At 34.3% G+C, this 72089-nt stretch overlaps 1 protein-coding gene across 2 annotated transcripts; it reads left to right on the top strand.

The window, feature by feature from the left end:
* Positions 1 to 22870: 22870 nt before the first annotated feature.
* Positions 22871 to 56624, top strand: Rbm46 (RNA binding motif protein 46). Of its 2 annotated transcripts, none has more exons than XM_076864958.1 (4): positions 22871 to 23021; positions 23877 to 24344; positions 25041 to 25823; positions 56425 to 56624. In XM_076864958.1, the coding sequence occupies exons 1-4, from the start codon at positions 22871 to 22873 to the stop codon at positions 56622 to 56624; spliced, it is 1602 nt and encodes a 533-aa protein (XP_076721073.1). The 2 variants fall into 2 exon arrangements, with proteins under 2 accessions (XP_076721073.1, XP_076721074.1); XM_076864959.1 differs by lacking the exon at positions 56425 to 56624 and adding an exon at positions 47259 to 47314.
* The last annotated feature ends 15465 nt before the right edge of the window (positions 56625 to 72089 follow it).

Below are 72089 nucleotides of genomic sequence, written 5' to 3'. Positions count from 1 at the left end.
CCAGATATTCCCAGCAGAAGGCAGAGGGTGGCCCCGTGTAGACTCTCTTATCTGTTGTTTGCAGTACTAGCAGTGATATTACTGTGGTTTGTGTGCATAACATAAACAAAGTACTTATGGCCATGCATTGTAAATTTCCTCTTTAATCCCTTGTTTATCTCTATACCACTGCAATTCATAGTGTTGAAGCCTTACTCCTAGGACTGGCTATGACTTTAAGGTACAAAATGTTTCTCCTCTCTTTGTAAATTTCTTCTGGTGCTCAGTGGACTATCTCATAATAAAAACTTTTGGACTATATTAATTTGAAGGGGGGATGAACATAGCTGTTTTCCAGGGCATGAACTCTACTGTTGCCTTCTTCCACAGGGGTCATTGCCAGAACTGTCCTGGGACATCTAGGTTGGCTATATTATTCATTTCCATCACTACTGTGATCATTTTCAAAAAAAGCCTGTTTCTTCTTACATCATTTCTTTTTTTGTGTACTATTAACAAAGAATAAAGTCTGCCTGGTCAAGAATAAAGAATATCACATTTATTTGGGAATAATTAGGATCACAACTGGGAGACAAAAATTCAAACATATTTGAAATGCGATCTAAGACATGATAAAATGGCAGCTGTACCTAAAACCAAAATTTAAGGAGTTGGTAGTTTTATCATTTGTTACTCAGGAGTTAGGTCTGGTGCTGGTTAAAAAACAAAAAGAAAGACAAAAGTTAAGCAGTCCTGTAAGAAAGGGCTTGGGTGTAGTCTCAGTCTCTGGGTCTTTGAGGAAGGGGTCCCTTGTATAGAAGGTCTGCAGAAGTCAAAAGGGTTTCACTAAACTCTGCCTTTAAACCAGTCCAAAGGTCAGCACATCAAGGGGGATGAGAATGGGGGTGTCTGCTTCCCAGTTCAGAGGTTGGCTTGAATGTAAAAGATCATTTCTGAAATTTCATCCAACTGACTCCATTTTAAGTCCTCAGAACAAATACCATTTTGATTTTCCTCCTTGATATTACCATCTAATTTAATGAATTTAAAAATAATTTTATTTATTTATTTTTATGTGGTGCTAAGGATTGAATCCAGTGCCTCACGGAAGCGAGGCAAGTCCTCTATCACTGAGCCATAACTCCATTCCCATAATTTTTTATTTCTAGATTTAATAAAATCTATTTGAATTCAAAGTTTTGGTATTACCTAATCCTCTAAGTTTTCTGTTGTTTTGTGAACATTATCACATTGATTTAAAGCTTCCATCATAATTTCATATTTCTCCCATGATTCTGTTCCATCTTCATGGAAAAATGTAGTGATAAAATGGGAAGGTTTAGCTTTGTGTCTAGCTCCTGACCAGCTGGAGCTTATGGTAAATTATGTCTTTATTTTTCACATATAAATGGGGGTGATACTAGTCCTCTGTAGAAATTATTGTGAAAGTTAAAATATGTAGAGCCCTCTGATGAGCGTGGCACAGAGTTGCACCTAGTCAAGGTCAACCACCAGACAAAGTGGCTTTGCCTCCCCCATGTTGTGAGCACTGTTTCTAGGCTCACAGTTCCTCCTTGTATTTACACATCAATTTTCTGTTATTGTTTATAGAAGAGATTCTTTCCTTCCTTTAGCTTCTGTATGACTTAAGCCTCAGAACAAGGCAGGTGCTCAGCTCTCCTGCTGCCACATCTTTGAGGAAGATATCCAGGCCAGTGGTTGTGGGAAGCCATTGACCCTGAGATTACGCTAGCTTCATACTAGAGGTCCTAAGCATAGAAGATAACTAGTGAGATCAAAATAAACACACATAAACTCAATTTACCTTCCTCTTGACCAGGTCAAAATCTAGTGATTTAAAATGTAAGGTTTGGAAATCTGTCTTTTTGACGATCCCCTAGGATAACTCTTGAATACAATAGAATTTAGGAGTAACTACCATCCTTTACTAAAACCATTTTATAATTTTTTTCCTGGACACAGACCTGCAAAAGGAATTGTATAAATTATGCCTTCACTTAGAGCAAATTATGCTAAGTGAAGTTAGCCGATCCCAAAAAAACAAATGCCGAATGTCTTCTCTGATATAAGGGAGGTGACTCAAAATGGGGTAGGGAGGAAGAGCATGAGAAGAAAATTACCTTTACATAGGGAAGAGAGGTGGGAGGGAAATAGAAGGAGAAGGGGAATTGCACGGAAGATGGAAGATCAAGAGGTAGAGCAGAGGGCTGGGGATGTGGCTCAAGCGGTAGCACGCTTGCCTGGCATGCGTGTGGCCTGTATTCGATCCTCAGCACCACATACAAACAAAGATGTTGTGTCCGCCGAAAACTAAAAAATAAATATTAAAAAAATTCTCTCTCTCTCTCTCTCTCTCTCTCTCTCCCTCCCTCTTGAAAAAAAAAAAGAGGTGGAGCAGAGACCCCCTTCATTATACAGAATACAGGTATGATGATGTAAGGGGAAAGAAAAGAACTGTGTCACATTAGATTGGGTAAAGAGAAGTGATGGGAGGGGAGGGGAAATGAAGGGGGGTAGGAAGGACAGCAGAATAAAAATAGACATTATTATTGCTGTGGGTATATACGTGACTGCATGACCAATGTAATTCTGCAACCTGTACACTCAGAAAAATGAGAAATTATATCCCATCTGATTCAATTGTATATGTCAAGATCATTGTACTGTCATGTGTAACTAATTAAAACAAATAAAAAAATATGCCTTCATTTTTAGGGTACAGGGTTTAGTACCATAACAAAGGATCCATCTAAGCCTTCATTATGAACTACACCCATTTTTCCTTCTTTAGCTACCAGAGAAAATAATTCTCCATTGTAAACAATTTTTTTTGGTACCAGGAATTGAACTCAGGGCCACTCAACCACTGAGCCACATCCCCAGACCTATTTTGTATTTTATTTAGAGACAGGGTCTCACTGAGTTGCTTAGTGCCGCACCTTTGCTGAGGCTGGCTTTGAACTTGTGATCCTCTTATCTCAGCCCCCTGAACCACTGGGATTATAGGTGTGCACCACCACGCCTGGCTCCATTGTGAATAATTTTGAAAAACACTTGAAATATAATTTTTCTATTCCTTTGAAAGTTTTGACTATATTATTAAACTACAATGTGATGAGCAGTGATGATATAGTTTCTCAAATATGGTGGCTATTCTACTTCCAAAGTCTCTTTCAGAGTGTTCTACCAGGACAGCATGAGTTTAACAGGCTTACTTACTTCCATACTGTTAGTCTCCTTGGAAGTAGAATAAAATCTAGTCTCTCACATAAAGCAATTAAATGTAACAATATTCCTTTTATGATACATATTTTAATATACAAATATATACAAATGAATATCTGTGGGTAAACACACACATACATGTACACATCACTTTATAAACAAACTTTCAACTTCTCAGGTATTATATGTCCTCCAACATTATGGCAAATAATAACTCTGATAATTATGCTAATGAAAATAACATTTTTTGGATTGGAAGTTGTTAGTGGTACTTAGAAGTCAAGGATGATACACGTTGATGATTTAAGAAATTCCCACTAAATTTTTTTTTAGAAAAAAATTCACCTGTATGTTTCAGGATATTGATTATCCAACATGTCTAAAGTGGTGAAAAATTTTGGCACTTTCCCTGTATTTCCAGATTCACTATAACATGGAATCTATCATCTTACTTGTATTTTCCTTCTATTGTGTGAGGACTGGAATATGTTTCTGAGAAAGAATTCAAGAGGAAAGATCAATAGCAGAATAGAAACAATCAATAAATTAACTAGTGGCTGGAAGAACAGGTCAAATACCTACCAGTAGTATCAGGAATGAAGATAAGCAACATGGTATACTGGCTAAAATTAAGACGCTTTGGGTTTGTATCTCATGTCTGCAACTTAATAGTTGAGAAACTTTAAACAAATCACTTAACTATCTTAACCATTTCCTCATGTAAAATAGGTAATCATACCTATATAGTTTTGTAATGAGGATTAAATTAGTTAAAAGGTGCAAGATGTACATCAGAGTCTTTAGCAAATAGCTAATGCTGCATAAATGTAAGGTCGTTTTATTATATCTGGTAAATATGTGTATGTGTATGTTTTTGGGGTCAAACCCAGGGTTTGAGCATACCAGGCAACTGTTCTGTCACTGAGCTACACCATCAGATCAAGATATTCTTATTATAAAGAATTAGGAACATAAAAGAGTAATTCATAGGAAATGTAGGAGAGAAGCATCTATCATTCAACTAACATGAGTTATTAAAGAGGGAAACAAGATGAAAGGAGGAAACAATTAAGAGGAAGACTATTTAAAGACTGTTATATTCCAGAACCAAATAAAGACGAAATCTCTCTGAAAGTCATAGAGAGTTAAAGGCGATGAGGAAAAGAAAACTATACCTAGACACACTGCCATAAAATTTAAGATCAGAGACAGCATGCTCATGCGTGCGTGCATGAGCAAGAGAGAGAGAAAGCTGCGTGAGAAAACAGAAAATTATGAAAAGAACAAGAGTAGGTTGATATCACATTCCTCTACAATAACACTGGACACAAGAAGATGGTGAAGTACTATTTCAGGTGAACTAATATAATTGGAAAAAATAGGGTTTTATACCCAGAAACACTATATCCATATGTCATGGAGCAAAAAAGAAGGGTCAGACATTGAGGAGTCAGAAAATAGTATTAGAGGGGGAAAAAAACCTGAGAAAAATAAATCGAGACAGCTGTGGAAATGAGAGGTAAGTAGGTGACTGATTAAAGCATTTAATTTACAAAAATTGTAGGTCTGTTTGTGTGAGATAATCCCATGCTACAGCAAGAAAGCAGTTGTGTATAGTTTCGTCAGGAGAGCAGGTGAAGGAAAGAAGAAACAAAGTTCTAAAGGCCTTGTCTTAATCATAAAAAACAAAACAAACAGAAGTAAAGAAGTAAAAGTCTTAGCAAATTAGACATATAAAATATATAGTTTTCATATCAGCAGAAAAAAATAAATCTTTTCATAAAAAATGAGAAAGGAAAAACAAAAAGAACCTCATGCTTCAAATTCCCCCACTGCATCAAACCCCTACCTTGTATTCTTAATTTCATTATGTTTAAATTTGCAACCTCATTATGAGTTACCACTTACCCAATAGTCTGTATCAGATAATACAGTGGCTTTAAATTATGTACTTATATGCCTAGAAAATCATTTATTCAGACATCAGCAAGTTATATCTTATGACATTGCTGTCAGGTTTGGTTGAGGCCTAATTTTACAAGAATTTTAAGAAATTAGTATCAAACCCAAGACTACAAGAGAGAATAAATTACTTTAGATATCATTTAAAGGATTCCTAATACTTTTTTGGGGGAATACCAGGGATTGAACCCAAGGGTGCTTAACCACTGAGACACATCAGTTGTTGAGGTTTGTCTCAAACTTGCCATCCTCTTGCCTCAGCCTCCCACCTCAGCCTCTTGAGCCACTGGGATTACAGGTGAGTGCCACCATGCCCAGTAAGGATCCTAAATATTTTTAAAGTAGCCATTTACTTACATCCATTTATTTGAAAATTTGGAAACAGGTATAAATCACCCTCATGTACTCATTAAGTTGTTTTCAAAGAATACTTTTTGTCAGTCTTATTGCTCAAATGTTTATTTAAAATAAATACTTAAGGTGTTGGGGCTATAGTTCAGTGTCACAGCACTTACCTAGCAAGGTGAGGCACTGGGTTTAATGAACACTGGGTTCAATCCTTAGCACCACATAAACAAATAAAGGCATGCTGTCTATCTACAACTACAAAAGAATAAAATTAAAAAAATAAATGCTTAAGATAAAATCCTCCTTTCTCCTTTTGATTGGAATTAGCAAAGTAAGTGTATACTGTAAAAAAGAATCTAGTATAAAATATTAAGTACCACACAATACCCAGGCTGACCTCTTGTTAACCCTCCTGACAGTGCTCAACCCATAGGGAGAAGCTGACCTATCCATGGTGATTCTAGGTCTTGGTCTAAGCAGTCCTAAGAACTGTTTTTTTTTTTTTTTTTTTTTTTTTACCTTGTGCATATATATACTACCAGGGTGTGTTCAGCCAAGATAAACTGTGCATAACCAATTTATCATCTAATCCTTATTAAAATTAAACTCAACACTTATTTTCTTTGGCTAATTATAAAATTATTTTTTTCTTAGCTTTATGGCAGATAAAGGCTTGTTTTATTGAGTTATTGATATATATAAATGCCTAAACCACTATTGTACAAATAAGAGAGGATGATCTTTACTTCATGATCTTTTCCTCCTTGGACAAAACCTTGATTATCTCTTCCTCAGCCTGGGGTGGCTCTTAGGATGATCTGGGATTTCTTGCTCTTAGTCCCACAGGCTACAGTCTGGTCAGCAGGGAGCTTCCTGGAGGCTTTCTCTGCCTTCAGTTTGTGGATGTGTTCCAGGTGAATTTCTTTGATATCTATCTGCTTGAAAGATAATGTAATCTTTAAGATAAAAATCATCTAAGTTGCTTTTCTTTGGGCACTTCAGCCCCAACCACATGTATTGCTTCAGGCCTCAGAATAGGCTGGCTTCCAGCATCCTCTGCTGTGACATGAATGCTTGGTAGGATCCAAATGGGACCAATCCAACAGTCAATGCCAGCTCCAGTCACCAGATCTGGAAGCAGATCAAAGAAGAGTGGATCATTTGCCAGTCTAAGATTATCTATTCCTAGGAAAAGGGGCAGGCATGTTGGGTGTAGGTAAGCATGCAGATCCTTCAGATGCTGAAATGTCTGAAAAAGTAACATGCATGAAGGGGATGAGGACTCTATTCTGGCTTCTTAAAAAGATAATGCAATCAAAGACTGGTCCCCACCTGTATCACAGCATGTACCTGGAAAACATATGTGTCAGTTTAGAATCTAGCATGTAATTGCCCACATGGGATCTTCTAGAGTCTCCTTTTTGTTTACCATAGTAATTTGCAATGTAATAAAAAGTAGTGCTCCATCAGTCTAGTTTCCTGATTAAAGAGCTAAAGGAAGACTGTGCAATAGCAGAGCCACTGTTACTATAGATCAAGAGAAAAATAAGCTTTTATTGTTTTAAGCTTAGATTTTGTAGAATTGTTGGTTATTACAACATAACCCAGAATATACTGACTGACAGAGTACCTTATTTGCTTCAGACAACAAACATACAAGGTATGTAATATTTCTATAAATTTAATTAATGTGTAAATGGAGACTTTGGGAGGTTACTTATTTCCAAAGCCAGCATTTGGATGATCTCATGCAAAATTCCTGTGTATTTACACCTTGTCTTTCTGACTCAAAGAAAGTTTTGAAGTAAAATTCAAAAATTCATTAGACTCCCTACCATGCTTAGAAATATGTAGATGATACACAAAATTGTGTTGAACAATGTTGCACACGCCTTTGGATCACTCTTCCAGTGATCTTGAGATTAGTGAAAAAATAGTCCTCTACAGTACCAGCGAAGAACACTTCTAGAGACTAGAGAGAAGGCTAGCTTTGAAATCTGCAGGAATTTAAGCTTCAACATAATATCAATTAAGAGGTAAATGAACAAATATAGCATAATTTGTCTAATACCTAATTTTAAAGTCATACAGCCCAAATTTTCAAAATACTTCAGCCATAACTTATCTAAATCATGGTTACTGTTAGAATCATCACTTACAGTTTTAAAATAAATATTCTATTTTTTTTTGTAGAAGCAGGGAGATAGAAAAGATATCTATGTTTTCAATTTGGGAGACCATATATTAGGTCATTTTAGGCATTAAAATTTAAGAAGAAAATATATGTTCTAATTTTTATCTTTTATTTATTCATTCATTTGAAAAATGATTATTATTATGGTAGGTACTATACGTAAAGCAATTAATAACTTACATAAATATCTCTGCCCTTTTGGAATCTATATTTTAGTTGGGGAAACAGATAATAACAAGGTAAAATACAGAGTTAGAAGCACAATGGAGAAAAATGCTATAACTGGAAAAAAAAGAATGCAGTTAACATACTATGCCAGGCTGGGGATGCGGCTCAAGCAGTAATGCGCTCTCCTGGCATGCGTGGGGTGCTGGGTTCGATTCTCAGCACCACATAAAAATAAAATAAAGATGTATCCACAGGAAATGAAAAATAAATATTAAAAAATTCTCTCTCTCTCTCTTTTTTTTTTAAAAAAAAACATACTATGCCCATAAGGGAGGCACATTGTACATTTTTGTTAATTTCCAAAATGATAGGTCTTATTGAGAAAGTGCAAGGTCTTACCGAGAAAGCGAAATTTGAACAAAGCCTTATATATGGTGAACTAGCCAGCTACTTAGCTATGCAAAGGAAGAATGTTACAGAATCATGGAATGCCAACAGTAATGGCCCTAGGGTGGTAGTACAGCTCAGGAGATAACATGCTCATCATGCAGGAGACTCTGGGTTAAATTTTCAATCAACAAAATGAAACAAAAAACAACAATAACAACAAAAAACTCACAATGACTCTGAGGCAGCATTGTGCCTGATATAATTAGGAAAAAAAAAAAAAGCTAGATCAGTGTAGCAAGTAGAAAGTGAGGACAAGGCCTTCTATCTTGTTCACCATGAATCTCCATCCTAGCAATTAGCATAAGTGCCTGGTACTTAGTAGGCTCTGTAAATATATGTCAAATAAAGGAACCAACCTATGGACAAAGGGAGTGAATGGCTTTAGGGCTGCCTGGTCAAAGAGGATGCTAACTGTATTTATTGTATGTATATGTACAGTTTTCTTTAAATTGAAAAGAATTAAGTCAATGTGACTAAATGCTAAGAGTGACAATTTTGTGTTGTAAGAAAGCACACTGTACTTTGTTTGGTTAATTTCCAAAATGATAGTGATCATCCAATTCAAGAGATGGTACCAAAAATTCCACACCCTACAAATGAAGTGGCTAGACGGGGTGTAACATTTCCACTTGCTGTTTCATGTTATCCTACACATCTCTGAGAGTAGGTGCTACTCTCTCCTTTTTTCATCTGTGGAAACTAAATCTCGAAAGCTTATGTGAGTTGACTAAGGTTATGTACAACTAGGAAAAATAAGAGATAAAATTTCTTTATAGGCTTTTCTGACTCTAATTCCAGTATTTGTTTTTCATATAACACTATCAGGTATCTCACATGAGAACCAACAGGAATGATAAAATATATTTAACCTGTTTGTTACATCTAGTAAGTCATAAGAAAAGAAAATCAAGCTGGGTACAATTTTAGCATCATTTTATGCTATTAATATTTTTATTAATCACTTAGAATTTACAACTTATAATAATTCTACTGATGACCCCCTTCTTGCCTCTCATACCTCCAACTGACTTATTCCCTGCTCATGCAATTCTTCACCTACTGTGTTAGTCAGTTTTCCAATGCGATGTCAAAATAACTTGATAAAATCAACTTAAAGGAAGGAAGGTTTATTTTGGCTCATAGTTTGAGAGGTTTTAGTTCTTGGTCAGCTGGCTCCATTGCTTTTAGGCCTGAGGCAAGAAAGGGAATCTTGGAGGAAAGTTGCTCAGATCAAGGCGGCCAAGAAGGAGAGACAGAGAAGGGGTGGGGTGGGGGAGAGAGAAAGCAAGAGCAAGCATGTGCAAGCCTAGGGGTAGTAGGAGACACATTTTAGGGTCAAGATACATGCTTATAGGGCACACCTCCAGGGACCTCCTTTCTCTAAGTAGGCTCCAATTCCTGTGGTTTCTGCCACCTACCAATAGTCCATTTAATTATGAACCCATGAATGAATGAATGATCCTATTGATGGGATTAGAGACCTCATGATCCAATCACCTCCCAGAAGCCCCAACTCAATACTGCTGCACTGGGGACCAAGCTTTCATTACATAAGCCTTTGAGGGCACACTCCAGATCTAAATCATAACACCATCTAAGCACCTACTTACTCTACTCATATCTATTTATGGAACCAAGGACCTATATCTGGGTTACACAGAGCTACTAGACTGAACTAAAGAGGAAGGCCTAATTCAGTCTAGTTAGCCTGTCCTATAAATATAGGAACAAAAAATAGTCCTGATGAAAATCAGAATTACAGATTATAGCTATTCTGACAAATTTACATTTAAATAAATTATTTTGACAGAATGAGATTGCCTCCTTTTTTTTTTTTTTTTTTTTTTTTGGTCACTGGGCTTAGTAATTCAGTAGTATTAAGATACAAGTTGACCAAAAATGTATCTTGTCTACAATGACAATTATAATTGAGACATTGACAATTGTAGAATGAGAAGTTTGAAATGGTATACGTAAAAGCTGGCAAAAGACAGTGATTTCAGGAATGCCCTAGAGATTGTGCATACAAGCTGACGTATGCGAATTGAGCTGGATTCTAAATATTTATAAGGACTTCCCATTGTTTTTCTTCCATTTTGGGGAATGTATTTATAGAAGGTATAGAAAGATCCAATACTTTAATTTAAGAACAAATTGTATGGTGGAGATAATGACACTCTTTTTCCTGTTTCAGAGTTTCATGAACTTTGTGTCCTGAATTGAGAAAATGGAAGCAAAGCACAGTGACAAATGACAGAATTGGACAGTCAGAGCTGGAATCATCTAGGACTTCACCCATAGAGTGCAAAGAAAAAAATGTCATTACCAAGAAACTGCCTCACCTCAAACATTCTTTATGGTGAATTGCACTAACATTCCTGAACTAAAGCTGACCCTGATGTCCTTAGCCAAAATAATTTTTCTCATCAGATATATTTATGATGGCTTCAAAAAAACAATTTGCCAGTCAGAGTGTTACATGCCTGTAATGCCAGTGATTTGGGAAGCTGAGGTAGGAGGATCACAAGTTCACGCCAGTCTCAGGAGCTTGGCAAGACTTTGTCTCAAAATAAAAAATAAAAAGGGCTGGGGATGTGCTCAGTGGTTAAGTGCCCCTCAGATCAATCCTCAGTAGCAAAACAAACAAAAAAAACATCACCACCCAAACCATCCAACCTGAAATACAATTCAAAACCTTCTGAGAAAGCCACTGGAGCAAATTAGAAGAAAGGAGTTGGAGACTCAGACTAGTTGCTAATCTGGCTCTGTGATTTGGGGCAAATTATTTCATCTTTCCAAGCTAACTGGCTGTTAAGGTATGTTTCAGCTCTAATTTCATCGTAACTTATTACCCAGGGAAGCATACTATGAAGTTCTCCAGTGAGATAAGACAGAAAATATTTAATAACAACAAAATATTTAATTTTTAATCAGTCTTCATGATCAGAAAGGTATTTTTTATAACATATGTTAGTTTTCCCCATGTTTTAGGTAAAGCCTAATCATCTCAGAGGAGAAAAAAAAACCCCTTATTTCCTGTATCCCCTAATGCTATCACTGATATTGTAGTTTATTACATTTAATAACTGGGTGAGTGAATTCTGATGATAAATACCAACTAACACAAAGAAAAAGGCTGGCTTCATCGATACTCACTTTAGTTTGTACTTATGTTAAGGCCTGGGCCATGGGTTGGATTCCTTATATAGGACTCTAGGCTACATACAAAAATCTCCATATTTGTTTTGTTGTCCTGTAAAATGATGTTGTTAATTGAAGATACAATGATGGTTCATCAATACAACTAAGAAAGCAAAGCTAAGGTGCCTCTCTTACCTTAGAGTCATCTTGGTGCTGATGCTCACTGTCCACCAAAATAAAAAGTTCAAAAGAATCTGATGAAGAAAGTGGCAAACCACAGTGAGAAAGAAAGGGTCAGTAGATTGGAATAAAACATATTTACTATCAGCATAAAAAAACAAAACCCAAGACTCCTCACTTTGGAAGGATGTGACACGTAAATTCTACTGGAGTCACCATGCCAAAGAGCTATGTACTCTATCCTGAGCTCTGTGCCATAGATTATTAATTCTATAGGCACACAAGTAGCTGTCACGTTTTGGGTAGATCTGTGTGGTCATTGCCAGATTATGAACAAAAGAAGCTCTAACACGTGGAAAATAAACTAGACTACAATACACTGTTCTTTTATGGGGAACATTTCATATCTCATTAGTTTTATCAAGTGTAAGCTGGATTTTCAACATTTATAAGGACTTTCCATTGCTTTTCTTCCCTTTTGGGGGTTTGTATTTTACAGAAGGCATATGACACTAATTTCCACATAATTCAAAAAGCTTGTGTTTCATATGGGAAAAAACACTGTTTTAACCAACTATATTTTGCATAGCACTTCCATTGTTTAATTACTAACTTTTCTTCCCATGTCTTAAAGACAGTATTATTTCCCTTTCTGGTATTCATAGAGCTCTCCCTCACCAACAAAAGTCCCTAAGTCGTCTTTTCACTTAAAAACAGTTCTATATCACTTATCTTCAATCTTATTCATTTGGGTCTCCTTTTTCTATAAACCTGTAACAAATCCTAATTTAGTGTCTATTCCTGAAGAAGGATGCTAGCTGGCAAAACTCTCTTAGATTTCTTTTTCTAGGAGCCTTGAGCAACAAATATAGCACTTACAGTAACTTTCAAGCGGAAAATGTAATTTTTATACAATTTGAAAAATATGCCTGTAAAAAAAGCTTTGAATAATAAAAACCTCAGAAGGAATCTGACCTAAAGGACAAAGAATTTAAGTGTGGGAAGAGTCTTTAAACAATACTGTCTCATCTAATGAAAGGTTCTATGACCTGACTCTCATGCTTATTAAGAAACCCTTGTTTTTTCAGTTTTCCTTATAGTTGGGGGATATGGTCAGGCAAAGGGAAAATTCAAGGAAATTAAAAATGTTAAATAACAACTCCTCAGTCTGCTTTTAAGAACTTTCATACCTCAAAAGCTATCTCCACCCAATGACTGAAGGATCCTACAGCAACTTTTTGAAATTCTTATTTGTTTTAGCATCATTTTAGTTAGTTTAACCTTAAACACACTTGTATTTAAAATTAACTACTAGGAACTGAGAAGACATCAAGAAAATGAAGAATGTGGTGAGTCCTTTTCTGGAGAAATAAAAGAACCAAAACAAATATTAACCAATATGATATAACTGTAATTAACCCCAGTTCTTGAGGTAGAGGATGGTATGTTTAAAAATAAAGAGGTTTGGAGTTATAGCTCAGTAGTAGAGCACTTGCCTATCATGTGTGAGGCACTGGGTTCAATCCTCAGCACCACATAAAACTAAATAAATAAAATAAAGGTATTGTGTTATACTTTTATTTTATTTATTTAGAAAAAAAACTTTAAAAAAGAAAAGACAGCCAAGTAGTTCTACCACTGTAGTTGCTTTATTTTGTATGTATATAGCCTTCATAAAATGAGATTGGTATTCACTGACCAAAGGGCAGAGAGCTCAAGAAAAAATATCTGTTGAGCTTCCAATGTGCTTATCTTCAATCTTGTTTTTTTTTTTTTTTTTTGCCACGTGTTCTTGCTTCTGGAAATATAGTGGTTATATCTGCAGGTTTTAGAGCTATACTAGGTTCACTTAATTGCTGTAAAATCTTAGGCAAATTGCTTAATCCATTAAGACCCATTGTTCCAGACACAGGGCAACTATAAAAACTTAAATTGAGCAACAAATATACTACTTACAGTAACTTTCAAAATAATCATTGTTTGTAAGAGTTCTATTCTTTTGAAAAAATAGGTGAATGACTAGAGCTTTTAAAAATATACATTTCACACACACACACACACACACACACACACATATATATATATATATGAAAGCATATATAAAGGCTATATACACTCTAAGATTATGATTTCCAACCTAGTTTAGAGTTCCTGTGTCAATTCTGTTGAAATTCTCAAAGAACTGAAAGCTTAAGACTTAATGAATTAAGCTTTCTGAATCTCAATTTCCCAATCTATGGGGATAGTACTTTTATCAAATTTTGGTATTATTCATCATTGGATCCTCACAATCTCTATTTTGAACAGGAGTTCAAGTAAGTAGCTTTTTTTATTATTATTTATATGAGGAAGCGGAATGCATTACAATTCTTTTTACACATACAGAGCACAATTTTCCATATCTCTGGTTTATACAAAGAATATTCATATCAATTTGTGTCTTTATAAATGTACTTTGGATAATAATGATCATCACATTCCACCATCATTTCTAACCTCATGCCCCCTCTCTTCCCCTCCCACCCCTCTACCCTATCTAGAGTTGTCTATTCCTCCCAATCCCACTATGAATCAGCTTATAAGCCACCTACTCCAGCCCTTCTTTTAAAAGGTCCACAGTTAAATATATGACTTTTCCGACAAGCTAGTAATTTAAGGCTTATAAATTCCTTCAAACAAGAAAAAGAAACTTCACGAAGTATCTATATTTCCCTAAGTAAGCAAGGTATATAAATTCAAATTACAAACTTTTTAGTGCCTTTAGATATGTGAGATTTTCATTTGTCATCACCCCAGGCCCGTCCACACCCTAGATATTGCTTTTCTCGCCTCAATTGACTGCAGTGCCTGTCACTCCAAACACTTTTACACCTCTCCCCAGAACCTCCTAATTGATTTAAGCCTTGGTCCGGCCCACTCCTCCTTGCTCCTCCCCGCGGAGCTGCTGATTGGTCGAAGCACCCCGCCGCGTGGGGCTGTCTAGGCCACCTCGCGCAGCGCCCGCTGGGAGCCTAGCCAAGGCACGAGGACTAGCGCGAGCTCCTCCTGGTGGGCCCCCTCCCCCTGAGACGACCCCCGCCCCTCCGCCCGACTGGTCCCCGAAACGGTGGTGGTGGCGGCGGTTTGTGGTCGTTGGTCCCAGGGATTTAGGACCAACCTTTGAAGACCCAAAGGGGTGAGGAAAGGATGGGGACAGTGGGTTTACTGCCAACTAACTGACCGCAACTAACGGCTGGAGACCCTGCCCCTTGGCCGCAAAAAGTCCGGTCCCACTCACTGTCACGCTGAACAGGCAGCAGGGATCTTGCCCCGCCAAAGGCGGTCGCTGTGGGCTCATCCCGCCCTCCCCAGTGCCACCCAGCAGCCCAAGTCAGCTGTTGGAGAAGTCCCTCCCTGGCCCAGGGGCATCTTGTGGCCAGACAGTGTCTGGAGCCCGCCCTCGCGCTGCCCGTCCCCGCCGTCGGGCCTCAGCTGCTCCTTCCGCCCAGCGACGCCGGGCCGTCTCTCTCCGCCTTATTTCCGCTCTCCCCCGCCGCCTTCCGGCTGCTTCCCGTCTCCTGCCTTCCATGTTCTCTCCTTGACCCTCTTCCTGCGTCGACCGCTGCAGGTCCGGGCCGCCCGCCTTCCCGTCGGGCCGTTGTCGCGCCCGCGCGTCCCTTCCAGAGCCTTTGAGACGACGCCTAGGGGCGTCCAGACGGCTGGGTGAGATTTAGCAACCACGTCGTGCCTCCCTCGAGTACTGAGAATGAGCCTCGAACTTTCCTCTTGCTGTAACTCCTTCCTGTCTCTTCCCCCAGCCTTCTCTTGCGTGTTGAGTAGTGGAAGGTTGCGGGTGGACCGGGAAGACAAGTGACCCCTCTCACCCGCCTACGCCTTGGGTAGCTGGACGCGCCACAGTACCATCACGGTTTCCTTACACTTGATGGCTTTACTGGCTAATTTTAAAAGGTTTCTTGGAGGAGAACTAGGGAGTTCCTGGAGTCTGGAAATTGGGGGTTTTACCTTAGCGTTGATACAAATGCTGAGATCCTCGGGCAAACCTTTGGTTGGCTGGGGCACCGCCTTCCTCCTCTGTAGATTTAATTTGGCTCACGCTGAAGTTCCTTTGACTCTCTTTACATTCGTGGTAAATCGGCTCTACTCTTTTCGTTATGTGTTGGAGCTCTTTTAAATCGTGTCTTTAAAAAAATCTGCCCCACGTTGTTTGGGAATGGCGTTATAAAGCAGGAAGCAGGATGCCCTGCAAGTAGACATTAATTCACATGTGGGCAGAGATTTGCTTATTGAAATGATCCGAAGATATTTTCAAGAATCAACTAAACATAAAGTTGAGGAATTAGACATATTTGGAGTTTTTCAGATTCAAATTTCTTGTGAACCGCGATGATAGACTTATTCAAACCATTCCATTTTAATAGTTATTTGCAACTGTGTGTCTTTATAGACGTAAAGGTGACTGCAGTTACTGCATATTAACAGTGCCTTGTGTTCTGCTTAAGATACTGCTTTAAATGCCGATTTCCATGTCAGGGGGAAGTAGTGAACTTGAATATTGCTAAAGATAATAATGTAGTTCAATACTTAAATCGTAAACATGTATTATGGGATATATTATGACTTAAAGATTAACAATATACCCAATTTATGGATTGAAATTTAAGCCTCATGTTTCACAGTGTCATTTTGTTGTCTGATGACACCAGACGGACTTAAGAAAGAGTTGTGAATAGAAATCAGTGAATTGGCTTAAAAAGTTGGACATTTTAATGCTGGCTATTGTTTACCATTTTATTTTAACTACCTGATGGTTGGTTAGGTTAGATAAGGAAATGTGGGAAGAAAATATGATCTCCATTATACAAAAAATTTAAGAATAGAGGTATACTTAATTTGGACAATGATATGTGGATATATTTGTCCTGCATTCAAAGGGTGTATATACTTTTGTATTCAAAAAATATTTTAAAAGTTTCTTAAAAGTTGTAAATTATTTTTTAAATTTTTATTTTATGCAAAATTTAAATCTCTCTGCAGTAATTCTAGGTGCATGAAACACTACATTACATTTATTTTACTTTTTGCAATAAAATGTGCTGATTCTTTAAAATTTTAAATGGAATTCAGCTGATCCATCTGTGCACTTTTATTTTGAAATAATCTTAGATGCACATATCTTCACAGGTCTTATTAATCCTTCTTATTTTCCAAACAAGTTGCTCTAGTGCATTCTGTCACTAAAATGAATTGCTGCTGAAAATCTCCACTGAATTGGCAGCCATGGTCTCACTATACGTAGTGTATAACTGAACTGCAACATATCAGGAATTTAACATCTATTTTTAAGAATTCCATAAATATCTAATTGCTTTCTTTAAAAGTTTTGATATCTTAAAATGTTTTCATTATTACATTTAATTTTTAAAATCGCAAAAGATGGGACTGGGTTATGACTCAGTGTAATGCATTTGCCTAGCATGCGTGAAGCACTGGGTTTGATTCTCAGCACCACGTACAAGTAAATAAAATAAAGGTCCAGAAACAACTAAAAAATATTTTTTTAAAAATCGCAAAAGACCTGTTCACTTTCAAATTACTACTTGTTTTGTAGAAATTTGGAAGAAGTTTTAATTTAAATTGATGAAACCAACTTCCTTAGATAAATTGTGTTGTCCATTTATATTTTACTAAAATTGTATTTGTCTATTTTTTATTAATATGTTTAATATATTTCCTTTTTTGCAAGACAATGAAAATCTGAAAAACATGTATTTTTTAACGAAAGATGCTTGAAATTAAGATGTAGTTAACAAAGCTAAAGATTTGGTGGAATTGTTGTATATCTGTTCTGTGATTAGCTATGTTGTCCTGACCTTTTCATAATTTATTGAGTTTTTTCATTTTTTCAAAATTAAACTAGAGGTAAAAATATTTATCTCTGAAAGTGTGGTAAATATGGCAAAAGAACATTTATTTATTTTTTTAGGGAGTATTTATTGGTTATTTTTTCATATTTTTCTTTGGTGCATTGGGTAAAACAACTTTTAATCTACTTTTTTTTTCTTTTTTTCTCTCTTTTTCATAAACCATTTGTGTCATTCTCTTGCCCAGGAACCCTCCTTTTCCTACTCTATTCTTGGGTCTGCAGAATAAAGAAAAAAATTGGTAGAATACTTTGAAGTGTGAATCCACAGCTGAAAGTAGCAGAGGAAAGAGTGAACCTGAAACCCTCAATTGGTATGTCAGCTTTGTCTTGATGATCAGGGCTGCTATTCTTCCTTAGACATTTAGGTTAGATCTCAGATTGATTCTGGAATGTTTTAGAATGAATATTTTAGATCTGAGTATACTCTGGCTCTGAATCTTGAATTTTGGTTCTTTTAGAGATATAATTTGGTTAATAGTGTGTTAAATTTAGGCACTTGTAAACTTTCTTAATTGTGCATTATACATATATATTTGTATATATCTGTATATTGTTTTGGAGATTTTAAGAACATACCTTTTTAGGAGCTCCAGTGGCGCAATCGGTTAGTGTGCGGTACTTATAAGAACAGAAACCTTTTCAAACAGATGATGGGATTGGTGACTCTCCTGTGTGTCTTAAATTTCTGTAATTTCAAGTTTTTGCAATATTTTGATTGAATTTTCTTGAACTGTACAAACTCTTGCATATATTTCTTGTCATTCTCTAGTAAAAGGAGTGGGTGAAGATTAGATGGTAGTTAGAACTGGCAGTAGAATCTAATAAAATTCAGCTGTTTGTAAAATCTGGTTACTTAGTATATAGGTCAGGACAGATTTCTTTTCTTTTTTTTTTTTTTGATAGATATAACTCACTTGAACCAATAATTTTATGCAACTCTATTGGACACTAATGTGTGATCTTTCTCTGTACTAGTAACTTTTTAATTTTGGCTACTACACTTTTAAAGGAAATAGTTAGTGAGAGAACATGATGGTACAGCATATAAGAAACAGTTAAAATAGCATTTTCCAAATGGTTCTATAGGAAGTAAATAGTTTGCTAAGGGAAATTAGGAGATCATGCTGAAATAAATTTGGTAAACAGTGGAATTAAACAAAGATGAAAAGTTCATTTTAACTGAAACTTTTAATGGCCTTAAATATGCTGATTTTTCCAAAAAGCTTTTTTGTTGCTAGACTTTCTCCTTAATATAGTTTTGAGTTTGTTTTTTAATCATGGTATAAGTTTTCAAAGTCAATGAATAACTGACTAGGTGTTTTACTTTTTTAAATATTTATTTTTTTAGTTGTAGTTGGACACAATACTTTTATTTATTTTCATGTGGTGCTGAGGATCGAACCAGGGCCTCACCCTTGCTAGGCAAGGGCTCTACCACTGGGCCACAACCCCAGCCCTTGACTAGATGTTTTAATCGTTTGAAAAAAAACTTCTATAGTGAAAAAATCTGAATTTAGGTATTGGTACCACTATGTTATATGATTGCAGGTAAATCACATTTTTTTCATAGCTTTTAGCTTTTCAAATATTTAAAGTGAAGGTAATATAAAATAAGGGTTAGGAGCCCAACATTTGGGCAGACAAACCTCTGAATTGAATATATGCCTCTCCAATTCTATGATTTTTATCTCAGACTCACTTTGTTTTTCAAATGGAAAAGAATAGTATTAATCTCACAGGATTATTGCAAGTACTATATACTGTGTCTGTCATTCTGTATGGCATTTAATTATGTTAAATATATACAGAACTAAGCATAAACTGCAATTTCACTAATTAGGAAAGTAAAGGTCAGAGTTATAAAGTGATTTGACAGAAATGTTGACCAGTGACTGAAATTCAGGTCTTTTCTCATACAAGTTCATTATTTTCATTTCAATAATGATGTACCTCCTGTCCTGAATCATTCATTTAACATTTATCATAGGCCATGAAGTTTACATGGTGTTTGCGATATAAAAGACTAGACCCTCTTGAATGTCTGGTGGGTTTGAGGAAGGGAACAAGTGGAGGTGGAGGTGAAGAAGAGGGAGACTGACCTTCTTAGGTTCTGTAATTGTAGTGGATACAAAGGAATACCTAAAATTTAGAATTGAGAGAAGGAGAGTGGGGGTGGAATACTAGAGAGAATACTAGGAATGAAAAACGCCAAAAAAAGTAGGGAGGAAATGTGTAAAAAATCTAGGTAAAGTCTAGTATATGAGAAGATGCATATTTGAGAATTTATAAATAGGTACCTGCTGTTGGCATATAATAAGAAATGAATAATAAGAAGACTGATTAAAAAAAATGTGTGTGTGTGTATATATGTATGTGTGTGTATGTGTGTGTGTGTATGTATGTGTGTGTGTGTGTGTGTGTGTATATATATATATAGTGCTTATATGCAATGGAATTCTTCAGATCTTTATGATCAGTTAGCCATAAGTCAAAGGAAAGCCTCTGGGATAACTCCTAGATTTCTAGCTTTGACACTTTGAAGAAGAAATATATTTATATTCATTGAAAAAGTTGAGATAAGATAAAGTAACAAATAATAGGTTTGGAAGGTAGAATGGCATTCAGTTTTTTTTAATATTTATTTTTTAGTTTTAGGTGGACACAATATCTTTATTTTACATTTATGTGGTTCTGAGGATTGAACTCAGAGCCTCATGCATACTAGGCGAACACTCTACTACTGAGCCACAACACAAGCCCTGACATTCAGTTTTTGATATGTTGAATTTGAGATGCCTAATGATACCTAATTTTTAGCACATATCCATTAGGCTGTTTGGTAAATGAATCTTAGCTTAGGAAAGAAGGCTGGTCCTGAGAGAGTAACTTTAAGGAAATAAGATAGATGGCACATAGAAACTATGAAGTGCATGAGTTACTTTCCTGGAAAGCAACTTTAAAGGAGAGTGTGCGTACATATAAGCATGTGCATGGAGAGAGGAGAGATATGCTATGCCATCATTCATCGCTCAGAAAATTTAGATATTATAAAAGTAGGAAGTACTTAAGAGTTCACAAAATTTAGCTATGTCAATTTCTCATGAAAGTCAATTTAGGGGTCTTCCTTGTTTTTCAGGGGACTTAAGGTAAAATTGTGGCAGAAAGTATAACAGAATAATTTTCTTGGCAGGAAGGGGTAGTGTTTGAGATCAAACAGACCTGGTTATGAATCTGTCTATGCCACTTTCTGGCTCTTATGATCTTGGGTAGTATAATTCTCTCTCGATCTGTTAAGTGGAAATAATAGTTTTCTTTTAGTAAGGTTTATACTTGCCTCTAATAGTTGTAGTGATCAGCAATAACATGTAGAAATTTCCTGATATTTATAGTACACCCACAGAATTAAACCAAACCTCTTATAATTTTATTATCAGATTATTATTCTGTTTCTGTCTGGTATCACAGTTTTGTTTTGAAGCCAATTATTCTATAGATAATTGAATAATGGGATTTCAGGATATAGTTATTTGCAGATGCCTAGTGGTTTGAAAGGTTTCAATAGATGCATAAAAATTTGTGGTTGAGTAGTATTTTTATTGTTTAAAGCCAAAAATGAATCCTAAAGGCTTTTTAAATATTGATTTATTCTTCATAAAAATTTGTGAGACTAGGAAGTATTATTTCTGCATATGATAGAAGAGGAAATTGAGATACACTGGAACTAATAAATAACTTAAAATTATATAGTTAGTAAGGGAAAAGAAAGGTTATGAGTCCAGGTAATACTAGGGAGGATGGCTACAGGGACAGTTCAATGCTCTGGAGCAGATCCTTTGGTGATATCACTTTAATCCCATCCCACTTACTGTAGAGAAGTGGATATTCTTCTGTAGCTATGTGTCTGTCATATCACACTCACTTCTTACTTTTGAGAAAATGAAATATGTTTCTGAAAAAAGCATGTCTGTCAGCAGAGTTGGTGCAAAAAAAGTAAGATGTACTGCTAGTTTCCTATTTATTAAAGCTAGTCTTTTTTTGATATTGTGGAATTTTAGCAATCTTTTTACATACCTTGTCTTATTCAGTCTTAAAGGCAACCATGTTATAAGGTTATCCCATGTTTAAGTGAAGAGACTGAAGTGTGAAGAAATTGAATAAATTGTCTAAGATTGCACAATAAGGAAACCTGAAATTGAGGTGCTGTAGCTCAGAATTTTATATTTTAAAATGCTTTGCCCCGGTGACTTTGTTTCCATTTATAATTAGGAAGATTCTATTGGAAAGTGAAAAAGCCGTCACAGTGTATTCTTTCTCCATGCTGTGAATTTTAATTTTTGTATTTATTCATGATAATATTGAATGAGCAATATGAAATTAATTAATAAGCCACAGCATTGATATTAGGAAAAATCCTAAAGAATATGGTAATTAAAGTACATTTTTAATGATAAGTGAGTTCTTGGCTCTTTTGCCTTAGCTCCTGCCCACCTGTTGTATTTCTTAAGCTGCATCTAGTAGGAAATTATAGTAGCTCTTGTTTTTGCTCAGATGACCAGAGGTTGTATTCTCTCATCTCTCTAGTAACTTCTAGTAGATAGGTTCAGGGACTGACTTGAATCTCTTATTCCAGTTATCAGGTTTTGGATTCTGGTGAAGCTGTTTGGGATTGCTGACAAAATGAGCAATATTGGCAGAAGCCTACTTGTACTTTGTCACAGAAAGATGGAGTGGCCTATATAATAAAGTGATTTAAATCTTGGGCTATGAAGATTAACAATGATTATGTATTCTTTGATGGCAGTATGTTTTGTTTTCTTGCTCCTTTTGCTGTGTGTGTGTGTGTGTGTGTGTGTGTGTGTGTGTGTGGTGTTGGGGATTGAACCCAGAACCTTATGTATGGGACGCAAGCGTTCTACCAACTGAGCTATGCCCCCAGCCCTTGTTTTATTTTTTCTCCTTCTCTCTCTTGTTCTTTTTTTTTTTAAATCATTACTGGTTTTATTTCTTTATCTTTTTTCACTTTTTCTGTCCCTTTAGAAGGCTCAGGCTTTCTAAAGATACTGCTTAATTAAGCAGTAATAAAAGAAGTTTCCAGTTTCTGTTGTAGGGAAGAACTCTTGATGCAGAGCTAAAGGGAACAAACGGCAAAGAGTAATCACCCAACATGGCAGCCACAACTGTCATTGGTTTCTTGTACAAAGGAATGTTTCATAGATTATGGGTTCTATGACATAAATTTAAGCATTTTTAAATTTAACTTCATTTTAGGTATTACAGCCATGAATGAAGAAAATATAGATGGAACAAATGGATGTGGTAAAGTTCGAACTGGCACTCAGAATGAAGCAGCATTACTTGCTTTGATGGAAAAGACTGGTTACAACATGGTTCAAGAAAATGGGCAAAGGAAATTTGGTGGTCCACCTCCAGGTGGGGATTTGTTTATATTCTTTCAAATTAGATCTTTAGTCATTTAGATGATGTGTATGTTTCTGCAAGTATCCCAAATAGTAGCTCTCTCCTTGTAACTGCTTTAAGACCTCACCAGTCATTTTAAGGGGAAGGGATAGATGCTATGCTCGTCTTACTCCCCCACCTCCCACCTCCCTTTTCCCCCAGCTCTGCTCTTGGTTTGAGAAGCAGTTGAGAAAGAAGTCTGGATTGGTACAATGTGAAAAAGTGTACTTTTGGTATTAAAGGGGAAATTGTTTGAGAGAGAATTTGAAAGCAATGAGTAGAAAATTGCTATTTATATAAGAAAATCAGATTCAAACAGATATAGTATTTTATTTTCTTACCAGTGGCAGTGCAGCTACTTTGTTTAGAGCCCTCCAGTTAGCTTTATTATATCTAAAGTTCTTGCTTCCAATGACCTCAGTGACTGTATCACTAAATACTTTGCTTGACCCTCAAGCATGCTGTAGCCATATAGACCTTTATGCTATTTTGCTCTAACATCTAAAACTCTTGTTTTTTTCTTCTTCCTGAATGCTCTTCTCTGAGAGATTTCTCATGGCTCATTCCCTTATTTGTACTTAAACATCACAAGCTCAGAGCTTTACCATGTCACTTTATTGAATGCATCATCCCTTTCATGGCTTGCTTTTTCCTTCATAACACTTACCATTCACTTATTGTCTTTCTTCTCTTGTATCAGCCATTGTATCTCCAACACCTAGAATAGTGCTTGGCACATAAGAGGCTCACAGCAAGTTTGTTGAATGAATAAATGATTCAGTAATGAATAAATGTTTTTAGATTTTTTTTTTTTTTTTGGTCTTTCAGGTTGGGAAGGTCCACCTCCACCAAGAGGCTGTGAAGTTTTTGTAGGAAAAATACCTCGTGATATGTATGAAGATGAGTTAGTTCCTGTATTTGAAAGAGCTGGAAAGATATATGAATTTCGACTTATGATGGAATTTAGTGGTGAAAATCGAGGTTATGCTTTTGTGATGTACACTACAAAAGAAGAAGCCCAGTTAGCCATCAGAATTCTTAATAATTATGAGATTAGACCAGGGAAGTTTATTGGTGTGTGTGTGAGCTTGGATAATTGCAGATTATTTATTGGAGCTATTCCTAAGGAAAAGAAGAAAGAAGAAATTTTGGATGAAATGAAGAAAGTTACTGAAGGAGTTGTAGATGTCATTGTCTATCCAAGTGCAACTGATAAGACCAAAAATCGTGGTTTTGCATTTGTTGAATATGAATCTCACAGAGCTGCTGCTATGGCTAGGAGAAAACTAATTCCAGGTAAACTGATCTTTTAAAGGTTATTTTTCCATATTAACTTTATTATTACAAATATGGAAAAATAACAGTACATCATAGATCATTATTAACAAAATATGTAATGCCGCTTAACAGGAATAAAGAATTGTTTGAGTAAGGGAAGTAAAATAAACGATTCTAAAAGACAAGAAATTATTCCTATAAAAATTTATCATGTTTATGATAATTATCAATTACTGAATTACATACTTTAGTTGAGGTGTTAATTATTAATAAAAATCCAAAGAGAATTCTTCTAATGGAGACCTAGCTTTAAAGAATATTTGTCATATTTACTTAAATAAATTTCATTGTCAGTTGCTTGCCTGTAATCCAAGCTACTTGAGAGGCTGAGGTAGTAGGATCCCAGGTTTGAGGCCTTCTTGGTCAACTTAGCAAGACCCTGTCTCAAAATTAAAAAAGGTCTGGGGATATAGCTAAGTGCTAAAGCATCCCTGTGTTCAGTTCCCAGTATCGGGTACAGAGGGGATTCCGCTAAATTCTGATTATGTTTGCTTTAATAAAAAGTTTTTATGTGAGTAGGAAATGAATGCTTAACCAAATATAATGATATGTGCTTGAGTTTCTGCTTCTTTGAAGAAATAGTTTTACTTAATATTTTAAACTTTTTGTTTTTTGTTCTGATTGTCTTCAAATTAATATAATTCTTTTATACAGGAACATTCCAACTATGGGGCCACACCATACAGGTAGATTGGGCTGATCCAGAGAAAGAAGTTGATGAGGAAACCATGCAGAGAGTTAAAGTTCTCTATGTAAGAAATTTAATGATATCAACTACAGAGGAAACTATTAAAGCAGAATTCAATAAATTCAAGCCTGGTGCAGTTGAACGAGTAAAGAAACTTAGAGACTATGCTTTTGTTCACTTTTTCAACCGAGAAGATGCAGTGGCTGCTATGTCTGTTATGAATGGAAAATGCATTGATGGAGCAAGTATTGAGGTAACACTGGCAAAACCAGTAAATAAAGAAAACACTTGGCGACAGCATCTTAATGGTCAGATTAGCCCCAATTCTGAAAACCTGATTGTGTATGCTAACAAAGAAGAGAGCCACCCAAAAACTCTAGGCAAGCCACCAACTCTTCCTGCTCGTCTTAATGGTCAGCATAGTCCAAGCCCCCCTGAAATTGAGAGATGCACCTACCCTTTTTTTCCTGGAACAAAGCTTACTCCAATTAGTATGTATTCTTTAAAATCCAATCATTTTAATTCTGCAGTAATGCATTTGGATTATTACTGCAACAAGAATAATTGGGCACCACCAGAATATTATTTATATTCAACAACCAGTCAGGATGGGAAAGTACTCTTGGTGTATAAAATAGTTATTCCTGCTATTGCAAATGGATCCCAGAGTTACTTCATGCCAGACAAACTCTGTACTACGTTAGAAGATGCGAAGGAACTGGCAGCTCAGTTTACATTACTTCATTTGGGTAAGTTTAAAAATATTTAAATAATATGGAATATGAAGTTAGGAATATAATGAAAGACTGTTTATAAATGTGTTTATTTTGAATTCTTAACATTAGTGCAGAGCATTTAATATTAATTTTATCTGTTTTATGAATTTATGATAAACTGTTGAAAGTTCTCTCCTATATAATATTCCTACATATAACTTTTTAAGCATTTCTTGCTTAGAAGAAAATTTGGATTCGATTTAGACCCTGTTTCATTTACTTTATTATTTTTATAATGACAAATCCTAATTTGATAAAAATTTGTTAGTTACAGAATTTATGATGTAAACCAACTTATAATTCTGCCCCTACATCTTTGGTAAAGTCTACCCAGTGATCTTTTTGAGGTACAGGAGTAGGGAGTTCTTTGAGAGACATTTCATGTGGGTTATGTATTGAGCCAGCCTTACGCTCACCAATCTGGAAATTTGTCATTATTACTCATGAAAGGAAAAAAAAGCATCATTAAGAGGTGTTTATTACCATCCTCTTTTAATAATTTGTACATTTATAAAGTAAGTTTACAGTGTTTGAGGGATAATTAATAAGGCTGTGGTGCTCATATAAAGATATTCTAACTAAATATTTGACATTTGTAAAGGAAGACATGTCACTCTGGTGGTGTCCTACTTCTTTTATTTGTGTAATTTTTTAATACATCTATGGAATTTAATTGGTGATTCCTCTCCGTCCAGAATAATATTTACTAGAAGAGTAGTGGTTTCTTGGTCAGCAATAAGAGAGAAAGATCTACTACTGAGGATTACAGTTTTTTCTTGATTATAATTGTCAAACTTTTAGCTTATATGGTTTCAGAACCATACTAATGAAACTTTTATCTACATAAAATTAGTATTCTCAAATTTACTCAAGAGAAGGAATCAAGAAGGAAAATATCATAATGGAGAGTAATTTTTATACATTGTGAAACTTACCCATACTTCTGTTTTGAATATTTTCAGTAGAGTTTGGTTTGGATATCTCATCAAAACTTTAGGACTAAATATAGGAGTCTCCTTCAAAGAAACTTTTCAGTAGTGTCCTTCATTAATAGTTTGGAAATGTTAGGAATTTAATAGTCACACAAGATAAATTCTTAGATATTACTCTGTTTACACAAAATAGAAACTTTCTTTTTTTTTAATCAAAGATCATCTAAATTTATTAGGTGAATAGCAAATCATTCAAATTCAAATTCTTAGACAAAAATGGGTTAAAAATTTTTTGGAGTGGGGTATATAGGTAATTAGCTGCTGAGCAAGGATTTCCCTTGTGTCTGATCTACCATGGTAATGCTGACACATTTTAAAATTTTTGTCCCTATTCATTCCCTTACAAATTTACTTAAATGTCTAAGATTCTTGGAACGTGGCAGGTTTTTACGTAGACATGGTTTGCTCATATGTTTATCCCATAAAGAAGATTAGATTCGGGGGTTTTTCATCAACTTTTAACTTGCTTATTAGGATACTTTTAACTTGAGTCCTAGGGCCTTAGTTAACTGTTATCGACCTGGAGTTCCTAAGAAAACTCTTGCAGATATGTATTGCTAACTTGATTTTGGTTAATTAATGATAAAATTAGCTTTAAGAAATTAAATACTTAGAGGGTTACATGCAGTTTCCTTTTTATCAACCTTGTATCAAAGCTGCTGTTAATAAAAAGTTGAATGATTTTATTTTATGTATTTACTCAGTGTATTCATTATCAGGGAGAAAAACTAATAAGTGTAAGCAAGATCCACATATAAAAATATTTTAAAAATTAGATTAAATCCTAGGGCCTATTTGAGCACAATACCCAAGACCTAGGCCTTGACTAGAGACAGTAATAGAAAAATCCATATTACACTTGAGTAATAAATATAACTGAAGTTTGCTCAGGTAGAGATGGGAACTATTACATTTAGGCAAATGAAGAGTAGGAAAGAAAGAATTTAGGGAAGCAGAAAAGCCAGAGATCCAAGAAACTTCGATCCTAAAAAAAAAAAAAAACAACTATCAGGCCTTCAGAGGTCATTGAAGCAGGGTCAGGAGCTATGGACAGCCAGGAGGTTACACGTTACCACACAGTGGATTAGGAATAGATTGAATATTGCTTGAGCAGTGTTTTAGTTCACTTTTTTTTCTTTTAAAAATATTGGAGCCTCTGATTACAACATTTAAAGTGTTGATCCTATTTTAGATGCACTTCCTGTAGAGTTTCATTAGGTAGTTCAGGGTTGAAATAAATTAATGCTAGTAGTATGTTTTTGGAGGGGAAGGGGTAGTGTATTTATATTCTGCTAAATGTTTCAAGGATTGAATTTTTCTGAAGTCTTACAAGGTTGTTATTGGCTCTTGGATTCTCTCAAATAGAATTCCTTATGTGTTAAATCATCTTTTGGCTCCATTTAAAAAATAGAAACTAATTTTTTAGTTCATTTTTTAACTGCTATTTTAAGATATTTTCTTTGGATGTGATAATTTTTAAAAATTTTGTCTGGATATTCTTCTGTGAATCCTTTTGGTTTCATTCTTTTTTCAGGTATTGTTATCTGATCTTACTTTAATTAGTTTTGCTATTGTATGTAATACAAATAATCATTTACCTTTTTATTTCAGCTCATTTTGAAGGTATTTCTAATACCTTCTAATCCACATAATTTTGGAATTACCATCCCCATATTTTGAGTTTGAAAACTAAAAGAGGAAAAGAAGATTAGACTTTATGTACTTAAATGATCATCATTAATGTTATGAAAAACAGATATACCTTTTTAGAACTAACAAGCAACTAAATGAATATTAGAAATATGGGAGTTTAATTCTGGTGACCATTTAGTGATCTTACCCAAATCCCAAAAGTTCTTTTTTTTTTTTTTATTAATTTTCATTGTTGGTTGTTCAAAACATTACACAGTTCTTGATATATCATATTTCACACTTTGATTCAAGTGGGATATGAACTCCCATTTTTACCCCGTATACAGACTGCAGAATCACATCAGTTACACATCCATTGATTTACATATTGCCATACTAGTGTCTGTTGTATTCTGCTGCCTTTCAGAATCAATCGCTGTCTCTCCTCCCAACCTCTCTCCCGCCTCCCTCCTCCTGTCCCCCCTCCCCTCCCCCACTTTCTCTCTTTCTCTCACATGTTCCTTTCAAAATGAATTCTATTGAAGCCAAATACCCTTAAATAGAAGTAAAGCTGAAAGCATATTTTTTGCTTCAAAATTATAAACTGTCTCCATTTTCATAATATCAGAGAATAACCTTCCTTTATGTCATCTGGAGATGATCACCTGTCCACCAGGATAAGAAATTGTGTATTTGCCTGACTATTTTTTAGGAACCTGTAATAAATAGGATCTTCAGTGAGTCTAATAGGTGTAGACTTGAGGGTTAGGATGGATAGGTTCTGTACTAAATGTATAGTTTATAGAGACATCTCGGATCATTCAGTATCACTTTTAAATAAGTTTTTTTTTTTGTAATTTTGCATCTCTTTGGTAGTGGGTCAGTCGATCATGTGAGTAAGAATCCTGCTTTTCTTAAAAGATTAATTCTGTTTTGGATCTGGACCTTTCAGTAGTTATCACTGCTTTTCTCTGGAGGATTCTCTTGTAGGAGTGGAATAAACAAAATCAAGGAGATAAAGGAAAGTTCTGAGGAGTTAAAAAATTGAAAAGTCCTGGAGAATACTTGGTGGAAGGGGAGAAGGAGTCTTCTTTGTGTTGATATGAATTTTCCTTATTAAATAATTTATTAACAATAAGTGTAGGCAAGGCATTCCTGCTTATTACTGTGTAATGCTCACTGATGGTAATGGTTGTTTTTTCTTGACCAGGTGAAACTTTTAGTTTGTAAAAACAGGGATGAGAACCTCTCTATCACAAACTAGCTTGTGCTTTTGATTTAATTATACCTGATTTGTGTACTGTTGTTCTGACCATGGTATGATGAAGTTTAACTAAAGAAGACATCTGTTTTGAATACCTCTTGTGAGATAAATGTGCTTTCTTAAGCACTTCAGAGATAAAGATAAATAAAACTTGTTTTTCTCTTAAGAAGTCATGGGCTAATGAAGGCAGCACAAATGTATGCATAGGCAATTTTGGTAGTATGAGGGAGGGGTTAGCTTTCTACCTGATCCATGCTGTAAATCTTGAGAGAATATAATTAAAGAGAGGCACACAACACCAGCAAACTTCTTTAAGAAAATAGTATTGTGGTGGGTTAGTGACTGGCAGTTGTATATAGTGTTTGCTTTGGAAATTTCAGTCAGATTTTAAGAATTAAAAAAGTTGAAAAGATGTGGATGTTAACTGAACTTCTATTAGTCCTTCTGTTTAAAACTTTCCAAGTATTGTTTTTAGTACTACTGTGTTGGATGTACTTGGGGTTTCCTCGATGCATTTAGTTTTTCAAGATTAACCTATCCTGATTTCTGTGGAGCACTTTATATATAAGTGTCATTTTTACTGTCTTTTTTTGTCTGACTTGTATGTTGCTTATCATTTGATTTGAAACAGCATCAGCATACTCTTTATTTTTTCTAGTCATTTATTTGTTAAAATATTTAGTGTATGTATTTGTATTGTTTGCTATCAGTATCATTAAATTTAGTCTTTTATTTTCTGTTTTTACTTGTAACTTTCAAGAGTTATGAAATAGCAAGGTGAAAGTCATGTTGAGAAGTTTTCATCTTAAAAATAATTGGTGCTTTTTTCTTATGAACTATTATTTCCAGATTGATGGGCAGAAGTGCAAAAATAAAAAAAAATTAGATTTAAAATTTTGGCAATAAATTGTTTTGAAATAAAGAGAAACTTTTTCCCAGAGTTTTAAATTTTAATAAGTAATTTTAGTAGATATTTGAGTTAAATATAAAATGATGGTTACTTTAATTATAAGTAGAAGAAAATACTTTTAGAAAGCTATTCTTTCCAGTTTTAATTGCACCTCTGATGATGCTGTCTCAAACTGATACTTCAAAGAATAAAAATAATTTGATTTAAAAATCACCTAGTTAAGTGTTAGGTTTTGTATGATGACATATACTTGCTTTTTTGTTATTTTCTTCTGAATTAGTCAAAACCAAGATTTTTAAAGATTCCTATAGAACAAATTTTACACATTTGTTTTCATATGATCAAATGGTGAGACCAAAATTCCATTAACTCAACTATGTGTCTTTGGCCCTCCCAAGAGGGAACAGTCCTCATGAAAGTGCATATATATTCCTTTTGGCATTTTTTTTCTCAAGACCTTTTGAATGATCATCTAGTGTTATTCATAATTCTCATTAACACTTGTATTAATGGACCGTAAATAATATAGAATTAGTTCTATAAGAGAAGCAGCTTAATAGAGTAATGAGTACTAAAATAAAAATATAAGAATCCGAAGTTTTAGCCACCAACAAAAGGTCTGACCTAAGTTGGCAAATGAATTGGTCTTTGTGTGGACTTCAGAGCCTTTACCTCTAAAATGTGACAATTTTATTTGATGAGCTCTAAGGAGTCTTTTGTCTCAAAAATTGGTGGTTTTGTTTAAAGTACATGTTCAAAAATCACAAAAATGATATTTTAATATATTTTCTGTTTGCCAAAATACATTTGAATTCAAATAATTTAAAATCAAGAACTTTTTCTAATAATTAATTCTTCATCAGTTTATCATTCCTTTCATTGTAAAATTCAAAGCTTATTTTTGCCTTTTACATAGCAGAACAACTGGATATAATATTAAAAATTTAGTCAGCCAACTGTTTTGTGTGATGACATGTACTTGCTTTTTTATTATTTTCTTCTCTGAATTAGTCAAAAAACAAGATTTTAAGATTCTTAAGAAATAAGTTTATCACTTCAATGTTTTTAAACTAGTTTTTTATTTTTTTAACAGAGGATCAAGGAAAACAATGATGGTATTAAAACATATGACCAGTATTTGTTCCATAGTTATATTTACTAGCTAAAGTGATGAATTCTGATTTTATAATAAATAAAATTAATAAATAATTATTTAATCATGCTTAGTTCTTTACCCTATAATTTATTAATTTTTGGCTAATACATTCCTAAAATACTTGTTCTAATGCAATGACTTTAACAGTAGCTATTGTTGTATTAATAAATTTAATGTCTCATTGTGTCATTTAATTCATGTTTTTAAAAAAATGGTTTTAAAATTTTTCTCTCCTATCAAATGCATATAAGTTCCATTCTGAGATATCAGCAGCAGTTCATAATTTTGCCACATGGTGTCGCCTAAATATATTTTTTAATGTGGCTTTAAAAGGAATTTTAATGTTATATTGATTTTTAGCTCCTTGTTGCTTACCTTCTTTTTTTGTTTTTGTTTTTGAATCAGGAAAATCTGTGTGAGAAGCTGAACTCAGTCTTCTTCAACCTGTCATGCCTTCATTTCTGCTTCATATTTAGTATTTAGTATAGACAATAATAGTTTATGCTGTAGCAATGTAAGTTAGTGAATGGACTAGTGAATGGAGACAGATATTCTACATTGATGACTTTACTTCAATGAAGTTATTTGTGCTTTTAATCACTTTAAAATTATTCCATGTCCGTTGCTTCCAGACCTTTTGTTTAAAATCAAATGTACTCTTACCAGTTAATATCTGACATATCAACAATCCTAGAGTAATTCATTCTCTATCCTAGAGCATCACATCTTTTATCCAGGACCTTATGGTATGTTACCTCCAAGAATGGTACACTTCCCTGTGGATTTTTAAAACAAAACGAAACAAAAACTTTAGTCTCCCCAACTAATTAGAAGTTTTAAGCTACCAGAATATTAGTAATTACTTGAATTCTCTTGCTCGTTAAATTGATAGTTTTTAGGTAGAGAATATTAATTTATATGTGGACCATTATTTTTCTGCAAGTGATATTTGAGCTGTACAAATGACCTGCATGTGGATTTTTATATACATATTTTAAAAGTAAGAAAATAATGTTTGGGTAAAAAAATTTAGTTTATTTCTGCATTACTTTGATTCAGTAAATGTAGTCTTTATGCCACACTGATAGTATAATGATTTATATTGCTATTCTGTCTGAAGTTTAGTTTAAAAAGTACATAGGACGGGGTGGGGAGAGGATCCTGGGGGTGTATCTCAGTGGTTAGAGCACATGCCTGATAATGTGCAAGGCCTTGGGCTCAGTCCCCAGCAAAAACACACACACACACACACACACAGTTTGCAGGCCTGAAATCATTAGATTATAAGTCTTTTGTAATTATATTGCCTGATAATTTTGTGAGTATACTCTGGAACTACTCTTGGTTGTGCTTTTAAACAGTAAAACTTAATCCTTGTATAATAATTAATTCAAGGGATTTGCACTTTAATAAATAAAATAATAAAAAAATGTAAACCAAGATAGAAAACTCCAGCTTTTTTTTTAAAGATCTATGTTAACCTTTACTTTTCCTTTTGTACATTTTGATTGTCCCTTGTTATGTTTTATAAAGATGTTAATACTACTTTTCTTCTTTAAACTTTTTTGTAATCCTGTTTTGTTTGTGCATTGTTACAACTCTAATGATCCTATTAACTTAATTTTTTCTTGTTAACTTTGTTTCAGCAATACATGTTCCAGTCTACTTGTTTACTGCCCAGACTCTGGGATAAACCAAATGTCCATAAATTTGCAACATGTATGCTATATATGGATACCTTCCCCCCCCTTTTTTCTTGTTGCTGCTCTGTTAATTTTTGGTTCTGGGGTGATCAAAGTTGAATTTACAATTTTATAAAAATATTGGATTATTTGGAGCATAAAATTTATAAGTTTCACTGTGAGTCATAATGAATCTTTAAAAAACAAATTTAAAATTGATTTCTGTACTATAAGGTTATAACTTTTGCCAGAAGTAAAAACAAATAATTCAAGTAGAAAAATGTTCATTAACTTGAAGGAGTCTTATCTTTATATATGATGTGTTTACACATGTTTCATTGAGAAATTAAAAATCCTTGAAGTATTCCTTGATATGAAATTTGGTATACAAGTATGGAAGTAAGTGTCGATACCAAGTATTGGAATTTTTTTTTTCTCTTAAGAATCAGAATATTCTAAGAAAAATACAATGACTTACTCTATGTAAAACTACTCATTTGACTTATGAGGATAATTTATAAACAGGATGAAATTTTCCCACTTTATTTCTTAATTTTTTCTTTTGTAATAGACTTAAGATTTTTAAGTTTTTCTCTTAAAATATAGATAGTTTGCTGCTCACGTCTCTTGATTTTTAAGTCATCATAGTTTTATTTATTCTTATGGTTTGTATTTACAAGCGGAGAGCTGCTACATTAAATAATATGACTCGGAAAGAGAGATTGCTGGACTTCTCTTCAGTCTTCTGTGGGGCAGTGTGTGCGCCAGGGATTGAACTCGGGCACTCAACCACTGAGGCACATTCCCCAGGCGAATTTTGTACTTTATTTAGAGGCAGAGTCTCACTGAGATGCTTAGCACCTCACTTGTTACTGAAGCTGGCTTTGAACTCAAGATCCTCCTGCTTCAGCATCCGGAGCTGCTGGGATTACAGGCATGTGCCACTGCACCCAACTTCATCAGTCTTTTGAGGTCTCAGAAAGTCTCTTAGCAGTGTGAAGTATGCTTTCATTTGAATTAGAATTATTTCATTGCCTTAAGATTGCATTTGAATTTTTATATAATAGTAATGATTTTTATTCTCAATTCAATTTGAAACTTTATGATAGGAGTTTTCTATGACAAGAAAGATTTCTATAGTTCAACTTGCAAGTATATATACTTAGGTCTGAAGCATGAATACACTGAAACTAAATAATCAAATATAACTGGCTTATTTATTATATTTTTTCATGCAACCTGGGATGCTTTTTAATTGTATGGTATCTCAATTCAGGGAATTTACATAATACTAAAAACCCTATTGTAAAACACAACTTTTAGGAGAGGTTGGAAAGATGTTCAATTTCCCCTTGGCCCATTTTCTTACTGGAGAGAGATGATAATCTCTCATATTGATGCATTGCAGTGTGACCTAAGAATATTAATCTGCCCTCTTATCTTTTCTGTATCCTTTTTACTGGCAATGGATTCACTTTAATCTCTGCCTTATTCCACAAAACATTTGCAGTGCTTTTTATAAAGATGTAAAAACAAAAGAATGAAATTTTTAAAATGAAGGAATTCAGGCAGTGGGAAATTATGATTAAGAAAATAAAACCAAGCACAACTAAACAATATATTGTTTATGGGTATATAAATATAAAACTTTAAAAATGTAGGGAATGATTAACATCTGAAAAATTAGAATTGTGTTTAAAGGTTACAGGAAGAATTTAGGAAGAATGCAAAATAAACTTCTAAGGCAATTTTCTATTTTTACACATGGGTGGTGAATACATGTTTTTATTTTTTAAAAATTAGTAAGCTGTACATCTGTATTATGTACATTCCTCAGTTTGTATATTTTTGTTATATAAATAAGCTGGCATAGAATGAAAGCCAGCAAACCAAGAGTAAGAATTTAAAAGTAATTCTACTTTTATAAAGATTCTTAATTTAATATAATTCAAGGCAAAATAGGAAAGTTACATAGTGTCCAGGACAAATAATTCTGTTCTGCTCAGACTCTGATGTTTGCTTTTTGGTACTACAGTTTAATTAAGACTTGACAACTAGGGAAGGCTTGGAAATGCTGTAATATGAAGTATGGCTGTGAACACATGAAATGTTTGGGGCTTCTTAACCTGTAAATACGGATAAGTATACTGAGGGATCATGATTGCTGGTTTCAAATGTCTGAAGGGCTGGCACATAAAACAAAGACTAGGAAGCGCCAGGAAATAGAAGTATGTCTGATGGGAATGTTTTAGGGAGGTACATTATGACAGCAAACCAGGACTATCTAAGCCCAAACTCCATATCCTTCAGTGAAAACCAAACAAAAAATCTTTGATTTTTTTTAAGATTTATTTAAAATCTGTATTTGCAAAGGATAAATGTATAGGGAAGGAGAGTTTTTTCTAGACTCTTGCAGGTCAGAATGATTTTCCCTAGCAGTACTTCCCATTGCCATTTGGAAGCCCACTGAAAAATTTAACAAAATATGATTCAGGGTGCGGCAGTCTGGCTGGGCACAAATAACCGAGCCACCACAAAGCCTTGTAGGTTCAAACAGCAATTCTTTATTCCCCAACTCTCACCGGCACTGCACACACACTACTCGGGAACACACTCATTCCACCGGGCGCGTGCCCAATCTCCCTGAACCACTGCAAGAACTGCACAGGAACTACTTCCGAGCCGCCCTATTCCTGGAGCAGGGTCCATATACAACTCAATCAATCCAGTATCAAAGCAATTATATACAGCTTAAATCATCATCTCAATGGTTTGCTGGTGGCACCTTTCAACCATTGCCTCTGACAATATGCCAGGCATTGGCTGTGGCTCTCAACATCAGGAAACATTGATTTGGGCATCCTTGTTCTTGTTCAAATACTACTTTGTTTATTATCATTCATTGCTTTAGGCCTTCTGTTTTCATTTTCTGTTTATTAACTGGCAGCAAACTGTTTAATTAATTCTTGTTAAAATGGGTTTACTTAGTAAATACTTATTCAATACTGTGCTTTGTACGAAGATCACTGTGGTGAATCAGATACAGTTGCTGCAGTTATAAAGCTTTCCTTCTGTTGACAGAGACTGCTATTCAGTTACAGTTCCGATAAAGGAAACCCAATACTTAACATTTAGTATAGCATATAGACAAAAGAGTATAAGAGCATAGCTTTTGAAGCTGGATGTTTTGTGTTCACATTCCAGCTTTGTTGCTTGGAAAATTTTTTTCTCTGTACTTGCATCTCATCTGTAAAATGGGAGTGAGAACATTTTATGTCATAGGGAAATTACAAGTATTAAGTGAGTTCTATTTATAATTTATATTTCTAATTTATAAATTTATATTTATGCTCATAATTATTCAGAAAACATCCATTTCCCATCACATGTAACAACAAATATTAGTAATGATGAGTTAAGATTCTTTGAGCACTTATTATGTATTAGGTATTCTGCTAAATGCCTTTATAGTTCATTGTTCTCACAACTTACTGAGGTAGATATTATTTTAATATTGACACTTTATTTTTAATACATGAAGAAACAGACATTGGCAGGTGAACTTGCTTCAGATTCTAGTTAGCTAAGAAGCTGTGCTCTTACTGTTACTTTTTGTACCTTCTTCACATAATTTCAATTTCAGTTTTAACATTTGTCTAATGTTAAACATTTGATAACAAGACTGTGAACTTAACAGAATATTATTGAAAGTTATTCTTCTAAAATTAAAATATTATGAGACAGGCTTTTTGTCTCTGCCTTATTTACTCTTCAGAGACCATTTTGGCCTTATCAGTTCAAATCACAGTTATTCATGAGTATCTCTATTATTATTCATTTCTTTAGGCTTTATGTTCTCATTTTCTGTTTATTAACTGTCATCATCTGTCAACTTGACACATATGATATTGGTTGTCAATGATTATCCTACAATAAAGTTTAAAATCCCAAAGGTATTTACAAGATGCCTACAAAGGTATCTTATAAATAAGATATGTTCACAAGATCTTTTCAACTTATTAAAATGATTTTCTTAGGATTTAGCCAGGTGTCCCAGGTCCACACTACACTGAAGTGATCTGGTATTAGGGCTTGTAGGATGGCAAAATTTCAAACAGGCAAGGTTTGTTTTTATTTATCTCCTGGTCCCTTGTTGCTTGGTACTCTCAGTTTACTCTGATTATATTCAAAACATTTCAACACACAGTTCAGCCATGTTTTAATCATGATAATTTATCAGTCCAAATATGTTTTTTTCATTATTTTCTTGCTTAGGGATCTACAATAGCTTGCTGTTGTAGTATAATCAAATACTCTGAACTCTATATTCTGAATGCTCTGTTGTTCCCATCTTACCTAACCTTAGGTATGTATCTTCTGCTTTGATCATCTGTACATATCCTGTTCATAGATAGTTACAGACACTTCTTGGTGTTCTTCATTCTGCTTAGAATATTGTTTTCTTGGGAAAACAAGAGTAATCCTAAATGACTTGTTCTTTATAATATTACTCAATGGTTTAGTATTTTTTATGTTGTTCTTATTAGAACAATTTTTTATATCTTTATTTGTTTCTTATGTGGTACTGAGGATTGAAACCAGTATGTCACATGTGCTAAGCAAGTACTCTGCCACTGAACCACAATCCCATCCCTTAGCACAATTTTTAATCCATCAAGATTTGTAAAACCAAGGGACTTTGTATATATATAATTTGTTGTTGCTATGCCCTGCATTATATATGTGAGTACCATGTCCTTTAGTACTCCTTTAGTAGTAGTTTTAGATAAAGTGATCTGCTTGCTATAAGGTTAAAAGATAGAGGTGAAGGAAAAATAAAATTTGACTGTGCTTTGAGCAGAAAGAAGAAAGGATTGGAAAGGATGTAAATTATGGAGTTGGCAGGAACAATTAAATTGTAAATGGTGGTTAATGGCATGATGTGTACATCTATTTCAAGGAAGTAGAAATTAACTAATATATAATTTTCAAGATTCTTATGAAATGGAAGTTTTAAAATGGTAGAAACTCTGGAAGCATAGACTGAGGTATACGAAGGAATTTATATTGGATAAGTATGCATTTTATATGTATGTATATATTTATAAAATAGAATAAGAGATTATGATTGTAGTAGTTGTTTTTATTTTTGTTTATATATTCTGTTTTTGTGGTACTGGGGATTGAGCACAAGTCCTCACACATCTTAGGCAAGTGCTCTACCATTGAGCTATATCCTCAGCCCGTAGTAGTTGTTTTTAAAGCATTAGAGGAAGACTTGTTTTTATCTGTGTCAATAAAATATAATGTAGACTGTAACGGATCATATTATATATGTTTTATAATTTTTCTTAAATTAATATCCACAGTTTTATAGTTGGAATACTAACATCTGTAATATTAAAGCTTCACAAATGGGAAGTATTTGGCAATAGCTTATGTTATTTCTTTCTAATTTAAGTTTATACTAGCATTGCATTTCTTCAGGGTGTTCTTCTACACAGGTACAGGACTGAGAAGATAGTATTGTACCTTTCAGTTTAGTATGCCAATCTGGCAGGTTTATTTGGGATACACTGGAATCCTATACATTCAATTATTTTTTTGTCTTCAAGAGAATAAATAGATGTGTAACATATCTGAGAGTCTGTAAAATAGTTTTCATTTATCATACCAATTACTTTAAAAATTATATGGATTTTTTCTTCTGATCAAAGAGCAGTAAAATCTTCAGATATACAGAATGTGTTTGTACAGTTTTAAATGACTTAAAATTTCTTGTTACACTTTCATAAAAGTCATATCTGCAATATTATTATATCTCATGGAAATTAATGAATTAAGATCCTAATTAGGAATTTTTACCTAGTTCATCTTTCTGTTTTTCTCTTACTCCTACATAATAGAAAACTAAAAATAATACATAAAGTGATTCCCATTTTATAGAAAGCAGGTTAAGATCCTGTTTCTGATCTTTGTGAAGTATAATTTATTCTTATTCTGGACTTTTTGACAAGCCTTTCCCTAGTTTTCTTTTTTTAATTCTCTTGATTAAACCCTTATTGTCTGAACAGTCCCTTTTGAAATAATTTCTCACAATATATCATGAGAAATTGGTACATTTTAAAAATAAATGACATTAGTAAAATGGATAATTAAATTGTACCAACATACGGGTACTAACCTTGTGTTTGACACTACAATGAGACTCTGCTTATAGTTTTGCCTTTGCTCTGACAATTATCACCATTTCTTATATGCTCAATATTACTAAATAAGATATAAAATTATAATCTTAATGAAGTTTAGTTATCATAAATTGATCATTTAAATTCCAGCATTGTTCCCTGTTAAACTTGATACCATTCAGATTAAAAATTAACAGGAAAACTAAGTGGTAGGTAGTGAAGACATTATGAAGAAAAGACCTGTTCCATATTTAAGAGTATTTCCATTTAATATCTCTACTGAAAAGTCACTATCATAGTTTTAAAATTAGTTTAAATTGTTTTTATTTTTGTATATTTTTCTGTTATGATAGTAACTATGTAATCATCAGGGATTTTGTATTTTATTGTATTATATATTATCCTCTTCTTCATCATGTGTATCCTTGGCAGGTGTTTTAGTCCCCTTTTTTACCCCTCATTTTTACTTCTTAAGTTATAACATTATGTGTAAACAGGAAGTGCACAAATCACAAGTGTCAGCCAATGAATTACTACAAAGGACTGTTTCTAGTAGTCCCAGATGAAGACAAAATACCGCCCTCCAAGGCCTTTTTGTATTTCCTGCTAGACGTTAGCCTACCTCCTTCCCAAATGAAGCCATTTTTTTTTTATTAATTCTGTGTACTTTTGAAATTTCATAACCTTTTATATACTCTTCTGGCTTCTTTCAACATTGTAAGAGTGATCCATGTTGTTTTTTTGTTCCATTCAAATGAAATAATTTATTTGCTGTTTCTGTTGATGGGAATACAAAGTGCTTTAGTTTAGGGCTATTTTAATAATGAGATTATGCAGATTCTTATACTTTCTTGGTTTTTGTTTTTATGTTTATTTTTATGCATTTTATTGCATTTCAGTACATTTGGTGGGATTTTATTTTTAAAACTTAAGTATATAGTGCCAAACAGTTTTCCGAAGTGATTAATTTATGCCTCTGCAGCAATATATGGGAGTTGTAGTTGTTCTTTATTCTTGCTGATACTTAGGTAGCAATATTTTTAGATGTGGACATTCTGGCTGCCATATATTGCTGTCTCATTAAGATTATAATTTTATATCACAGTTTTCTAATATTGAACATCTTCTAATGGTGCATTAGACTCTTTTTGAAGAACTGTTATCTTAGGTCTCTTGTCCCATTATTCTAATGCTTTGTCTGGGTTTTTTCCTTTCTTAATATACACAAAGAATCACAACTTCTTTGTGTGATTATATTTTGCAAATACTTTTTTTTCTTTTTACTGTCTTCATGGTATTTCTGTCAAAATTTTAATTTTAACATGACTTAATTTGTTAATGTTTTAGTGCCATTTGTGTCCTGCATAAGAAATCTTCATTTACTTCAAGGTCATGAAGTATTCTCCTATATTATCTTTTAGAAACTTTTAAAAGTCTTCTAAATTTAGTGAAGGTTTAAGTAAAGCAAAAGTCAAAGCTTTCCCCCACCAATATGTATGTTCACTTACTTAGCGCTACTTATTGAAAACTCATTTTCCCATGGTTTTGCAGTTCCACTTTAGCATAAACCAAGTATATTTGTATATGCACAACACACATATATGTACATACATATCTTATGGATTCTCTATTGTATTGCTCTAGTCCTTACATTAATGCTCCATTATCTTATTGCAAATTTTATGAAATGTTTGATATTTGGAAAGGAATGTTTTCCTACTTTAATTTCCTTCACATTTATTTTAGCTGCTCTTAGTTCTTCCATTTTAATAGGAATTTTAGAGTCATCTTTATAAAAGGCAATCCTTCTGGAATTTTGAATGCAATTGAATTCTGTAGATTGGTTTGGAAACTAATAATATTTTAATAGTATCAGGCCCTGTGATTAATGAACATGATTCATGATCCATTTATTTAGGCTTTCTTAAATTTCTCTCAAACATTCAGTAGTTTATTGTATAAATATCTTTCTTCATTTTTCATTATTTTATTCTTAGTATTTTTCAGTGCCATTGTAAAAGATACCTTCTTTTACTTTTGATTTCTGATTGTTTCTACTTTATATAAATATAATTTATTTTTTAACATTAAATAAAACTATTTATTTGATTCTAATGGTTTGACTCTATAGTGTCAGCTGCATCAGTTGAGTTTTTTCTTCTTTTCTGTTCATAAACTTTTTGCACGGGCTAGAACTGCTGTCCAGACATCCTTATAAACTTTTAAAATATTTCTTCATTAAGGTAGGATGTTTGCTATAGCTTTTATTTATAGAAGCCTTTTATCACTTAATAGATATTTCCTTCTGTTCTCAGGTTTTATTTTTTATCACGAATGGACGAAGAATTTTATCATACTTTTTTGTATGTATTTAGATTGTTTTAACATTATTGTTATGTTTTTTAAATTTTTAGTTGTTGCTAAACCTTTATTTAATTTATTTATTTATATGTGGTGCTCAGGATTGAGCCCAGTGCCTCACACATGCCAGACAAGCACTCTACCACTGAGTCACAACCCCAGATGTAGAAAATTGGCATTGATACCTGAATGTTCAACTTTGTACTTCGTACTTAGGAATAAACCAACTTTGGTCATAGTGCATTATCTCTTTTATATTTTCTAAATTTTATTTTTTATATTGTCTTTAGAATTTTCATTATCTATGTTCATAAGTGAGATTGGACCATAGTTTCCTCATAAAAATAGTTCAGAAATTTTTCTCTTTATCTCTGGAAGAGTTTGTGTATGTCTGATATTATATCTCCTTTGATTTTATATACATGTTGCTTAAGGAGCCGTCCAAGTTTAACATTTTTAGCCCTTTATTTTATTTATTTATTTTTTAAAGAGAGAGAGAGAGAATTTTTTAATATTTATTTTTTAGTTTTTGGCGGACATAACATCTTTATTTGTACGTGGTGCTGAGGTTTGAACCCAGGCCACGTGCATGCCAGGCAAGCTCGCTACTGCTTGAGCCACATCCCCAATCCCCATTTTTAGCCTTTTAAAAAATCATGCTATGTGCATTTAAAGGCTGTAAATTTTCATCTTAAGTATGGTAAAAACTATTTCTATAACTGTTTTGTGTGTCTCATTTTTGTCAGCATTTTAAAATATTTTGTTTTGATTTTTTTTTGACCCATGGGTATTAATTTCTACATATGAAAACTGTTGTAGTCATAATTTTGGTACTCATTTTGCAATAATTAGAAGGTATATTCTGTATTGTTTCATTTATTTTTTTTAAAAAAATGTGTTTGCAACTGGTGATTACAGTGTTATCAATTTTCTCATGGCTGCTGGGGCAAATTACCATAAACTGAATGGTTTATAAACAACAGAAATTAATTTTCCATGTTCTGGAGGCTACAAATCATAAATCAAGGTTTTCAATGATCATGTTCCTTCTGAAGCCTCCAGGAGAGCTTGTAGTATTTGCCAGCAGTCCTTGAATTCCCTTTGTCGATACATGAATCATTCTGGTCTCCATCTCTGTAATAATATGGCTCTTTCCTCTTTGTGTCTTTGTGTCTGCACATGGAATTCTCTTCTTTCTCTACTCTTTATCTATCATTCACATTAGATGAAGGGTTTACTCCACTTCTGTGTGACCTCATTTAAATTAATTACATCTATAGTGCACTTATTTCCAAAGAGGAGGGTTACATTCTGAGGTACTATGTGTTTAGATTTCAACATAACTTTTTGGGAACACAATTTAGCCTATAACCACTACATATACTATTTAGGTGACCTTTGTTAGTCCAAATTTCTTTTTCAGAGTTTTACAAAAGAAATCATTCTTAGTGCTGGGGATATAGCTCAATTGTTAGAGTGCTTGCCTCTTATGCACAAGGCCCTGGGTTCAATCCCCAGCACCATCACCAAAAAAAAAAAAAAATTCCTTTTCTTTAGAGAGGGTTATGAAAATCACCCATTGTAAATATAGACTTATTTTTCTCTCTTTAAGTTCTGTCAATTTTTGCTTTATATATTTTGAGGTTATACATTAGGTACATAGAAATTTAGAATTTTATTTTATTTTTGGTGAAGTGAGCCCTTTATCATATTTTGTGTCACACTGTCTCTGTAATGCATTTCTTCCTTAAGGGCTACTTTCTCTGATATAGTAATAACTTTTTTTTTTGGTGAAAGTTTGTATATTATATATTTTCCCATCTTTTCAGATTTCCTGTTTCTTAGCATTGAGATGGCCCCAATATGTGGTTAGGATTTTTTGTTGTTGTTTGTTCAGAGTCTGTCCTTGCAGTATTTGGTCAGCTTGCATTTAATGTATTTGTTGATGTGTTTAGGATTAAGTCTCTCATCTTGCCATTTGTTTATATTTTTTTCATATTGTCTCTTTGCATTCTTTTCTTTAGTATTACTAATTCTACCTGGACTGTTCTTTTAGTGATTACTCTGTAAATTACAATATTCATTCTTTAAAGAACTTTTTTTTTTAGTTGTAGATGGACACAATACTTTTATTTTATTTGCTTTTATGTGGTGCTGTGAGGGTTGAACTCAGTGCCTCACTACAACCTCAACCCCACAACATGCATTCTTAACTTATTTAAGTTTAATGTTAGTACTTTTCTTATAGTCTAGACAATACAAGGAACTTTAGTTTTTTTCATTTTTTCTTCCAATTTAAATATTTTAATTGATATTTCTGTGTAGTTTAACCCTTATGTATTTTAAACCCCACAATAACTAATTTGTAGTAGTTTTTAGACTTAATATATGTTTATATTTATTCATGCATTTATTATTTCCTTTGTCCTTAATTTCTTTCTATGTCTCCATGCTTTTATCAGAATGGTTTATTTTCTTTGCCTCAAGAACATGTGCCCATATTTCCTTTTAAATGGAGATGCTGATGATAAATTATCTTAGTTTTTGGTTGTCTGGTTGTATTTTTTGATTGAAAGGATATTTTTGCTAGGTCATCAGTCCTTTTTTTGTTTGTTTTAGAAAGGTAAATTTTTTCTGTTTTCAAATATTGCTTTTGTCCCATTTCCTTTTTTCTTTCTTTACAGTATCCCAGTTATGCATATGTTAGACCTTCTTACTCTGTCCCACATAATGGATTATATTCATTCTATATTTTCTATTCATAATTTAGTCTGTCTTCTTATGTCATTTGGTTCATGAATTATTTTTTTTCATTTGTGTCTAACATGCTGACAAAACCATTTATTTGGATTTGTTTTTCAGTTCTGTGATTTCATTCAACTCTTTATGATTTCCATTGTCTTCCAAAATTTTTAGTCTTTTATTCCCTGAGTATATTAGGCACAGTTTTTTTAAAAATATTTTTTTAGTTGTAGATGGACACAATATTTATGTGTTTATTTTTATGTGGTGCTGAGGATCAAACCCAGTGCCTCACACTTGCTACGTGAGCACTCTACTACTGAGCCAAAGCCCCCACCCCTAGGCACAATTCTTTTAATAATTAGTTATAAAACTTTGTTATCTATACACCTTGGAGGTCTTTTACCGGTGACAGCTGTGTTTAGTGCAGGTTTCTTTCCTGATATACTTGATCTTTTTTTTATTGAATGCCAGATACTGCATGTGAAAAATTATAGAGCTGATTTGAAGGTGAACCTAATGTTATTCAGAAAGCATTTATTTTGGCTTAAGACTGACAATCCTATATTCTAGGCAGGAATTAAGAAGATACAAAGTTGAATTTAATATGTTAAAGTGGGACAACTTCTGACTTAGTTTTATACTCTGGGTTCTAGTCATGCCTCATAATAGCTCTTTAGCTCTTTTTTTGTCAGCCTTAAAAACTTGTCTTTTGTCACCTTCTTTTGCTTTTAATCTCCCTCTTGGGACTTGGTCAACCCTTGAAGGGAAAACGTGCAGCACCCTTCTTAGAAGTCTAAGTCATGACCCTGTAAATTGTCACAGGCTTGCTTTCAAACAGATGCTGTTTTTTTTTTTTTTTTTTTTTTTTTAAAGAGAGAGTGGGAGGGAGGGAGGGAGGGAGGGAGGGAGAGAGAGAGAGAGAGAGAGAGAGAATTTTTTTAATATTTATTTTTTTAGTTCTTGGCAGACACAACATCTTTGTTGGTATGTGGTGCTGAGAATCGAACCCGGGCCGCACGCATGCCAGGCGAGCGCGCTACCACTTGAGCCACATCCCCAGCCCCCAGATGCTGTTTTTAATGATTAAGAACAAAGTTTATTAATGTAATCTAGATCATTGTATGAAAACAAGATATTGTTAATTTTTTTGTACTGATTATAATCTTTAAATGGTTCCTTAAAATCTACAAAAGTTTTTTGTAGAACTTCATTTTCACTTGTTTATGTTTATGCATGCACATTATTTTTAAAATTTATTTATTTATTCTAATTAGGTATATATGACAGCAGAATGCATTTTGATTCATCGTACACAATTGCAGCACATCTTTTAATTTCTTTGGTTATAAACAATGTGTCCTCACACCATATATGCAGTCACACATATACCTAGAGCAATAATGTCCATCTCATTCCAACATCTTTCTTTCGCCATGCCCCCTTGCCTCCCTCCCCTTTGCCCAATCACTGTTCCTCCATTTTTTTCCATGTCCCTGCTCCCATTATGGGTCAGTATCCACTTATTAGAACATTCAGACTTTAGATTTTGGGGATTGGCTTAGTTCGCTTACCATGATATCCTCCAACTCCATCCATTTACCTGCAAATGCCATAATTTTATTCTCTTTTAATACTGAGTAATATTCCATTGTGTATATATACCACAATTTCTTTATCCATTCATCTACTGAAGGGCATTTAGGTTGGTTCCATAGTTTAGTTATTACGAATTGAGCTGCTATAAACATTGATGTGGCTGTGTTACTATAGAATGCTGATTTTAAGTCCTTTAGATATCAACCGAGGAGTCAAATAGTTGTTCCATTTCATGTATTCTGAGGAGTCTCCATACTGCTTTCCAGATTTGTTGCACCAATTTGCAGTCCCACCAGCAATGTATGAGTGTGCCTTTTCCCCCACGTCCTCGCCAACACTTATTGATTGTATTCTTAATAACTTATGCACAGTGTTTTTTTTTAGCATGTAATTCGATGTATATCCTTGACAGAAAGCTTTAAGGAATATAAAAAAGAAATAACTACTAAAATAGATGGATGCCCACAGTGTGCTATATATGGTTAACTTAGGTTTTAAGTAAATTTTGCTTAGATTCTTTGGCTCTTATAAATTAGGTAATCTCATTTATTTCTAAAATCCTTTCTTTACCTGAATAGAGTACTATTTCTTGGAAATTCCAAGAAATTAAGTTCTAGTAAGAACTTAATTCACTTAGAAAAATAAATATATTTGGATATATTAGCTGTAATTTTCATTTAGATATAAAAATAGTGTTCTCTGCTCATCTTTACAAAACTTCAGAAGTTATAACTATTTGCCACTTGTTTCTTTTGCTCTAAATTTATTTTCTTATATAATGATCAAAAGTTTTTAACTAAAGCTATCAAGGATTCCATGCACTTCCAAGATAGGGATAATATCACTCTAAAGACAATTCTTTTCTGTCTCCACTGCTTACAGACAGGGAACACAATCTCTTCAGCCTGGACCTGTGTAGAAGAATATGGAGAAAATAAACAGGTAAGAGAAAGTCTCTTAGGAGTATTATGATATATCTAGTTTTCAGAAAACCAGTTTTAAGTTGTTCTTTTGGATATAAGAAATATTCAGAATTGTCTAATAAAACCTTGTGGGCTGTTTTGTTTTTACTAGTTCTGTTACTTGCTGGTTCATTAATCAAAATTTTAAAGTTAAACTTTTATTTTCAAAACTTTGAACTTGTTATGTACACTAAACCACTGAGATCGTAAACATTATTGTAAATTAGAGATGGAGTGAGCCTGTTACATTTTTATATGTTATATTTTATATATTATCTAGTATTTCTCAAAATTGTCAGAAAATGGGACTCTAATATTTTTCAATCTTATCAAGCCAAAATCTTATTAGATCAATTTATAATAAAATTAATATTTATTAGAATTCACCAAGCTACTGGGAAAGATAAACTGCAGTAGGAAGTTAAAGGCAATTTGTGGTTTGAGTGAGGATTATTACTGTTGAGTCTCCTTTATATATGTAGAGGCAAAGAAAATAGTATCCTGGTAAACAATGCATGTGCTGTTTCTGTGTGCTTGTGTAAGTTAATTCTCCTTTTTGTACTTCCATTTTCTCATTGTCAAAGGGGTTGAGAAAGAGTATTTATGAATCTATGTAAGGATTCAGTTGTACTGATCTAGTATGGTTATTTTGGCACTTATGAAGTCCTCATTAACTATTAATTATTATAATTAATATAATCTAGAGATATATATATACTACAAAAAGAAATATATTATTATTTTTGAGACTTGTAACTTTATTTTTATAAATATTAAATTTTAGCTCAAAATTCAAATATATGATACTGGTCTCAGAACTACTTTCTTTACAACTTTTTATGGTTTAAATTTTGATTTATGAGGACTGATTTTGCTGACAGAAATGAAACTTGAAAAGTTTCTAAGGCTTTCTATATTCTTCTCATTTGTGCCTATAATTTATTTAGTGAGTCACAATTTGTTCTGAGTTTTAAAGCCTAGATTGCCATTGCACAAGTCATAATTTTTCCTCTCCTAAGCTGCTTGTACTATTCTCAAAATGTTTAGAAACTAACATTAAAAGGAGTTTGCCTTAATTATCTCAGTACAAAGGTATCAAACTTTGAAACTCTAGACATGATTTGTTTGGTGTCTTTAGTTCTTCGAAAGGAAAGCAATTAGACTTAGTTTCAATAGAAATAGTCATTTTTTGTTTCATATTTGGCCCTCTTTGATTCTTGTTGTTGTTGTTGAGGTGTCAAGTCTTGACCTCTATAGAGTGATTTGAGTTTGTAATTGCTATGTTTTAACATATTTGAAGAATTTTTCAGTTTTATTTTTAATGTTTTTATTATACATTAATCCCCGTTAGAGTTCTTCCTATATTGATTTTCCAAGTTGTTCAGTGAAATAACTATAAGGTCAAAAAAGTTTGGGGAAAGCTATACTACATATGCCCCTTGGAAAATTATCATGAGTATTATCATATTAAATAATTAAGGTAGAAACCTTTTCTTCTTTCAAGTTTTTTTTTTTCTCTTAAACTTTTCCCAAGATGATTTTGCTGAGGGATTTTTCTTTTAGGGATGCGTATTCTTGAATTGTATGGGATGTAATTTGGAAACAGTGAAGCTAACCCAAAATACTTTGGGTTTTGTTTTTTTGTGTGTTTGTAACTTTATTGAGGTTTAATTGAAATAACAACAAAATATACCTAATTGAAGTATACACTTTGGTTCTTTTTGATTAATGTATATATGTCTGTAAAATGACAATATAATCAATAAAATAAACATTTCCATCTTCCTTAAAAGGTACTGCATGCCCGTTTGTATTCTAGTCTTCCTTCTTTTCTTGTCAACCACTTAGTTTGCATTTTTTAGAATTTCACACCCTTGCTTTTAAAGATTTAAATTTTAATCCTTAGATAACTTAGAATAAAATAGCTGTAATTCTTAAAATAAAGGTACAATAGCTGACAAATATGTGTGTTTATGCTAGTTGTTACACACTGGCAAAATTTCATGGGAAGATTTTAAAGCTGAAATCATTACTTTTGAATATATTGTAAATTAAAAAAATAATTTTGGTTTAAAAACAAAAGCCAATGATTTTTTTTCCCACTAAAACAATTTGAAAAGTAATAGAGAACTAAGCAGAACTTTATAAGGAAGCAGTTATGTATGGTTAACTTTATTTCCTCTTCAGCCATTTATTACTAAGATTACACTATTCAGTCACTTTTAAAATCATCTTAAACAGAAATTCATAAGCTACTCTGTGAGTCTAGTCTTAGAAAAATGTATTGGTCCCTTCAAGTCTGCTACTTGCCTTTTGCTGTTAGTAGCCTGATAGGGAACATTAAGTAGAGAGCAAATTTTTAAAAAGTGATTGTAATAGGGCAAATGAGATTTTTTAAATGTCAGTAAATTTCCCAGCCAAAAGTATACTTAAAATTTTCTAATTCATGATTTTCAAAATCTTACAGGTTATAAAATGCTTAAAAATCAACAGCCTGGAGAAATTTTTTTTCTGTGCTTTATAGTTAGCTCTTGGTTTTCTATACTAGAATGGGAAGTACAAAATATTTTTTAAAATGTGATTTGTACTCCAATATAGAATTTTTTTATCTCTGTATTTTTTCACAATATTAGTATTTCAGTTAAAGAAAGTTATTCAGTTATGATTATTGAGTGTTAGAAATTGAAATTATAAAATGGTAAAATGAGGAAGTTTTTTAACATTTCAATACAGAGCCACAGAAATTTAAAAGAAATGTTTAATATATGTATTAAAGGCTTGAGAAATGTATTTCATAGACAAAAGAACGTAGTTGAGTTTTTGGAAAATATAGGATTTGAAATTTTGGTCTTTAATATGTGTACATAGTTATTATAGTCATCCTCATACATGCTGGTAAGAGTGCAAAATGGTTTAGCCACATTGGAAAAATTTGGTAGTTCTTTAAAAATTGAGACAGATTTATCAATACAACTTAGCAGTTCTGTGCCTGTGTATTTACTCAAGAGAATTGAAAACAAATCCACACAGAAATTTATACATACTACTCCTTAATAACATTATTTTTAATAGCCCAAAGGTAGAAACAACATAAATATTATCAAATAACGAAAGGATAAATTTAATGTTGTCTATCCATACAATGGAATTATTCAACCATAAAAGGGAATGAAATACTGATAACATCCTATAATATGGAACCTTGAAAACATTATTCTAAGAGGCTATTTTCAGAGACTATGGAAGTTGTATGATTTCACATAAATTTATGTGAAAAGTCCAGAATAGGCAAATTTATATGTATAAATTAGTGTTTGCTCAAAAAGAGGGAATGGGGACTGACTGCTAATGGGTACTGAGTTTCTGTTTAGGATGATAAAAATGTTCTGGAATTAGAATGGTGGTAGTTGTACAAACTTTGTGAATATATTGACAGTTGCTGAATTTTATACTAATGGTTCATCCAAAAGAGGGTGGATGTGGTGGTAGTACTAAGGTAGATAAACAAGAAGAAGAAAGAAACCAATTAAGAAATTGGATGTGGCTCAAGTGGTAGCGTGCTCGCCTAGCTTGCGTGAGGCACTGGGTTCGATTCTCAGCACCACATAAAAATAAAATAAACATGTTGTATCCACCTAAAACTAAAAAATAAATATTTAAAAAAAGAAATATACTTTTTAATGGAAAATTAGTCTGAAGTGTAGTTAGAAATAAAAGATGAAGATAGCCAAAATTAATATGAGAGGACCCTTTGAATTCATGTTTAAGGTTTTTTTGTTCGTTTTTAAAATACTTTTTTAGTTGTCACTGTACATTTTGTTTATTTTTTATTATATGTGGTGCTGAGAATTGAACCCAGTGCCTCGAACATGCTAGCTACACTGAGCTACAACCCCAGCCCTCATGTTCAAGTTTTTATTAAGGGGTTTCCTCATTTTTAATACAGAGAAGCATCTCCAGAAATAGTGCTTTAGTCCAAACGTGCAGTATGGAATTAGATATAAAATGAGAAACATTTAATAAATTAGCATGTCTGTTCCTTATATTTTCACTGAGAAACACATTGGTGATACTCACTACCAGGTGGTCCTCGTGCTGGACGGAGAATACAATAGACCAAATTGTAAAAACTACATAAACAGTTATGTGTTAATGTACTGCCAGTCTCTACACTTGCTCCTGTGTCAGTTGTGGCTGCTTTCCTGTTCATTCCACATTCATCAACTGAAGCTCTGAATCCAGGGTTCTTGTGAGCCATTACTGCTGGAATTGAATTGGAACTTAAGGTTAAGCCTATATGTTGATATTCTTTTCCCATATATTTTTATTGGTGCATTGTAATTCTATATAAAGGTAGGATTCATTATTACATATTCATATATGTGTAGGATATAACAATAATTTGGTCAGTGTCAATCCTCTGTATATTTTCCCTTTCCCTCTTCTTCCTCCCCCTTCCCTATTTTCTACTCCAGTTCTGCTCTGCCTCAGATTTTTATGAGACCCCCCTGCCCCACATCTTTCTTTTACTTATTTCTCTTTAGCTTCCACATATGAGAAAAAAACATATGACATTTGTCTTTCTGAGTTTGGCTTGTTTAGTCTTTATGTACATCAGAGTTGTTCTTTGAAAGTATTTGTATTCATTCAGAATATAAATATGAAATCATAGAAAATTTGATTACAATACCATCTCTAACATAATATTAGAGCAGTTGTTCTTACATCTTTTCTTCAAATGAAATATTACATAAATTTAGCATATAAAACAAGGAAATGCAGGAGCTTCATGGGTTGAAATGGGAGGTGTGGGAATGGGTAGGTAGGTGCAAGTAAAATCCAATTAGAGTAGCACTATCTGCTTTACTTCTGTTCTCCTGCCTATAATAATCTAAAATACTTTCTTTTGAAAATCCTGTTTAAGAATATTGCCCAAGTGAAAAAGCTTGATCAAATGAAAATAATACTTCCTAGGAATCAGGATGCCTGATCTTAAACTTACTCTTTCTCCATTCAGCTCTGGGAATATAAATCAATCACTTACTCAGTCATCTTCTGTCTCTTGTCATTCATATGGAAGAGGTCATTAGAGACTTCTACTATCTCAACCTATTTCTGGTCTGTTATTTAGGATCAAAGAATTTGATTAGTATCATCAATAAAAAGACAAAGCCAATAAAATTGAGCAAAAGGCTTGAGCAGATAACTTTACCAAAGATGTCCAAGTGCTCAATAGCCACATTACTAGTCATAAGGGAAATCAAAATTAAAATTACAATGAGATAAAATTTCACATGCACTAGAATGACTATAATTAAAAATGCTGGCAATGCCAAATGTTAGGATATAGAGTAATTAACTAGAGGTCTTACGTTTTGCTAGTGTATATATAAAATGGGCACAGTGGAAAATTCTCTTTTATGTGACCCAGCAGTCCCATTCTCAGTTATTTACCCAAAACTTATATGTTTGAATATATTTATGAAATATTTGTGTAAGAAGGTTCATAGCAGCTTTATTCATAATACTCAAAAACAACTCAAGTGTTACATCAATAAAAACAACTCAAGTATTCTATCAATGGGTGAACAAAGAAATTGTTATATATTTATACAATGGAATAATAACAAAAGAAAGCAAATTACTATATGATATGAATGAATGTTAGAGATTATATTGAAAAAAGCTAGGATAAAAAACCTTAAAATTAATAAAGTCCAAAACCAATAAAGCTAATCTGTGATGATAGAAATCAGAAAGTGGTTGCTTCCGACAGAAAGGCTCTTGACTGAAGAGGGGCACAGGAAACTTCTGGATTGTTGGATATTTTTTATAATTTGTTTGGGTTTTGGAATACATGATTTATACAGTTATCAAAACTCATTGAAATGAACACATAGGGTTTATGCATCTTATTTTGTGCCAGTTGTACCTCAGTTTGAAGCATTAAGACAGTTGAATAATATGAAGTATAAGTTAAATTCTGAAGTTGGCTCTGTGTCATTCCTTAAGAAGGGGCAAAGGGAATACAGATCCCTTTCTGAGGCAGAAACAGTGGGAAGAGTTAAGGATGTTAATTGGGAAGAAAAACCAGGGTGGGCAAATATGTGCTAGGAATTTAACTCACATTAATTTCTCCATAAACATTAAAGGGATTTTCTGCTGTTTTCTGTAATGTGCAAATTATATGTTAGAGCTAAATAAAATGTGATTCTACTTCTAGGTTTAGGCCACTGGTTAAGTATTTTGAGTTTATATTTCGTCCATTATCTTATTTGATATGTATTTTATTTTTGATCACCCAGATGTTTTTCTGAATATATTTAGATTCTTAGTGGTTTTAGGAGTAAAATTTATTTTTGATGTGCTTATAAAACTTTATCCAACTTTTTTGCTGCCTAATTTTTGTAGGATTTGGAGGGAAAGTTGTTTTCTTATTCTTTTTTTAAAAATCAAGTTGGCATTTTTTATTGATTTTTTTTTTTAAATAAATGACAGTGGAATGCATTACAGTTCTTGTTACACATATAGAGCTCAATTTTTCAGATCTCTGGTTGTATGTAAAGTATATTCACATCAATTCATGTCTTCATACATGTATTTTTTTGGATAATGATGTCCATTACATTCCACCATCCTTGCTAACTCCCTGCCGCCTCCTTTCCCCTTCCACTCCTCTGCCCTATCTAGAGTTTGTCTATTCCTCCCATGTTCCCCCTCCTTATCCCTGCAAATGCCATAATTTTATTCTCTTTTATTGCTGAGTAAAATTCCATTGTGTATATATGCCACATTTTTTTTTATCCATGAGTGAAGGGCATCTGGGTTGGTTCCACAGTTTAGCTATTGTGAATTGTGCTGCTATAAACATTGATATGGCTGTGTCCCTGTAGTATGCTCTTTTAAAATCCTTTGGGTATAGACTGAGGAGAGGGATAGCTGGGTCAAATGGTGGTTCCATTCCCAGATTTACAAGAAATCTCCATACTGCTTTCCATATTGGCTGCGCCAGTTTGCAGTCCCACCAGCAATGTATAGAGTGTACCCTTTTCCCCACATCCTCGCCAACATTTATTGTTGTTTGTCTTCATAATAGCTGCCATTCTGACTGAAGTCAGATGATATCTTAGAATAGTTTTTATTTGCATTTCTCTAATTGCTAGAGATGATGAACATTTTTTTGTTATATTTGTTGATTGATTTTATATCCTCTTCTGAGAAGTGTCTGTTTAGGTCTTTGTCTCATTTATTGATTGGGTTATTTATTTCTTTATTTTTTGGTGTTTAGCTTCTTCACTTATTCTATATGAATTAATACATGAGAATCAACATATAATTTTATATTTAATTTAGTTTCCCTAAAAATATGGGAATACATCAGTTGATGAGTGTTTAAGTTAAAGATTTACAGTAGCAGATTGTCAAATGCAGATATGCTAATGAGCATTGTGCTAGTAGCCAGCTATTTGTTTAGCTTCTTTTTGAAGTCTTCTGAAAACATCTCTGTGTGCATATTTCATGAATAGGCTGCAATACCTACCTCTTGAATAGATGTAAACCTAAAACAAAAGTTGTTTTGTCTTTGAAAACTACATTTCCCTATCTGCAGAAGTCTTCTCTTTTGATTTATGTTGTAGATGACCTCATTGGTAAAATTTAAAGAACTAGGTGCATCATAGTATGTGGCTAGTAAGGAACTGACTGATTTAGTACTTTTCAAAAATGCAGTTATAATATAGGAACATTGTTTCAGTATTTTAAACACTCCTGCATAGTGAATTATTAAAAAAAAAAAAAGGAAAAAAAATATTTGAAACCTGGAGTCATGCTACTTCAGAGGGTGATGAAACAAAGTAATTCCTTATCCAGTTTCAAAATACTGAAAATATTTTGAACTGTATATGTTATATGTATTCATGTTTTTCTCAAGCTGCTTATTGATCTTTTTATAAAATTTAAAAGGTTATGAAAGTATTTTGAGTTTTACAATGCTAGAAGTTAAACCTGTATTTAACTGATTTTTATTTTTTCCATTTTTTCTTAACTAGGTCCTTTCTGATGTTGCTTGAGCTTATTCTTCTGCAGTTGATCTCATTCCTGTTGGCTAAACATTAAGTCCCCTGACAACATTAAGTTAATGCTCATATGTTTTAGGCCTCATTTGTAGTACCACGATAGTATTATAGAAAAGAAAAACTTTACATTTTAGATGACCTAATTCCTTTTTTTCTATTTCTAGAAACATGATAACTTTTATAAATAGTCATTGTCACACTTTGGCTTATCTACACTAAAGAACATAGTTGAGTTTTTGGAAACTACAGGATTTGAAAATTTGGTCTTTAGTATACACACATAATTATTACAATTAATGAAGCAGGAAATTATTGGTGCATAAGATGGATATTTATTGTGGAACTGTAATATTTCAAATATAATTGTTTTTTAAATAATTTGGGTTAATTTTTGGATATTTTTCTATACTATAAGTTGATAATGGTTTCTTAAAAGTTTATTTTATCAACATGATTCATTTTACTATTTTGTGGTACCAGTAGGACTCTAATGTTAAATTGGTATGTTGAGTTTATAAATGTTTATATTAGCATTTAAATAATGAAATATTGGACAGTTAGTTTCTACCAAATGTTTCTGAAATCCAGAGGTAAATGTTTCTACTGGTTTGATGTCTAATATAGTTTCAAAAAAAGCAACTATGAATTTTCTGTTTTTTTATCTTTTCTTCATGAACTGCCCCTTAGTGTCAGAACAGGAGAAGAGAAATCAGAGGTTCTCTTTTTCTGTGTTAAAAAAATTATATAAATAAAGACAAGGAGTATATTCTAGTAAGATCTCTGAAATGCACTGTGTCAGTGAAGGCAACATTAATACTGACTTGATAAAACTAAGGACTTGAATTGCAGTGAATATGGAAATAATCTTTACCACCAGTACAGTATCATCAGGATTTTAAAATGTTAGAACATTATGTTAAAATGTGATTATAATTTTAATGCTTTATCTCTTTGAATTAAATTTGTGTCCATAAAGATGTGCAGCATAATTGTTCATGTATTTATTTACAGACTACAATTTCCGTCGCAGCTCAATAAATAGTCTTTCCCCTGTTAGTGCTACCCTCTCTTCTGGGACTCCCAGCGTGCTTCCTTATACTTCAAGGCCTTATTCTTATCCAAGTTATCCCTTGTCACCAACAATATCTCTTGCTAATGGCAGCCATGTTGGACAACGACTATATATCTCCAATCAGGCCTCATTCTTCTGAAGAAAATCTGTAAACATTAGTATGAAAATTTCTTGTGAAAAGCATGCAAATTAAAATATTGTTTTATTTTAGAATCGGGTTTGCACATTTGGCTTCAAAAATGATATGTTTATGCCAACATAATAAACATCTGCTATAATTCAAAGAATAACATAGAGTTGCAAAATTTATAAAAATGGAAAGTTTAAAAAGTTATTCAGTGGTTTAGCAAGCTACTATTCTTTTTAAACTTTTGAGATTTTCTTATTTCCTAAGTGGGTAATAGATCCCAGTAATTTGTTAATTTTTTTTTTGTATAACTTTGCAGTATAGCATTTTACAAATGTAAACCACTTGAAGACAATGGTTATACTAGATTGATGACCAAGGATCTCTATCTGTATTGGAAATTGGAACACTTATATAACCAGAAGCATCTAGCTATTATGTAGAAAGAAATGATGAGGCAAAAAGATTAATATACAAATTTTATGCAGTACTAAAGAAAAAACAATCTAACATTGTGGTCCTTGAAAATAACTAAATATTTTAGTTAATAATTATTTGTTACAAAAATTGTAATTTTGCTGTTAATATATTTAAGGTTTTTATAGTTATGCTTCATTTGTGTTTTTGATATTCGCTGTATTGTTTGAATAAGAAGTGTTATGGTTTTTTAATGTTGAAATCATGTGTTGTTTAATTTTTGTACTTGAATTCAAACTTTGACATTAAATATGTGATGCTTCTCATACATGTGTTTTATTTTAATTAGAAAGCACATACCCAAAAATTAGGTCTCACAATCATTGTGATCTTGGAGAACAGTTTTCCTTACTTGGTTATATATAGTTATAGGATCATTGGTGCAGTGTCTTTTTGAAACCAAATCATGGAATATTATATAGGGAGAAAATTGTTAGCTTTGTGATACAGTAACAAAAACATTTTCAGGGGCAATAGAAATATTGTTTAGACTCACTGAAGTTTCTCCCATTTACTTAAAAATAATTCAGTGAATTCAGATCATTTTGACTATTCATTGGTTTAGTAATGTACATTCATAATGATTTATAATGACATTTTCATAATTGATGTCAGTGATGAAAATCTTAGATATCAAACATTACCTTTGTTGATTAGCTCACTCCACCTGTACAGACCTAACATATGCATATAATTTGAAATGGTTGCAGATAACTTTTCTACCAACTTGAGTTTGTAATAGAAGGTATGTGAATAGTAAATTCGTCTTGTAATTCTCTAAAGGTGGTTTATTACACATAAGTCATACTTAACTTTTTTACAATTTAAATGAGCATGGGCACTAAATCAGCACTATTTTTTCCCTACACAGCTGTGTCTGAATTGCATAGATTTTGCCGTTTAATTGCCATATGTTTATAGTTCACAGTTGCATATCACTCATTCAGCAGACATGCGGTGTTCTATTTTTTGATGGCTGGTGATAGCCTTGTCATACACAGGTGACTCAGGCTTTAAGACAGAAGAAAATGAGACACAATTAGTTTTTTATAAAAATGTTTGGAATAACCCAAATGACAAGTTTCCACATTTTTTTTTTTCATTTTGGAAAAAAAAATTTGAGCGAGCTTACCAACAACACCAAGTGTTTGGTGATACGTGTTAAAACAGTGGAAAATGTGTAACTAAGCTTTGGTATCACATTGAATTACCACTTCTGCCATTAACAGCTCTTTGAACTTGGATTTTTTTTTTTTTTTTGTACCAGGAATTGAACCCAGGGGCACATAACCACTGAGCCACATCCCCAGCCCATTTTTAAATTTATTTAGAGAAAGAGCCTCTCTAATTTGCTGAGGCTGGTTTGAATTCACAATCCTCTGCCTCAGTCTCACAAGGTTTGCTGGGATTACAGGTGTGTACCACCATACCCAGCTAGGTTCTTCTTTTTAAGTTGGATTTATCAATCTTTTCTATTAAGGTTCTAGAATTTTGAGTTGTTGCTACAGAAACCTCTCCCACTTTACATAAAAACAAAGGAGAGAGATAAAGTTAATTAAACTTTCTGCATACCTTTTTTGTTTAGAGGGGAATTTAAGCCAAATGTACATGGCTCCATAAGCAGGTCACATCCCGACATATTACCAGAGTTCTTTGCGAAAAAAGTGGCACACAAATTCTGACATATCCTGTCTTTAGAAATGGTCATGATATATCTCATTGGACAGGGAAACGTTTCTAAAGACAGGTTATGTCAGAATTTGTGTGCCACTTTTTGCAAAGAACTCTGGCTAATATGTGGGAATGTGACCTGTTATGGAGCCATGTACCATTTTGCTTAACGTCCCCTCTAAACAAAAAGGTATGCAGAAAGTTTAATTAACTTTATCTCTCTCCTTTGTTTTTATGTTAAAGTGGGAGAGGTTTCTGTAGCAACAACTCAAAATTCTAGAAACCATAATAGAAAAGATTGATAAATCCAACTTAAAAAGAAGAACCTAGCTGGGTATGGTGGTACACACCTGTAATCCCAGCAACTTGGGAGACTGAGGCAGGAGGATTGTGAATTCAAAGCCAGCCTCAGCAATTTAGAGAGGCTCTTTCTCTAAATAAAATTTAAAAATGGGCTGGGGATGTGGCTCAGTGGTTATGTGCCCCTGGGTTCAATTCCTGGTACAAAAAAAAAAAAAAACAAACCAAACCAAAAAAACAACCCTGCACGGCAAGATAGAACTATAAGTTGTTATTAAGTTACATCAAAAGAAAACAAACTGGAGAAATACTTAGATTATTTCACAAAGGGCCAATCTCTAGTTTCGAGGTACTGATGAGTTAAAAAATTACGCAATGGAAAAATGGATAAAAAGTCTGACCAGACTGATGTCAGATGTCATATAAAGAGATACTTTATCTCATTAAAATCAATAAAAGTTTAGATAAAATTGAAAGTTCTATAAATTTTAGGTGAATCTTTATTGTCATACATTGCCAATGCAATTATTAATTGCTTATTTCACAGAGAATAACTTGACAGCTATTGATATTGCAGATACATCTTTGGATCCAGCAGTCATACTTTTTTGAGATATACTTGTGTGTGTGGAATGATATATGTGAGGCTATTCATCATTGGGGAACTGCTTTAGGAATACATTTATCAGTACACACTAAGACATGTACAAAAGACAAAATTCTCTATTCCTGAATGAGATAATGCTAAGCAAAAGACTGTTAAAAAAGGTACAGAAATGTATGTGTAATAATTCAGTATGCTATTTTTGGGTAAAGAAGAGGGAAACAACAATTACATATGCCTACAGTGCACATAAAACCCTGGAAGGATAAACAGAAAACAAGTATTCTCGACAGAAGTAGATGAAATCACCCTGCAGAAGTTCCTTTTATTTTTAGAAAGTGCAGTGGTACATAATTTCAACCAACAAGACATATAATTGTTCTTATAAGCAAAATGGGAGATCTTTTTGTGAACAGTAATCCAAACAGAAACACATTAGGAAAAGCTGCACTGATCTGTTTATTGAATATTCAGAAATTTTGAGTAGAACCTCAGGGTAAAATAAAGCTCTCCAGGAGATTAACAATACACAAGCACTATATATATACTTCATTAGTTTTGACTCATTAGGTCCAGTGGACTTGAAATGTGTCACTAATTATATCCTGTGTATGGGCATGAAGCATTTTCAACTTCTGATGGGAAAAATCGCTTTGAAGATCTCTGGGATTTGGAGCAAAGCCCTGATCTCTTAGTTTCCTTTTGAGAAGTAGTCCTTAGTTAATGATTAGGCCTTAATAGAAACTGACTATAGGATACCAAATAAAGTGAGTTGCCCATCATGAATTGGATGTTACCAAATTCATGAGGCTGAGAATGTCTAACATCGAAAGGGTTTGTGGTGACAAATTTGAGGCTTCTTTCTGCCAGAGCGCCAGGCCTTAGTCTGTTGTATCATGGAAGGTTCCTAAGATCAGTTGTGCTCATTTTAGGAATAAGTCAAGAATATATTATCCTAAGGATAATAGTGAAAGTTGCCATCATGTTCATCCATAAGAAGTAAAAAGAGCTATGGGTAAATGGCAGATCTCAGTGTCTCAGTGGAAATAAGGGAGCAGGTAGCAGGGGAGGGGAAGGAGAGGTAGTGGGGACTGAATTAGCACAAGATATGCTCCATATTTTTTTTTTTTTGGTACCAGGGATTGAACCCAGGGCTGCTCAACCATTGAGCCACATCCCCAGCCCTTTTAAATATTTTATTTAGTGGTCTTGCTGTGTTGCTTAGGTGCTTGCTAAGTTTTTTGCTGAGGCTGGCTTTGAATTTGTGATCCTCCTGCCTCCATCTCCTAAGCTGCTGGGATTATAGGCATGTGCCACCTCTCCTGACCATTTTCATGCTTTTATAATTATGTCAAAATAGATTCCACTGTCATATGTAACTAGAACCAATAAAAAGAACCAATAAAAAAGGAAAGTTGCCAAAACCAAAAATCTCTTTACACATCCTATAGAAACTATACAAAGCTAAAACAAAAACAAATCATACATTACTCACCTCTTCAACATAACAAGAGAACACTATAATTTTCAAATTACTTGTAAATAAATATATAAATACCAAATTCTAGCAGAGTAATTTTTTTCTCAAGTTCTTGTATAAGCCTTTGTGGAGAATAAGGGCTCATGAGTCTGGAAAACTAGAAAACAGGAGAGGAGAGAATCTAAGGTAAGCTAACAGAATATCCCTAGTGTGAAAACACTATATAAAGAAGAGGACTTAGAATTGTGTGGCTCTGAGAGGACAGTCTTGGAAAGGTATCCCAGTTGGGAGAAAATAGTAAAAAAAAAAAAAAAAAAACTGGGATATACCTTTTAGATGTGACTGGTGAAGGAGTTAAAAAACGGGGAGGGGATTCACAGTCCTGTAAGAGAAATAAGAACCAGAAAAAAATAAGGTGGGTGACATCAGCAAGATGGTGGAACAGGATTTTCTAGACCTGCTAAATCCCAGGGAGACATGGATTTAAAAGACACGACCAAACTGAAGCCAGTAGGGAAATTGGTGGCATCATCAGCAGAGCCCCTATCTTCGGCATGGTTTGGTTGGATTGAGAGAAATCCCCAACTCCTGTCTTTAATCTAAAGAGAAAAGAGTAAAACGTAGGTCCAACATTCTGACTTTTAGAGAACTTTACCAGAGGAGCCAGTTTCTATCTTGCTTGAATTCTGTCACTGACAGAAATGGGATACTGATTTGCAGATCTTAGAATGAAGTACATTTGAGTCTGCAATAATATATACAAACACCAGAGGGAGCTCCTGTACTGTGGCCCACTACAGCCCCAGAGACACTGCAGCATCCCTTACAGACCTTGAATAGAAACTGCTAAACTTCTTGGATTAGGAGATTGCACACACAGGAAAGGATGCATCATCAGAAAAGTCTTGAGAGGTGTCTGGAATTTCTAGGTGGGCTAAGTGGAGAAAGTCCTCTCTGAAACCAGATCACAAAATCTGGGAGTAGTGGCTGATTCTTTATGGAGCAAAAATCCGTGCCCCACACCAAATACAAAGAAACAGATAAACATGGCATTTTAGAGGGATACATAAAATCTCCAGAAACCAACCCTCAAAGAAATAGAGAAATATGAATTATCAAATAATTAGAAATTACCAGTGTAAGAATGCTCAATAAATTGAAAGCACAGGCCTCTACAGTAGTTGACTCACTTAATCCCCCGTTTCGGGATGCCCACTCTCATTTAATAACAAAGAGGGAGAATGTTGGGAGTCACCCTGGCTCCAAAGACTAACTTCCCCATCCCCCAAGAAGAGCTGTCCAATGGTGAGCCCTGCTGGCTCACATGATCCTACCATACAATGGTGATTCAACGTGAAATCAGGAAAACTATATGAATAGAATGGAAATATCACCAAAGAGAAACTACGAAGAAGAACCAAATAGGAATTTTGGAAATGAAAAGTACAATAACTGAATTGATAAATTCAATTGAGCAAACTTGTCCAGCCAGAAGAAAGCATCAGCAAACTCTAAAGGCAGAATTTTGATAACATAGAGATTAGTTGTGGCTAGTAGCACAGAAAACTTAATGGTTTGTTCTGTTGTCAGTATGTCATATGTAAAAGTGATATTTTATATCCCAACATAAAGATTTAAGGAATTTTTACATAAGCTAAACATCTCTGTGTTTGAACATTCATTTTGCTCTTCTTTTATACCATAATACAATTCCAAAATAAGCAATAGGAGCAATTTGCAGGAAATATGGAAGCAGCTGGTTACAAGTTACTTCTTACCCCTAATTTGAAAGATTTCATCCTTAAGGAGCTCATGTGTTCAGTCAGAAATCTCCTTATTCATTCACCAGATAATTCAATTTATGTTCACTGTAATCCACATTGTAATTAGTGATGGATATATAATGAGTGTACACTGTTCCTCTTTTTATAGGGAGAACTACTGATCAATATATAAATTCCTCCTTCAGGCCAAAGCTTCTGAATTTCTTATTAACAAAGATGTTTCTAAAAACTACAAGTGCCCACATCATTGTGTAGATCTCAATAAAAAATAAACGTCAGGGTTGCATGAATTCCATGTAGCAAAGATGTTAAGGTAAAGTACCACAGCTCCCTTTATTTAAATACACATTACAAAAGGCTCTTTGGGATGTTTCTCAACAATAGATAAAGCTTTAAAGGTAATATGCAGAGAACATTGGAGTGAAGAATGCACACCAAATTGCCATCCACTGAAGGGTATTTGACCCTTGAACTGGGAGTGTAGTTTATCTTATCCCCATTTCATTCGAGTATCAGACGTCTGGCTTTTTGAATTATTCAATACAATCAATGAAGTTAAATATTTTGGATGTCACTAAATAATTCGGGATAATATGCTGTGTGAACTCACAAAAATCGTTCTCTAAGCAGAGAAGGGGGCATAGTATTCCAGCTAGAAAAGTGATATATGCAATGGGGGCATTATGCATCACATGAATAGAGAATCAGAAGTGCAGATGGGGCAGAAGTTGCAGAACTAGACGAGGCTGTGAGAATGAAGAGCGAATCAGACACAAGCTTGGAAAGGAAAGTAGAGATCAGGTCATGAAGGGCTTATTAGGGAACTTGTGCTTACTCTATAGTTCATGGGAAAACCAATTAGAAGCTTAAATAGAGAAAAGAAATTATCACCTTCAAGTTTCTGAAACACGTTAGTTCCCAAAGCAGGACTTTTAGAAGGCAAATTGAGTGAGGCCTTAAAGACAGAAGCCCAGTTAGGAAGCTGTCACAGTCATCTAGACAACAGGTAACACGTCTGAACTTTGACATGGCAATTGAGCCAGAAAGAAAAGGATAAATTTAAAACATGGGTGGATATAGAAGCTCACTGTTTTAGAGGCAACTTTTTGTTGCTGTAATCAAAATACCCAATACATGACAAGAATAATTTAGAGACGGAGAAGTTTATTTTGGCTCATGGTTTCAGAGGTTCAGTCCATGCATCCAATGGAGTTGCCATTGCCAACTCCACTGCTCTGGATCCAAGATGAGGTAGAACATTACAGTGGAAGGGCATGGTGGAGGGAAAAAAAGGTCAGACCATGGCAAGTAGGAAGCAGAGTGAGCCGTGCTTACCAGGGACAAAATATAAACCCCAAAGACATACTCCCCAGTGATCCACCTCCTCCAGCTATATCCTGCCTGCCTACAATTACCACCCAGTCAATTCATATCAGTGGATTAATTCACTGATCAGGTTACACCTCTCATAATCATTTCCCTCTCTGAAAATTCTTGCATTGTTTCACACATGAGCTCTTGGGGAACACCTCATATCTAAACCATGATGTTGAGGAAGAGGGAAGAATACTGGGAAGTTCAAGCATGTATGCTAGGCATGAAATATTAAAATCAGCTTCATTTCTTCTGTTCTTTAAAATTCCTCATGTATTATAAGTATTGGAAAGTTGAAAACTACTTTTTTCAGATTCCTGTGCATCTATGATTCTGTATTTGATTTAGGTTCTGCTAATATGATGTACTCACAGGAAGTTTGAAATTTGGAGTTGAGATAGAGACCATATTGCCACTCCAGTGCTTTCTGGCAAGAAAAGTTAGGTGAATGTGAGTGTTTTCAGTGTTAGACATCAATTTCTAGTGGCTAGTCACCATGAATCACCACTGAGGGGCGGGGACCCTAAAACCTAAATTGTCCAACAGTGGGCTCTTGACGTATGTTGACTTAAGTTTTTAACTACTCAATTTCCTGTGTTAAATACCCTTCTGTAAGAAAAGCCTAGAATGTTTTCTATTCCTGCAGGGGGAAACATCCCCCAGTTTAAGAGAAAAAAAAACAATATTAAGAACCACAATGTCAGCAATTTGATTTAATATGAACCATACTCTTTTTTTAAAAAAAAGAGAGAGTGAGAGAGAGGGGGAGAGAGAGAGAGAGAGAGAGAATTTTTTTAATATTTATTTTTTAGTTTTTTCGGCGGATACAACATCTTTGTTTGTATATGGTGCTGAGGATCGAACCCCGGCCGCACGCATGGCAGGCGAGCGCACTACCACTTGAGCCACATCCCCAGCCCCATGAACCATACTCTTTTAAAACATGTGTGTGCTTAGTTCCTATTCTGTTTGTCTTGGATGAAGAGTCTATCCTCATGTATTGTTTTTTAATAAAAAAGGATTTCAAAAGAATGTGTCATCTCAAGTAACTCTTGATTGACCTTTGTGTAATATTTATTTCATATTCAGTTCTTGGATAGACTTTACCATCCAAGGATATAACTGGCTCTCTATTGTAATTTGTTGGTATGTATACAGAGATAAAGCTACTAGAATAAGGGATAATGGCTAAAGAAATAAAGTGAGCTATTAAGAAATGAATAAAATAGGAATATTCCATTCTTTAAAGAATTCCATTCATTGAAATTTATTGACTATCATCCATGTGGGCGGCACTCTGCTATAGGCTATGGATAGAAAAGTGAAGAGTCTGATGATTTTGACTTTTAATTCAAAGTGAAAAATAATTAACGTTTGGCAATAAATCATTTTAGACATTTCAATTTCTTGTCTTCATTTGTTTGCTTTTTAGTGTGGTGCTGTGGATTTAAAAACTTGGGGGTGCCCTATTGCTGAGTTATATCACCAACGCTTTTTATTTCTTATTTTGGGAGAGGGTCTCACTATGTTGCCAATGTTGGCCTTGAACTCAGCCACTGGATTCGCTGGCATTACAGATGTACACCACCATGTCCAGCTTCATTCTGATTTTTAAAACATTTCTCAGAAAGATAAATGGGATGCTTTTGTCTTCAGATTTTACTTTTGAGACTAGAGAGTTCACTTTTACTCTGACATTTCACTTTGTTCGCAACTGCCTAATGGTTACATACAGAGGTCTTTGCCAGATCTTGACTGCCTTTAACTTTCCTAAATTATTTAATTCGTAGAAGGCTTTACATGTGTTTGACCTGAAAGGTAATTTCACATGTACTATTTTCTTTAACCCTCCTTCATACACTCTAATGTTAGCACTTCAGTTAAATCATGTGAATTGGTAAAGATCCCTTTTTTCTCTCCACACCTCAGTACAATACCAAAGGTTTTGTTATTGTTTTTGTAATTTGGACATTTTTCTTTTCAGGATGCTCTCAATGCCCCTGAGTATCAAAAATTCAACAGCTATAGCCCAGTTAAGCCAACCATTTTCCCCCACCTTCTCTATTAACAGTTTTTATTCTTTCTCTTACTCTTGACAGATGCAAAGTCAGTCCCAAAGCTCACTGTTTTATTGCCAAATGTTTCTTTTTTTTTCCCATTCTGTTCATCTGCTGCCAACACACCCTAGAGTATGAACTAAGTATAATTAACAACCATAAAATACACTGTCCGGTAAGTGGTATGAAGAAAAAGACAAGGAAAGTGAGTGAAGGGCCATTCTCTGTAGAAGGAGCATGGCACTGGAGAAGATGATCGAATAAGTACTGAGGTCCGAGACTGATCAAGGCAGAAGCTTCCAGTACATCCATTTCAATTCAAAGAAGGACCATACCAGGGGGCCACTGTTGTCAGAACTTCCTGTGGAGCTGGCTAAGGAGGGCAGACCTGCATAGAACAACTTCTCCTTCCTTTCCTTTCCCTCCCTCCCATAGGTAGAGATCCCAAGGGCACTCCTAAATAAATATGCTAAAATCTGTGACTGTTGGTGCCCAGAGTCTGAAGAGCAAGCAAATGATAAGGTGGGGCTTTGGAGTTAGAGCACTCACCACTGAGCTGGCAGCAACCAAGACCACATCTTTGGCAGGTGGAGTGCAGATAGCATTGATAACCAGCAAGTCCTGCAGTTTCTAAAACTTACACTAGTGGTGAATCAAGATGGTATGTCAGCGAAAAGCAGTGTCCTAGCTGGCGCAAGGTATCATGTGTTTGAAAGGTAGGGAGATGTGCAAGGCCCTGGTTCAATCCCCAGGACAAAAAAAAAAAAAAAAAAAGAAGAAGAAGAAAGAAAGAAAAGGGGGTGGGATAAATACTAACTTTAAGAAAAATATTTGATGTCTACAGGTAAGTTTGATAGATTCTCTACAAAATGATAATGAAAGGCTGAGGGCATTTAATAGGCATTGAAAACCAAGTGTAGAAACTGTAGGGCCTAGGTAGCTTACAAAGAAGCTCTCATCCACTGCAGAGGGAGATCAGAGAAAGCTGTGGGCCTTCCTGGGACTTAAGCGGTAGAGTAGCTCAGTTCCAGAAAGTATGGAACTCCAAGAGCTAGGGAGCTAGCTCCCCGGCAGATAGGTAGCTTAATGTGTATAAGGCTCTGAGCACCACAAAGAAAACAAAAAACTCCCCTCCAAAATGGGTGACTGCACAAAGGTTAGAGCCAAAGTGGAGAAAGAATGGGACCCTGACACATACATAATGGTGACATCTGAGTGGATTCTCTCCATCTCCAAATCTCGAGTCACCTGATCCTCTGAACTAGCCCTCCTCTCCCTATTTCTAGCTAGCACCCTCCTGTGGCTGAAGACAAAGCAGAGGCACCTCTTCTGAATGACAACATGATCACCCCTGTCCCCTCATGAACTTTCCCCCTCCCCTCCTGGCCTGAAGGCCTAGATCTGGGATTAAGGCTCAGCATAACCCAGCTGGGGAGTAAGTGGTGGCCTGTGGAAGGAATGGAAGGTTCCTCACAGGTGCTGCAAGACTTAGCACGTACCAGCAAGAGTCACAAGAGGATGAATGGGACTGGATTCTTCTGTCATTCTTGAAGCCAAGGAGGACAGTAAAACACCAAGTTTTCTTCATTACAAATAGCCTTGCCAAGTTAAGGGAAAAATGAGAGTGAGTCTGGGTCAGAATATCTGGATATATATTATCTCAAAGGGCAGTGGATTTTCCTCATGTATGCTGAAAGTTAGTGTTATCTGCAAAATGGTGTTTTCTTGCACACATGCCAAGTTCCTTAGTATACTCATCATCCAATGGGACGAGACAAGTTAAGGGGGCTGGGGATGTGGCTCAAGCGGTAGCGTGCTTGCCTGGCATGCGTGCGGCTCGGGTTCGATCCTCAGCACCACATACAAAACAAAGATGTTGTGTCCGCCCATAACTAAAAAAAAAAAAAAAAATATTAAAAAAATTTGAAAAAAAAAAAAGACAAGTTAAGCTAGTGAAGTAACTGATATAGAACAGAGCACAGTGAAGAGGAAATGCTTGTCCATTTCATTCTTTATGACTGAATAGAGCTCCATGGTGTATATATACTACACTTTCTTTATCCATTCATCCACTGATGGATCTACACTGATTTCACGATTTTGCTACTGTGAATCTTGTATGGCACTGATATCAAAACAAAGAAGCCGGGCTGGGGATGTGGCTCAAGTGGTAGGCGCTCGCCTGGCATGCGTGCGGCCCGGGTTCTATTCTCAGCACCACATACAAACAAAGATGTTGTGTCCGCCGACAACTAAAAAAAATAAATATTAAGAAATTCTCTCTCTCTCTCTCTCTCTCTCTCTCTCTCTCTCTCCTCTCTCACTCTCTCTTTAAAAAAAAAAAAAACAACAAAGAAGCCTTTACAACTTATAAATCACTTGATTGGTAAAGCTGCAATTCCTAGGAGTATTAACATACACATTACCATGGACTGAATTGTGTATCTGCCATATTTATATGTTGGAGCCTATTATGGTTTAGATATTGAGGTATCCTCCAAAAACTCATGTGGGAGATAATGCAAAAATGTTCAGAAGTGAGTTGATTTATATCCTTTATAAATGTTCTGTGCTAATGAAGTGAAGGAGGCAAATTAAGAATAAGTACATTGTCTGCTGATTGTTCTGTCCCGTCCTAGGTCATGAGCTTCATCCACAAGTTCAAAATTGATTTGTTGCCTTATCTACTTTCCTATTTGAAGGAAAGAGAAAGGAGCCGAAGTCCTGGGAAGGAAGTTTGTTTATAAAAAGGAGATGACCTGAGAATTGTAAATGGCCCTTTCTCTCACATCCCATTTGCCTAAACTGAGTCACATGGTCACACTGGCTGTAAAAAAGCCTGGAGATGAAGCCTTCAGCCATGTGCCCAGAGAGAGGGAAGAACAGGTTTGTTGGGTTCAGTCAACAGTCTTCCACATTTGGTGTGCCATTTAAAGCAGCATCAATAAGTTTTGTATCGAAATCCCTCCAAACAGTACACATTTTTTTTTTTTTTTTTAGAATGTAGTAGAATCTTTTAGTGTATCAAAAGAATCTCAAGTTGGATGACAGTATAGAACAGAACTCAGAGTAGACTAGTGAATGAGAAACAAACAAACCATTTCATTTATTCAGAAATAGATACCTGGGGATGGTGCACTGCCATAAAAAAATTCTATGGACTGTTGCAAATTAGTGGTCAAGTGGGTGGTAAGGAGAAAAACGTCTCCATCGGTAATGGGTTGTCCATTGTGTAATAAAACATTTGGTAAAGCTGTGTCCTGATACAATCTTTTGGCCAACTAGAAACAGAAGGTGGTTTTCTTATTGTCCAAAATAACTATAAAAAGAAGATATTATCTGCAAAAGCATCAAAAATATAAAGTATTTTGGAATACATCCAATAAAATGTGCATAATGTAATTCTTTAAATTATGCAAAAATGGGGAGACATATATAAATAGAAGGCTAAATACTGTACCCAATAGTTCTCCCTAGTTCCATTTAGATAGTGTTACCTGAATCAAAGTCCACACAATGCTTTTTTGTAAATGGGCAGCTGATACTGAAGTTTGTACAGAATTTGTGGATACAGTTAACTAAAGGAGCTTGGAGCTGCATGGGAATAGACAGATGAATGGAATGGACTAGAGAGCCCAGAGTCATATCTTCAATAATATGGATGCTTGATATTTGAAGACTATAGATCAGTGGAGAAGGGACACAGTTTTTAATAAATAGTGCTGAGACACTCCAGATGGGAGAAAAAGAAAACAACAACCCTGACTCTACTTCATACTGTGCACAAGCACATTTTAAACACGCAACCATCTCTGAAATAAGGAAATATTTTCAATCTGTCGCATGTCACAGTTTACTTAGCAACCATTTTTCTTTTCTTATTTTGGATAATATAATGGTGGATCTTACATAGGATAATGACTTCAGTTTGATGTAACAGTTTGGGTTTGATCAAGAAAATAAAAGTCAACTCGTTTGCCAAGAGTAATTCATTTTAATACGCAGAATCAGAAGGCTTCATGATCATTATGAGGACTATAGAAACAAAGAACAGGAATGTTGTTATTGCTGATCTTGCCCAGGAGTGCTGAGAGCTCAGCAGAGAGGGTCTGTAAATCTCAGCAGCCTCCAGGAAGTCACTGACAACTCTGTTAACTTACTTCCTCAGAGACAGTGATGGTCACAAAGTTACCACCAGTGCTTTTAAGTTTCTAGGGCACAAACACTGGTGAAAACACAAATCTGAATGTAGTCGTTGTCTCCCTGATGCTGGGTAACAAGGTGTCATAAGAAAGGGAGGAGGGCTTAGCATGCACAAGGCCCTGCATTCGATTCCCAACACTTCAAAAAATAAAGATAAATAAAAATAAAAAGGAAAAGCTGGATGCGGTGGCACATGCCCACAATCCCAGGGGCTCAGGAAGCTGAGGCAGGAGGATTGCGAGTTCAAAGTCAGCCTTGGCAACAGCCAGGCGCTAAGCAACTCAATGAAACAAAGGAGGTTTTAGAGAGATGAACCAGGGACTACACAAACCACCGACCTTCCAGTGCCTTTGCAGTTCTTTTCCATTCCTTTTTTCAAAATGAAAATTTTAATTTGATTTATCGCTTTTTGGTTTGCAAATGGATTGTGTGTATATGAGGAGAGATGAAGATGACATGTCTTACTTTTCTTCACATCTGCACATTTCTAGATCAGGAGCCACTCTGAACCAGACAGAGAAGCTGCTCCTCACTCCAGGGTCTGAATTTTGAGCTGTCTGTAGTAACTGGTTGAGACCTTGAATATTTTTCCTTGGGGAAGACAGGGTGACTTTCATGTGTGGGGAGAATGGTGGGTGTAGGTATTTTGATGGTTAGAAGGGCAGATGATAGCAGACTAATTGTCTCTTTTTTATTTAAAAAAAATTTTGTTGTTGTCAATGGACTTTTATTTATTTATTTATCTGCAGTGCTGAGAATTGAACCCCAGTGCCTTACACATGCTAGGTAGTTCTACCACTGAACTACAAGCCCAGCCCTGCTAATTGTCTCTTTATTCATGGCTATATGACCATCCGCAGAGAGACTGCATTTCCCACTCTTCCTTGTTGCTAGGTGTGGCCATGTGACTAACAATGGCCTAAGGGAGATACGAGGGGAAGTTATGTATTCAGCTTACAGTTCTTATCCACTTAAGGACTAGTGATATTTTCTAGACACCTGTGAACTCAAGCACAGACATGTCACAGACATGTCTAGCAGTGCCCACGAAGTCAAGGCCAATGCTCTTGGGCATGACCATATTCATGGTATGAGGGGGTGCACACATGAATCTCAGGATGTCCACGTGAGCAGAGAGGTGCTGCCAGCCTAGAACAGCTGGACTATAATGCAATAGGGAAATAATAATCTGTATTATTTAGCCATTACATGGTGAGATAGTTTTCATCTAAGATATCAAAATTATAACCATCGACAGACGTTTATAATGAATGTCATTTGAAATAATATCCATGGTGGTTTTACCATATAATACATTTAATAGTAACCTTTTAACTCTGGAAGTCACTTTAAAATTAGCAAATTCAAAGCCTTACATTTGGAGTTTGTTGAAGTGTTAATTTGGCCTTAAATTTGAAGTTTCTGACTGAAGCCATTTTTTTAGCCTTAAAACTGTGGAACATTTTTCTATGATGATGTATATTAGATGCTATTTTTTTCTAGTCATAAAGCAATATTTAGCTATTA

This window comes from Callospermophilus lateralis, chromosome 8 (genome assembly GCF_048772815.1).
Source record: "Callospermophilus lateralis isolate mCalLat2 chromosome 8, mCalLat2.hap1, whole genome shotgun sequence".
NCBI lineage: Eukaryota > Metazoa > Chordata > Mammalia > Rodentia > Sciuridae > Callospermophilus > Callospermophilus lateralis.
Note: the sequence above shows the minus strand (reverse complement) of the source record. Positions and strands in the feature narration are given on the sequence as shown.

Coding starts and splice junctions, on each gene's coding strand:
- Rbm46 (XM_076864958.1), top strand. CDS start 22,871: ATGAATGAAGAAAATATAGATGGAACAAATGGATGTGGTAAAGTTCGA. Junction 23,022..23,876: donor ATTTGGTGGTCCACCTCCAG/GTGGGGATTTGT, acceptor TTGGTCTTTCAG/GTTGGGAAGGTCCACCTCCA. Junction 25,824..56,424: donor GTTTACATTACTTCATTTGG/GTAAGTTTAAAA, acceptor ATTTATTTACAG/ACTACAATTTCCGTCGCAGC.